The 71214-nt window shown below is 37.5% G+C and overlaps 6 protein-coding genes, 3 non-coding genes and 1 pseudogene across 9 annotated transcripts; 6 read left to right on the top strand and 4 right to left on the bottom strand.

The window, feature by feature from the left end:
• The first annotated feature begins 5900 nt into the window (after positions 1 to 5900).
• LOC137733032 (protein terminal ear1 homolog) lies at positions 5901 to 9627 on the top strand. Its single transcript, XM_068472258.1, has 5 exons — positions 5901 to 6737; positions 6909 to 7581; positions 7670 to 7813; positions 8497 to 8638; positions 8841 to 9627. Exons 1-5 carry the CDS (start codon positions 6005 to 6007, stop codon positions 9168 to 9170), a joined length of 2022 nt encoding a protein of 673 aa, XP_068328359.1. The 5' UTR covers positions 5901 to 6004; the 3' UTR covers positions 9171 to 9627.
• An 11636-nt stretch (positions 9628 to 21263) lies between these two features.
• Positions 21264 to 23720, bottom strand: LOC137730546 (vignain-like; annotated as a pseudogene).
• A 4017-nt stretch (positions 23721 to 27737) lies between these two features.
• LOC137731428 (putative multidrug resistance protein) lies at positions 27738 to 32333 on the top strand. The gene is made up of 8 exons (XM_068470536.1): positions 27738 to 27920; positions 28014 to 28068; positions 28389 to 28573; positions 28664 to 29121; positions 29225 to 29765; positions 29848 to 30198; positions 30268 to 31853; positions 31955 to 32333. The coding sequence occupies exons 1-8, from the start codon at positions 27738 to 27740 to the stop codon at positions 32331 to 32333; spliced, it is 3738 nt and encodes a 1245-aa protein (XP_068326637.1).
• Positions 32334 to 38241: 5908 nt separating this feature from the next.
• LOC137732124 (protein JINGUBANG-like) lies at positions 38242 to 40187 on the top strand. Its single transcript, XM_068471423.1, has one exon. The coding sequence runs from the start codon at positions 38666 to 38668 to the stop codon at positions 39977 to 39979; it is 1314 nt and encodes a 437-aa protein (XP_068327524.1). The 5' UTR covers positions 38242 to 38665; the 3' UTR covers positions 39980 to 40187.
• A 6758-nt stretch (positions 40188 to 46945) lies between these two features.
• On the top strand, positions 46946 to 47017 carry TRNAT-UGU (transfer RNA threonine (anticodon UGU)). The gene has a single exon. It is a non-coding gene; the product is annotated as a tRNA-Thr (tRNA).
• A 1039-nt stretch (positions 47018 to 48056) lies between these two features.
• On the bottom strand, positions 48057 to 51829 carry LOC137731753 (protein SIEVE ELEMENT OCCLUSION A-like). Its single transcript, XM_068470949.1, has 7 exons — positions 51460 to 51829; positions 51207 to 51335; positions 50637 to 51088; positions 50459 to 50559; positions 50221 to 50360; positions 49626 to 50117; positions 48057 to 49499 (listed from the first exon to the last, which is right to left on the bottom strand). Exons 1-7 carry the CDS (start codon positions 51733 to 51735, stop codon positions 48843 to 48845), a joined length of 2247 nt encoding a protein of 748 aa, XP_068327050.1. The 5' UTR covers positions 51736 to 51829; the 3' UTR covers positions 48057 to 48842.
• Positions 48093 to 48245, top strand: LOC137733086 (small nucleolar RNA snoR137). The gene has a single exon (XR_011068403.1). It is a non-coding gene; the product is annotated as a small nucleolar RNA snoR137 (small nucleolar RNA).
• Positions 48525 to 48611, top strand: LOC137733071 (small nucleolar RNA R11/Z151). Its single transcript, XR_011068389.1, has one exon. It is a non-coding gene; the product is annotated as a small nucleolar RNA R11/Z151 (small nucleolar RNA).
• Positions 51830 to 52981: 1152 nt separating the features above from the next.
• Positions 52982 to 56765, bottom strand: LOC137731752 (protein SIEVE ELEMENT OCCLUSION B-like). Its single transcript, XM_068470948.1, has 7 exons — positions 56187 to 56765; positions 55942 to 56067; positions 55252 to 55703; positions 55021 to 55121; positions 54791 to 54930; positions 53960 to 54454; positions 52982 to 53847 (listed from the first exon to the last, which is right to left on the bottom strand). Exons 1-7 carry the CDS (start codon positions 56712 to 56714, stop codon positions 53194 to 53196), a joined length of 2496 nt encoding a protein of 831 aa, XP_068327049.1. The 5' UTR covers positions 56715 to 56765; the 3' UTR covers positions 52982 to 53193.
• A 6501-nt stretch (positions 56766 to 63266) lies between these two features.
• Positions 63267 to 66342, bottom strand: LOC137731427 (protein SIEVE ELEMENT OCCLUSION C). Its single transcript, XM_068470535.1, has 7 exons — positions 66187 to 66342; positions 65842 to 65954; positions 65292 to 65769; positions 64980 to 65091; positions 64738 to 64859; positions 63979 to 64467; positions 63267 to 63879 (listed from the first exon to the last, which is right to left on the bottom strand). Exons 1-7 carry the CDS (start codon positions 66340 to 66342, stop codon positions 63271 to 63273), a joined length of 2079 nt encoding a protein of 692 aa, XP_068326636.1. The 3' UTR covers positions 63267 to 63270.
• Positions 66343 to 71214: the final 4872 nt, after the last annotated feature.

Genomic DNA, 71214 nt, shown 5'->3' with positions numbered 1-71214 from the left:
TAAAAAATCAATCATGGTACTATTCACTTTACCCTTTATTTTGTCCTTATCATTAAAACTCAAAGTTTTCAATCTCTTTTCACTAGTTTTCCTTTATTATTATTATTATTATTATTTTGAGTACAACAATATTTTTATACTAAAAGAGGTAAAGGCAATGGTACATTATTAGAGTTGGGCACATCCATAATGAACCGATGAGTAGTGGTGACTTTTCTTTATTTGGGCAGCTTTATACATTGGTGGGGAGCACTTTATGTCGAAGGCATAGGAATAAGAAACCAAAATTGGTGCAAAGGCTACAGTATTTTGATCATCGAGTCACAGAGCAATAGCAGCAGCAGCATAGGGAATGTCTCCCTTGTGTGTGGTGTGGTGTTGTTTGCAACTTTGCCTGCTTTCAACTTTTTCACAGTTCGGATAGTTCTCAAAATTGGGTCGATGAAGAAAAAAAAAATGACGAAACATCTCTTTCACTTACTTTCTGTGAGCATCAAAAGGAGAGAGAGAAAGTGGTAACCCATGAATTATGTGAAGCAAATGGGGAACACAGCAATATAATTAGTTAGCTACTCTTTATATACACACACGAAACCGATACATTATCTCATTACTTTTTCAAAATAATCGTGTTCAGGTGAAATACATCTCTTGTTGACAAAACATAACACTCTGTCAACATTTTACTAGGTTTTTAAGTCTTTTTCTTTCTAGTGAAATGATACGATATTAACGAATATATTTCTGCAACATGCCTTTAATTCATCCACAAAGATCTACCATGGGTCACAACTTAATATTAAACCTCCTAGAAATATCTATTGGCATTGTGTTGAGTGAATCGAATATGATACATGCTCAGACCAAGTGTCACTCAACTAAAGCAACTGATTTTCACACATTATCTTTGGCCTCACACACTTCTTTTTTCTGTCATTCGAATGAGAAGAATTATCGAAAATAATGGACATGAGTGTATAGGAGGAGAAAATAACTGGCAAGTGGTATTGTGTGATCACGGTTTTTGGTACTTAAGAGCATCTTCAAAAGAGATCAAATTTTAAAAAGCAAAATGATATTTGATGCCTTATATCGTAATTTGACATTTTGTACAATTTTTTGCTTCATTCGATATGTTAAATAATAATGTCATTCTACAAAATTTTCATCTCTTTGTGGGGTCTAATTATTGAGATAATCATTCAAATACTTGGAACACACAACATTTATTATATAGTGCATCACATCTATTAAAAAAAATTATATATTGCATCACAACATTTATCAAACGATAGATTTTGTTAGATTATATGTTATATTAGCCACCAACGAGGTTTGAACTTGTCATATAAGGGCTCGACACCTTTCCACCGTTGTGGTAAAGGGCCACTTGCAAGGTTTGCCTTCAATTGACTTAGCGATTGAAGACTCGGATGGAGAGAATTTACTGGTTTTTTTATTTTTTATTATTATTTTTGCGTATCTATATGACAATTTTGATAATTCTTTTGGAGATGTTCCAAGACAGCTTTTGACACATAAATAACAAAGTAATCATATAATTAAAAGAGAAATGCTAAGCAGCATCTTTTAAAAGTTAAACTCTCTATTGACTCTCTGTCACTTCATGAGCATTAAAAGAGAATTGACGTTAAATTATGAGATGACAAAAAATTCATAAAAAGTCCTACTTTTAAGAAAATCTCCGTAATATTTCTTTGACTAAAATTACCATACTTACATTAGTGGTCCATTGTGCTGGAATATATCCGATATAGTTGTACAATATTATAAACTGCAGGTTTTACCAAGCTCAAAGATTGAGTAGGAGTAAATAATGGAGATGGACCATAACGAGGAGAGGCAGTAAATAGTAAATAAATAAGACCGTATCGAATTGTTTGCACTTATTTCCGATGCATGTCTTTTATTTAAAAAAACAAACCACTAGTGTCTAAGTCACCATATAGTACCATAATTATTATTTGAAAATATGAGAGAGGGAGACAAGAGCATGCAAAGCATCGAGGGCATTGGCATTGGTAGTCTCATCTCATGTTTGGACCCCATAACTGAAAAGTGGAAACTCCGGCGCACGTGTGCTGCTCTTGACTACTGTATACTAGCACTACATTTGCACAATCTTTGTTCGTGTTCATCATATTTTACTCATGTCTCGAAAGTAAGGATGGAAGGTGATCTTCAATCGAAAAAATTAAATATAATTATGTTCATAATTATAATTTTGTAAAAAATTATTTTTAAAATAAATAGTATCATGTTATATTCATATATCATCTTCAATATCTATCATTTTTAATTGAAGGGGTTAAACATAATCTCTAAATAATTGATTAGTTTTAAAGTTTGTACTTTAAACTTATTGGTTAATTTAAGAGAATTGTTATTAGCACTCTAAAAATCTCATTCTCAACTCCAAACTTTCTATATTATGAAAGAAAAATACACTTGTGAGGAGTGTAGAATAAGATTTTTGGAGTGCCAATAACACTTCTCTAATTTAATTAAACTACCATTGAATGTTTTCAAATCTAGTAATTAAATTTGAATTAATTATTACAATAGAGGAGTTGAGCGCTAAAAAAGGACTAAGAGGGGGCTACACTTGACCAGCATGATGCCCTTTTAGCCAATAATGGTCTAGTGGGCTCTAGGGAATTATAATACAGTCATTAGTTGAAGATATTTTTTGAGAAAATCAAGCAATTTTTTAACTTTTAGACCTTTAGCCGTCTTCATTGGATATGGCCTAAGTTGGGTGGATTCATGGAAGCGATTCGAAATTTGAGCTTGTCTTGTTGCGATTGAAGAAAACTAACGAAAAATCCAAAAAAACTTTAGTTTTAATGAAAAATGACAAATAAAGATGTAGTGAATAGTACCAGGAAAAGGTAAAAATATGATTTTTCATTAAAAGTGAACTGTACAGGAAGTATTTCATTAAAACTCCCTTAAAAATAGGCATATGGGCGGAGAAAAATGTTACTTTGATAACATTTGAGCTTTAAGAGCTCATTTGAGACTATTTTTTATGATAAATATTAATGTCAGAGGTGATTTTCTTGCAATTGCTTTCAAAAACACTTTCAAATTTTAGCATGTTCTTAAAAAGTTTAGTTAATGTTGTGATTATTCTAATAATTTAACTAAAAAATAATAGTCGTCTATTTGATGAATAATTTTTTTATAGAAATAATTTCTTAAAAATGTGATAAAAAAAAAATACAGTTCAATGCATGATGAAGAGCTTAATGAAGAAGATCCAAATTAATTCGACAAAAAATAAAATAATAAAAAGATCCAAATTAAAAGTGCTATTTTTCAAGGCCCATGATGTCCCAAGCCATATACTTTGAAATCGTATAATCATATAACAGGATTCCATCAACTAATAAAAAATCATTAGTTAATATCATCACGTGTCACTAAATTTAAGCACAACAAACCGGCACAATCAAGCTCAAACACTAGAAAACTAAGATAGCCTTGGAAAATCTAGAAGGGAGATTATATTCACGTACCTTAAATTATTTTTTTTATATTCGTTTAATTTTTTAATATTTTTTTATCAAATGTTAGTGGTGTATAAAAAATATTAAAAAAATTAAAAGGGTATAGGAGAAATAATTTAGGGTGTGTGAATATAATCTTACAAACTGGAATTGACTACCGCATGCACCCTCTTGCTTGCAGACATCAACCAAACTGTATAGATGTAGGAATAAAATGATGGAAAGGGATCATATCTGGATCCCTTACACCAAATCTACTTAATCAATCAATCTGGACTTTTGAAATTTGATCCAAGGGTTACAAACAAGGAGCTCCTTTAAAAGTTATGATAACTTTATTTGTTAGATCAAATTTCAAATATCCGGATTAGGTGATTAGGTGTTTAAAAGTTATGATAACTTTATTCGTTAGATCAAATTTCAAATATCCGGATTAGGTGATTAGGTGAATTTGGTGGAAGGGATCGGAAAGAATCCCTTTCCTAAAATGATGATTATACATATCCGGTACAAAACTTAATCCTTAGTTAATTCACTTTTGAAATACTCTCTCTAGTAACACTCTCCGGAAAAAACCCTAGCAGCTTTTGCAAGCACCGCTGGCTTCCGGTTGAAGGGCCAGCGGCTCTCTCATTTTCTCTCATTTCCTCTCCTTTCCTCCTCCGAGTCCTTTCCCCTTCCCAGTTCCCACAGACACCTCCCCCTCCCCGGACTGGGTTTTATTTCAGAAAATCCCTCTTTTTCTTCTCTCTTAACGATGATTAAACATATCCGGTACAAATAAAAAGAATTGGAAATAATAATTAGGCAACAAACAGCGGATATTCTTGAACCAAGCAAGTAAAAAGCTTTCCCTGTTTCCCATATTGCATGGATACGCTTGCAGGACCATCCTATCTATTATTATCTCTCATTGTTTCTTTGACTCACATATTTAACTATTAATTCTTCTTCTTTTCAGATACTCCCTAAACTCCCAATACTATATAACAGAAATTTAATTATTTTTTTTCAAAAATGGTAATTCAAGTAGCTATAAACTTGTAGAAAAATAGGGCATAATTTTTATCCTTCTTCCTCTTTTGTTCCATTTTTTTTTCGTCCCCCTCATCCTTCTCGTCATTCTTCTTCTACATTTCTTTTAATTAATTTTAATTTTATCAAAATAAAATAAATTCTTAGTTTATTAATATTTAGTAAAAAAAATTTAAATCCACTTGAACGAGAACTGGGCCCCGCATCCTGTCACGTCATCATTTAATAGTCAAATTGATAGAAAATTTAAACGAGGTTTGACACTACGACGAATTCCTAAGTTGAGGTATGTCATATAATGTTAAAAAGTTGGGGTATGAGTTTATTACATGACCTAAAGTTAAGGTGGTAAAATATAATTTTATTCTTAAAAATTAAAGTGGCAATTCACACTAACTACCCTCAAGTTTCGCCACAATCGCACTTTACTACACTTAATTTTTTTCGTCTCACTTTCATACTTAAAGTTTGATTTTTCTACCACTTTGATACCTCTACTAAGTACTAGCCCACCTCTTAAATTTTCTATTAGCTGATAATGTGGCATAATCTTAGTCTACAAATTCTTACTTTACTACTCTCAAGTATTGAAAAAATATTAAAGGTTGCAAAGTGCGAATTTCACGATATTGAACAGTAGTAAAGCGAGATGAGTGGGCCGATATTCTACCATGTCATCAGTTAACGAAAGTATCAAAATAGCATAAAAATAAAACTTTAAATATGCAAGTGAAATGAAAAAATGTAAGTATAATAAAGTGAGATTTTAGTAAAACTTGAGGTAATAAAATAGAAATTACCCAAAATTAAATGAAATTGACCAGCTGAATTTTTTGGACTGAATCCAAGTACCTCTTTTGGAAATCCCTCTTTTGTGTCACAGCTTATTTACTAGTCCTTTCCCACCATGGGCTCCCATCGCCTTCAATCGCGCATCATGAAACACTGCATTCGTCCTGTCATCCACGTGTACGGCCCACGTTCATTCTCATCGTTTACAGGGACTCAATTACCCCATCACCCCCAACGAATTAACTCTGTCCCACGGTAGAGTACTAAAATCTGTATAGGCCGGGGCAGTATGGTAATTCAAAGGTTTGTATAGATGGATAAAAGTACATTTTTAGCCACTTTGGTATGAAAAAGAAAGTAGTGGAAAAGGAAAAAAGGCAAAGCCCAAGGCCATCTGTGATCTGTCCTTTGCCTGCTTTTCTTTCGACTATAGCTACCCAGACTTAAAATCTCAGTACCATTTTCCAGAGAGAGATAGAGAGAGAGGAGAGAGAGAGAGAGATGTACTATTACTATTACTCGGTAAGATAAGCATGGAATTTGACCAGAGGAACAGATAACCAACTCATATCTCCCAGTCTTTATTCACCGGAAAACCACTCGTCTCCTTACTTGCTTAGTGGTTTTCCGGCACCATCCACCACATGGCAGATACCGGCTCTCTACGTTTTCCGGGAAATCTGGACCCCGGAGCCCAAGAGTTCAGACCCAGTAACCCAAATCGGCACCCCAACCAAATACCCATTTTTGGGCCTCCTCCGCCGCTGCCACAACTCCTGCCACTTTCTCCGTCTCCCCACCAGGTTTACTATCCCTACCCACCACCGCCAATCAGCGAAGTTGTCCCGTACGCGTCGTTCTCCGCACCGGCCACATACGTTAGCGCGGCGGCTACTGTTTGCGCACCGTTGCCGCCTCCGACAGCGGCGGCGACGAGGGCAGTGCTTTTGAACGGAGTGCCGAGTGACGTCAGCGAGGGGACGGTGAGGAGGGAGATGGAGGGGTTTGGGGAGGTGAGGTGGGTGCAGATGGACAGGGCGTGCGACGGGATCGTGACCGTCCACTTCTACGATCTCAGGCATGCAGAGAGGGCGTTGCGCGAGATTCGGCAGCAGCACATGCAGCTGGAAGACAGGATTCGCAACCACTACGCCGCCTTGTCGTTCGCGACGGCTACATCAGCTCTGCCACTTTCTATTTTCCCGCTTCCGTTTCCTCCGGGTCGCGGGCTCATCGCCGGGCAGGCCGTGTGGGCCCAGTTCGTCATTCCGGCCTTGAACGCCGTCCCGGACGGCCACAACCAGGGCACAATCGTCATTTTCAATTTGGACCCGGCCGTCACCACCTCCTCTCTCAAAGATATATTCCAAGCTTTTGGTAACATTCCCATCATATTAATTTGTATTTTCTCGTCTTTATTTTTTCGGATATTTGTGGTTGTGGGGATAATTAAGGGGTAGGTCTCATGCGTCTTTGTCCTACGCTTTTCATGACCAATGGGGGAGCACATGGGACCTGGATTTTATTTCAATTTTGTAATTTTATCAGGTGCTGTAAAGGAATTGAGAGAGACGCCTTCGAAAAGGCACCAAAAGTTCATCGAGTTCTTCGACGTCCGAGACGCAGCGAGAGCTCTCGAGGAAATGAACGGCAAAGAAATCAACGGAAAATCAGTTGTGATTGAATTTAGTCGGCCTGGCGGTCAAAGTAGGAAATACTTGAATGCGGCGGCTCACACTGCCCCCACTCTACTCTCGCCTCGCAATGCCATTGGACCGCCGCAGCCGGCGGAATCGGCCGTGAAATTCTCTAGGCGCTCCAACAGTTTCAGCTTGGCGACTCCGCCGCCTCGTTTGTGTACATCCTCATCACAAGTGCAGTTTTCGTCGAGTAGGAATAGTAATAGATCAAATAATTCTAGCACCAGCAAGGGAATAGTAATTAGCAGAAACAATGTTGAATCTAAAATGGCGAGTTTAAATTTGGATGGAATTCAAGAGAAGAGGTGTTCGTCTTCGAAGAAAATGAGTTGCGAGAACTCGGAGAGCCTGCAGGCCATTGTAACGAGTCCGAAGCAGCCGAGGAGCAGTCGGGGGAAGAAGGGAAGACAAGCGAAGAAGTTCGATTCAAAATTTTTAATAAAAGAAGAAGCTATATCGGAATCCACCAGCGGAGAAACCAGAACCACCGTCATGATCAAGAACATACCCAATAAGTACAGGTACCGTATCAAAATTTGAAGTGCAATTCATAATTTTTTCTCGTGTTAATGTTGGAATTGTTGATTTGGTGGTGGTGGATTGTGGCAGTCAGAAGCTGCTGTTGAACATGCTGGACAACCACTGTATTCACTGCAATGAGCAGATTATTAGCGACGGCGATCATGGTGGTGATGATGATGAAAAGCAGCCCTTCTCCTCCTACGATTTCGTTTATCTTCCCATTGATTTCAAGTATTTCCCTTTTCCCATCTTTTTCCTTTAATCTATTTATTGTTATTATTTGCATTTCTTCATGAAAAATAGGGGATTGGCTGCAATAAAATGATGAAAATATAAAGTAATTCTACATTTACCACATTTGTACCGCTTACAGAAGTAGAGTCCTCATGTGTTAGGGGCTTATCTCTATTAGAGGCGGTACAAATGTGGTTAAGAGTAGCGATTTTGTAAGTTTTAATTTCTGCAACGATCAAAATATGCGAGTTTGTCTATAGATTTCGATTGATAAGTCGTCGTTATTTTGTATTCATCATTTCATTCATTGAGTTTTGTAAGTTAATTGCCGGTTATATTAGTTAATTGTATAATAAGTTAGGTATAAAAATACTTAAGCGAAATACACACGATACAATTGGTTATAAGGCAAAATGCACACGATACAATGTTCGAAATACACAAGGTTGATATGTTACGTGCTTAGGGTGTTATGTGTTATTAGCTTGTAAATATTTAGTAAATTTTTGCGTGTAGAACGGCCGTGAATAGGTTGATAATAACACGCAGTTATATTTTCACACCACGAATCTTTGTACGTGTATCTCCGTTTACACTCTTTTTTGTACACATTTCTAACATATCAAATTCGTGCATTGAGATCTTATGTGAGTGGTGTTATTTGTTTGTGGGAAACACAGTAACAAGTGCAATGTGGGATATGGATTCGTGAACATGACATCCCCGGAGGCAACATGGAGGCTGTACAAGGCCTTTCACCATCAACATTGGGAGGTCTTCAATTCCAGGAAAATATGCGAAGTCACATACGCTCGAGTTCAGGTACCCACTAATTAAATTTAATCAACATTGTTTGTTAATTTTTTTTATTTTTATTTTTTAACGAATGATAACTTGCTACAAATTACGATTATCCACTTGTTCCGGAAGCAGGAAAGACTCAATTTCAACAGTGTTTTTTAATTAATTAATATATTAAAGGATTATTAATTTTAATGAAATATGGATTAACTTTTGAATGAAGGGATTGGAGGCGTTGAAGGAGCATTTCAAGAACTCGAAGTTCCCGTGCGAGATGGAGCACTACCTGCCAGTGGTGTTTTCCCCGCCTCGGGACGGGAAGCAACTGACCGAACCACTTCCCATTGTTGGCGTTGGCGCCCAGAATAATAATAAAGCCCACTGCTCCACCACCACTTCTTCCTCCTCCAGCTCCTCCATTGCTCTCCTGCTCCCGCCACCTCACCATCACGATATTGATCACGACGCGCCTCTGTCCGCGTGTGATACGGACGAGGACAGCAACCGGAACGCCGGCATCGTGGCTGACGATGATGACGAACGATGCAGCTAGACAACCACCATCTCCTTAGCTAATAAGGAAGAAATCAAAAGGCTTACTAAAAGCGACCTCCACCGCCGTGTTGTATCAGTCTCGTCAGTCTGCAGCAGTATATATCGAACCTCATTGATAGATGTGATGGCTACCCGCCGCTGCTCCTCTAGGTCTTAGCTTCTGCTCCCGACCACCACCCTCCGCGAGTTATCGTTGAGCTCCGAGCCTGCCCGCCCTACCTCTACTTATAAGTCATAGCTGATCTCTCTCTCTCTCTCTCTCTCTCCATCTGCCCCTCTCCTTATCCTGTCATTCTCATCAGGTTTAGCAGGACTTGACCCGTGCCCGTCATTTCCATTAATTAGTAATTACTCTCTTTCTCTTGTTTTTTGTTTTTGTATTTTTGGTTCTTTCAAGTTTGACCAGTGTGAAGTTTGTACCACCAAAAATGTAAGGCCTAATGTTTATTTCTTAATTTTCTAAATTATATGCAGTATTAATTTTAGTGTGTAATTTCTTCTTTCTTCTCCATTTATTGTTGGAACGATATTTGACTACTCAATTATGAGTAGGAACTTACTTAAAATTTTTCAAAATTGTTCATTGTTAATTTATAAAATTTCGTGTTTATAATTAGAACAGTTTATTTTATAAATTCTGATGTACATATTGCCTTTGTAATAAATCAATTAAAATTAAAATCTTTTAGTCATCAAATTATTTAAAAATAAATGAACTGTATTGCACCGTTTATGTATTTGCTAATATATTGACTAAATGATTTTAGTTTTAATGTAAGTTTTGCACAGATGATCTCTACAATGTGATTCATTGTATGAACGGTTATGATCATAAGAACAAATCTCTACGATTAAAACACTAAGAATTTTAAGTATGAGTATTTACTCACTTTTAAGTAACTAAGTATTGTTCTTTATTGATTTGCTAATTTAGAAGATTTAATGTATTTTCTTCTTTCTTCTTATGCTACAGAATTTATAATTGTTCAGAAAAAAAAATATTCAAATGGTTTGAACATTTATAATTGTCCGTAACTTTTCATCCTCTTGATATGTGTGTGTGTCTATATATATATATATATATATATATATATATAGTAGCTAGTTTATTTTAGTCTAACTGTTTAAACGCCAGTATATCCGATACATCAGTTTTGACATTGTTCTTAAAATTCATGCTAAGTTTGTCGATCTTTAGGCATTTAAAAATTAAGAAATGATGACCAAACATACCTAGACGCCAGCTTAGTCTGTCTAGACTTACCTATTTCACGACTATTACTTAGACAAAAAATATAAAAAAATTATTTCGTATTTTATTTTTTCAAGAAATTATAAGAGATTTGTTTAATACTTGGATGAACACTAATTGTATGTTTGTTCACCATTTTTTCAAGATGTTCTATTACTTTATAATCTATGTTTCATTTTATTTTGCATATAATTATGTATTTATAAGTAAAAGTAGGCATTTATTTTTTGTAAAACTTCATTTTTATTGCTTTAGGATTAGGGCGAAGGTATTATTATTATTATTATTATTGGTTCGTTCGTTGTTTCCATAATAAGAAGATTTGAGAAGAAAGAAATAGTACTTTCAGGAATAAAAGTTAAACGATGGGGTCGATAACACTGACGATCGCGTCTGTGACTGTCCTGCGGAACCCAGGAGTATGCATGCATGTCTGCAAGTTTAAAGGGAAAAGATAGAGAAACCGCAGAGATTACATATCTTATTGCAAATAATTAATCACTGAATCCAACCAGTATCACAACCCTAAAGTGTAAAGAACGACCTCATGTATCATTACATTAATTGTAGCATTTGTGCCAATAATATAAAAATATTTAGTATATATGTCGTATCATTACCATGTAATTCTTCTCCTAAAGTGTTTGAACAAAAAGCAACTAAATTTTGCTAAATATATAGCTTACAAAAGTAAGCTGCTGAGTCCCTCTTTTGCCATCGCTTGTGGAGTTTGGCTCTGTTATCTGCGCAGAGGGAGAGAGAGGGGCTTGCTCGTCAAGTTGGTGACAGGTAATTCGAATCCGATGATAGGAAAGTTGGGTGATATGGCAATATATTTCTTCAATATTCAACGAAATCGAGTGATTCAAAACGAAAATCATATTTCTTGATGAGACAAAGAGCATGGCACCTTTCTAGACAGTTAAATTGCTGTGGTTTGGCCGGAAAACGGTTCGAAAGTGACTATCTTGGTCTCGAGTTAGCCACTTTCGAGTCATTTTTCGTCCAAAATACGGCGAATTATTCGTTAAGAAAGGTACTATTCTCTTCGTCTCGTTGAGAAGTATGATTTTCGTTTTTGAATCACTTGATTTCGTTGAGTATTGAAGAAGTTATGAACGTTTAAAGTTTACCCAGTTTCTGGCGAGTTTTTCAGTTTTACTGCAGATCAGTCACCTTTTAGGCTATTTTCTGGCCATCTCTGACAATCATTGGGCTTCCAAATAGGTATAATCTTGTTCTACACATTCCTATCTTTATTTTGATATATTATGGGTTGAATTTGGTTAAGAAACGATTGAGTTACGAAGCTTTAAAATTTGCCCGAACTTCCGGCTAAGAGCTCCGAGACACTTAACCGAGTTTTTAACAGAATGACTAAAATAATGGATATTAGATAATCTCAGATACCATTTCTATTGATTTTCAATCTCAAATATCAAAATAATGTGTTATGAAAATCTGAGTACATGCTAAAAAGCCATATATTTAAGTGGCCGTAGAGCCTTTGACCCTCAATGATCCGTACTAGTTAGGGTTGCAGAGTGCCAGGCCCTCCTAACCCTAATGCCCTTCACTTTATAATTTCTATCTCATCGACGTCATTGCATTACTGAAAGCTAGCCTTTCAAGAAAATTTTCAAGTGTACTCTAGTTGCATAGTAGCAACCTGCACAATGAACTATCAAAAATTAGTTTCAATCGACTAATTTTGATCTTTTTTTCCCTCTTCGTACACAATGATTTATTTATTTAGACCGCATTCGGACGATGACTCTTTACGTTTTTCGCATATATTTTTGCTAACATGTGCTTGTCTTCACCAACTTTAGTATGACATGATTCCCTCCGTCTACGTCTCGTACTGTTTTGTTTTCAAACTATGCTTACTTTCCTGATTATCGCTTCACAAATTAATTTGCATATACAAGTTTGACTCACTTTCTTGTTTTTTTTCTTCATCTTGTGATGTTGCTTAATTTGTTATGCAGGTTTAGACTGTTGGTTTTAGAAGAGTTAGGTTTCATGTCATTCCCCTCTTTTCCTTGTATTTTAATTGTTTGTGTTTCTAGAATAGTAAAGTTTATGTCCCTTCTTTTTCATTTTTTTTATTCATTTTTCTTGTATTATGAGGATTTAGGTTTATATCCTACATAACTAAGTGTAATTTTTTTTTCGGTATCAATAAAATTTCATTCGTAGTGTCGATGTTTTATCAAAGAAACAAAAAAACAAAAGAAAACAAAACTATTAAAAATTAGTTAAATATGAAATTACTTAGTAACATATTATTAAGTCAAAAAATGAAAGTTTGGTAGTGTTAGTTGAATAGTTAAATAGTTATAATTTAGTTAATTTAAAAAAAAAATTGATCTATAAAAGGAGAACTGGATAATAGGCCGTTTTGAATATTATACAATACTGCAGAATAAATAGAAGAACAGAAAATTTACAAGGAAAAGGTCTGAGTTAGAATTACAGTAGCATCCCTCCAATCCATATGCATTCTCTAGAAGCACACCCATCGGACCATTAGACATTTCTCCTCCCCGACCCTGTTATAAACTTTCACACAGTTCTTTCTGCACTTGCAGGGTAGGCTATGGACACCGAGATTCTCTCCGAATTTTAAAGGTCTGTTTGATACTCTACTTGAATTTAATTTTTTAAATTTAAAAATAATTTTGAAGTTTTAGGCTTTAAAAATTTGTTCGGTAGAACTATTTTAAAAAACTGAACTAAAGAGTAACTCAAAAATATAATCTATTATCTAAAACATAAAAAGTGAGTTTTTAGAATTTTTAAATTTAAACTGACTCATTTATTTTCTTTCCCTTCTCTCCTCACTCCAAATCTATCTCATCGGATCTTTTTTAACTCTTTTTTTTTTAACCTTTTTCATCTCTCCTTTAATCTGCTTTCTTCATTCTCTCGGTTCTTTCTCTCACTTATCTTCCTTTCTATCTCATCGGATCTTCTTTCTTCTTTGTCTTTCTTTCAATCATCTCTTACTTTCTTTCACATCTGTCCTCTTTCTCCCTATCCTAACCTCCTCTTTTAAAATTTCTCTATCTAGTTTAAATCATAAAATTTAAAATTTAAAAATCGTAAACCAATCAAGTTTTTTAATTTACAAAAAAATAATTTTTAAGAAATATTTTAAGAAATAATAAAAAAATTTAAATAGAATACCAAATAGATCATAATATTCCGAGCTCAAAAAATTTTAAAGGAAGAATTTTGAATCGTTTGAGTTTTAATGGATGAACGAATAAAAATATTGAAATTAAAATTGAACGGTCAGGATTTGAAAGTACTTTGGTTCCGGAGAGGACCCATTTAATGTCACGTCTTGTATCTATTGTGGGCCACTTGTTAATTGTCCGGCCCCTGCCAAGGCTGCCATAATCTTCAAGTGATGCTCTGGGGATTTGACACGTGGAGCCCCTGATGTTCCCCACGTCCCGGTTTGAATAATGAATCCGATCGTATGTACAGTAGAGTGGTACTCGCGGGCATATGTGGTGGCGGATTGTGTAAATGTCGCTGTGCCTTTGGGCCCAACTCAACCTCGTATTGTTTGCGTCAACATGCTGACACCTTTGACCGATTCACTCACTTAGCCGTGCAAGACAAATTTATACAACAGTCGCACCACCATCATGCCTTCGCGTACTTTTACCATCATTGTTTATAGATTCAAATTTTACTACAATTTAGAACTTGATCGGTTGAGAAAATCTTCAATTAAATTGGATTATCGTAGAGCTCAAATTGAGAAGAATTAACTTACATGACACGATAATATAGAGGTGCTATAGGCATAAAAATGTTGTCCCGAGCAATTATGTTTGATTTTATTTTATGTTATACCAATTAAATTACTACTTTTTAATTCTAATATAAACAAATGCTAGTGAAAACAAAAGCATCACTGGAAACATAAAAAAAAAAAAAAACTTTTTATATCAATATCGTCGAATGAAAAAAAATCTCTTGAATTAGAAAATCGAAATCAAGGAGAAAAATAATTCACTGGCCAAGCAGATCTTAAATCAGTGCTTTCAAACCAAGAAAAAGATGTTGAAGAAGATTATACGGGATCGGACATGAAAAAACATAAAAATAAAAACCAATACAAGATCAATACAAAAGCGGAGTTTGATTTCTTCCTAAAAAGGTATTTGTATTTTTAATTGAGATGAGATGATTCTTTAAATAAAATAATAATAAATAACATCAACGTATACAATTCTGTCACATCCCGGCCAGGGGTGGATCACTTCCCGGGCCCGCTCCACCACAGTAGCACGATATTATCCGCTTTAGGCCCCGACCACGCCCTCACGGTTTTGTTTCTAGGAACTCACACGAGAACTTCCTGATGGGTCACCCATCCTAGGAATGCTCTCGTGTGCTACTCGCTTAACTTCGGAGTTCCCATGGAACCCGAAGCCAGTGAGCTCCCAAAAGGCATCGTGCTAGGTAGGGATGAGAATATACATTTAAGGATCACTCCCCTGGGCGATGTAGGATGTTACAATCCACCCCCTCAGGGGCCCAACGTCCTCGTCGGCACACAAGCGGCCAGGGTTAGGCTTTGATACCAATTTGTTACATCCCGGCCCGGGGTGGATCACTTCCCGGGCCCGCTCCACCATCGTAGCACGATATTGTCCGCTTTGGGCCCCGACCACACCCTCACGGTTTTGTTTCTGGAAACTCACACGAGAACTTCCCGATGAGTCACCCATCATGGGAATGCTCTCGTGCGCTACTCGCTTAACTTTGGAGTTCCCATGGAACCCGAAGCCAGTGAGCTCCCAAAAGGCCTCGTGCTAGGTAGGGATGGTATTATACATTTAAGGATCACTCCCCTGGGCGATGTGAGATGTTACAATTCCATTTTTGTCTAAATTGCGGAGTAAATGGGCTTCTAGATGCAGTATTTCATTAGTGATTCTTCAGAGTCGTTGCTTGTCACATAAGTCTGAATTTCATATTTCCGTATATGAAAAGAAATATAAATATCTCCATATACCAGACGCTTACTAATGAATACCGCATTTTCAGAATTGTAACCTTCCCATGGCATATATGCTATTAATACGTTTTTTCCCAAAGCGAGTTCGCGGCCAACCATAGCAGCACCATCTGCTAAAATGCAACTCGGATTGGTAGTTCTTTGGGTTATCTCATACAACACAATTCTAGTAAATGGTTGCGTATATACAAAGGGAATTGTTATTGACACTCCAAAATTCTTATTCTACACTCCAAACTTTCTATATTTAGAAAGAAAAATACACTTGTGAAGAGTGTAGAATGAGATTTTTAGAGTGCCAATAATACTTCCCTATACAAAAATTGATAAGCATATATCTTTATTGGGCTAATTTTGGAATTTGGTTTTGTTATTTATAGTAATTGTTAAGATTAGGGCTTATTAATTGAAATGTCTTTGGAAATGTCATTTAGTCTCAATTTATCTTTTGAAATTGATTTTCTCTCACTTTACCTTCTGAAATTGGCATTTTTAACTTCTTTGGTCTCACTTCACCTTTCTGTTGAAGAAATGTTAAATTCAAGAGTATTTTAGACATTTCATTTTCTACACATCTATTTACCTCCATCCTATGACACACCCTGACCGAGATCAGGGCGTGTTGGCTGTCACGCGAAGGTGACGTAACCATGTGCACGTGCGGAAGCTAATAAAATAGTAATACAAATAGTGCGAATAAATAAAAACTAGCATACAAAGTAGTAAAAACAAGTGCTAGCGTAAGTGAGACACAAGTTCAGAGCGTAAGCCTATAGCAGTCCAAAAGAAAATGATACGACAATAGTACACCCGAAGGTGACCCTACGCTGGTGAGCGTCCGTCAGAAGTGCCGGGAAAGCCCTCTGGGAAACCACCGAACCTGCTAGACAACTAGAACCTGAAGGGGCGCAAAACAAAAGCGTGAGTGGGCAAAAACAAAGCTTTTCGAAACCCATTTAGTAAAATACATTCTAACCCCTCGCCGTAAAACCTGTATACTTCCCAGAAAATAAACATATATACGTATGTATAGATATGCCAATCATGCTCAAGAATATGCTATGTCGAAATCTCAGAATGAACTGCAAGTGCTCAGGTATAAATCATAACAATAACATATAATCTGGCAGCCGGAGTCACCTAACGTGACCTGTACGGCTGTATATAGAGCTCAAATCTCAAACTCAATAACTGAACCTGCCCACGAGTCGGAACCACCTAAAGTGGTCTGTACGACAGGCATGGGTGTAATACATATAAACGCTCTAGTGCACGATCACGTGAAGGATGTGCGAATAATCGCGGGTCACCTACGAGTCGGAACCACCTAATGTGGTCTGTACGATAGGACTGTGCACCTAACTTGGATCCAAGCTGAGCGTGTGGTGCGGGAGGTGAACATCACGTGAAGGACTGTGCCCTACACTGGGCGGGAGCACTAACACCGGGGGTGCAGGTTATGAGCTCTCTAAGCATCTCGAATCGCTACTGAATATAAACAGGAATAACACTTACCTGGCACTTACCTGTGCGTCCACAGCACCCAATATGCATATGTATATATATGCAACTAATAATGTAACTAACAATGCACAACCAACCATAATATAATGCATGGCATATGGCAAATAACACTTAAATCAATTTCTAGGAAAAATAAGTGTATATAGGTATATACGGAAAACCAAAAGCCCACTCACTGGTAAGTGGAAGGGTCGTAGCCCCCTGACTCAAGTGACCACGCTCGTCCTCGGGATACGTATCACCTATATGCGAAACAACTATAAAAACGTTAATTTTAAAGCACCTAACCAACTTCTCGTAATAACTTCTCATACATTGCTCAAATTGGACAAATGAATATACCAACGTGCTCTACACTACCTCAGGATCACACCCAAATTTTTAGAAAAATTTTCCACCGCCGCACGCGCCCCCATGCGCCGCCCAAGGCACGGCCACACGCGCCGGCCACGCGCAGGCACGTGCCTGGCACGCTGACGGCGTCAACTGACGCCGTAAGGAATATTCCGTTAGTTCTAACAGATTCCGTTAACGGCGTCAGGAATATTCCGTCTCCTTCTCCGGCGAGCCTCTGTCGCCGATGCCGGAAAACTGGAAAATTTTCTAACTTTGATATCTCGTTTGTTTTTCGTCCAAATTTCATAATTTTTGCACCAAAATGAAGCCTAGGACTAGGGGAACACAACCAAACAACTTTTAAGGGTTAAAAACCATGGAATCTCACCTGCAAAATCGATTCAACTCCGGCCAACTTCGAACCCAACGATCTCGACGTCCAATTCCTTCAAACGAACTACTCCGAGTCTCCTTGGGACTCCACCAAGCTACCTACAAGCTTCATTTTCCTTAAAACGTGAGAAATCACGTTTGCATGAATAGTACCCAAGTCGGACATCGTCGAATCGACGTGAAAACGATGGAGTTCTCACCTGAAAATGGTACGACTGGACTCCCACGAGCCTCACGAACTCGAATGTGTACTCAGTTCCTTCGATCTGTGGAGATTTAATGTGCTTATGTGTGTGTCTGTACGGTTTCGAAGAAAAGGGAAGGAATGGGGCTCACGGGATAGTCACACGGAAGAGACAGAGGGTTAGGGAGAGTGAGAGTGTGAGTGTGTGGCCCAACACATGCCAACACCACACAAAACAACCAAAAAAACGTAAAAGAAGCGAACTAGGGGCAAAGTAGACTTTTCACACGTACGTTTTTGATATTTTTGGGACGGGCTGTCACAACCTACATAATAAAACAATTTCGATTCCATTTATGGATACAAAATCATTATATCAACCAAAATAAAGGTTACAATTTTATTCCTAGAGATTTCATTTAGGCACCCATATACTGGCTCAATGGAAACTTGCACATGAAAAATTCTCATTACAACATAAAGGAGACATGATCAGCCTATTCCAAGATATCTTTCTAATTGAAATTGACCTAACAACAAGTTTCACCAATAAGAATATGATCCGAGATCAATTGTACAATATTAATCCCCAAAAAAAAAAAAAACCATTAAGATATCATGTCCAAAATAATTCCTATGCAAGCCCCAAAACCCAAAAAAAAATCATCTAAAGCAAATGTGCACAGTTTACAACCAAAAGTTTCACATTGTTGAATCACATGTTCCTACTGGCGATAAATTAATTACAATTTCGACTTTAATTTACATATTTCAAGAGATTTGTAAAAAGTGAAATTTTCAAAATACCCTTGAATTTAATGTTTCTTTAACAAATATGTTGAAGTGAGACAAAAAAAAGTTAAAAATGTCAGTTTCAAGGGGTAAAGACGGAAAAGACCAATAGATGGTCAAAGATGTGGCGGGCGGAGCATGGTCCAATGAAATTAGAGATTTTTCAGTATCTCTAGAACACGGCATAAATGACATGTTATTATATTAGTGGAGGGATAAAAAAAACTTCACTCAACTTATAAATAAGGGTAAACTGCGGTTTGACCTCCTAAATTATTACTTCAGTTAAAATTGACTCCTTGAACTATTTTTTTGGTAAATTAACCCCCTGAACTATTTAAAATCAGCCAATTAATCCCTTGCCGTTAGATTCCATCCACTATCCTATCAAATTCAAGGGCAAAATAGTATTTTCATCATCAATTCTGATTTGTCAGTTATACCAACCAATAAAATAATGAAATGTGGATACAAAATAATTCAAAACTCATAGCATAATAGGAAACATAAAGAAACCAAACATTTTAGTAACAAACCATTTCACATTGTCATTACATATTATTATGTGTCCACATGTCATAATTTTATTGATGATTATAATTGATATGTAAGAATTGATGATAAAAAGATTAATTTTTCCTTGAATTCGGTAGAATAATGGACGGAATCTAACAACAAAGGGTTAATTAGCTTATTTCAAATTGTTCATGAGGTTAATTAAATAGTTTAGAGAATCAATTTCAACTGGAGTAAAAATTTAAGAAGTCAAATAACAATTCACTTTATAAATAATGTATAGCATATAACAGTGTTCTAAATACATTAAAAAATTTATTGTGAAAGCGGTGGCATGCGTGCGGGTATCTGTGAGTCCTTTTGAGCTAATCAAGGCCACTTAAACCTATCTTGATAATTTAATCCAATTTTATTTGGAAACCCAATAACAAGATTTAATTACGCACATGATACGATGCAGAACTTTGGAAAAACACTTGTACGGTTTGCTTGTCTCGTTCTACTAAAGATGACTGTCCTTTTGCTTTCATCACATGGTAAAAGGAAATATCAAATTAAAGATTTGCACCGCATTTAATCCCTAGTTAAGCCTTATATTTTCTCTTCGTTAGGCCTGATTTGATACGGGATGATTCTGAAAAAAAACTGAATGCTATTTTTGTGTTTACTAAACATTCAGCTTCAGTTTTTTCTTTCATATTTTTGGGTGAATAAAAGTAAAAAACAAGAAGCTGCAAAACTCATATTTGAAAAAGCAGTTTTTTTTCACATCTGTTTTACATAAAAGTTTACCAAACACTATAATACTGTTTTTTTTTTTTTTTTCAAAAGCACTTTTACAAAAAAAGTTTACCAAACACTTTGCTGCTTTATTTTACAGCTGCTTATTCTCACAGCACAGCAGAAGCAGTTGCTTTTGCTGTGAAATAAAGCAGCAGAGTGTTTGGTAAACTTTTTTGTAAAAGTGCTTTTGAAAATAAAAAAGCAGTATTAGAGTGTTTGGTAAACTTTTATGTAAAACAGATGTGAAAAAAAGCCGGTTTTTCAAAGTTAGGTTTTGCAGCTTCTTGTTTTTGGCTTTTTTTTCATCCAAAACTGTGAAAAAAAGCTGAAGCTGAGTGTTTACCAAACACAAAAACAGCTCCCAGCTTTTTTTGATAGCAGCTTTTTTCAGAATCATCTCAGTACCAAACCAGATCTTAGTCAATCGGATTTGTGCCATTGATGTTTTGATGGCAAATAATTTTTATGCACGTACACAAAACTGACATATTTTTGAATAAATATAATTGGTACTTAAGAAAGGAACTGGATCCTCTCCAGATCCACACATCATGAGCCTAAGAAAGGAACTGGATCCTCTCCAGATCCACACATCATGAGCCTGCTAAGCAAGCGATCCGGCACGTTGAAATTTGATCTAACGGTTACAAACATGGGATCCTCTAAAAATTATAATAATTGTAGTCGTTTGATCAAATTTCAACGGACGGGATCGCTTGCTCAGCAGGCTCATGATGTGTGGTTCCGGAGAGGATCCGGTTCCCTTATGGAATACATATATATCCAATAGCACGAAACTAACGCAAGAAAGAATATTTGAATAAAAAGAAAGGCATAAACTAGAAAGAATGCCTGGGCTTAATTAGGGTCAAAGATTTAGATAAGCCTTTCAATTGAAACTCTTTATTTTATTTTTTATTCCAAGTGATATTATATTTTTAAGTTAAACTAGGATGAAGAGGGAAGGTTTAAATTTAAGAAGCAGTTAGTTCAAAAAGTATGTCATGTAACCACTAGGAATCGACCACTAGCCTTTTAATCGAATTGACAAACCATATGTTATTAAACTAATTTCAACTCTTTATTTCATTTCAGTTTTCAGCATCAACAAACATTTATTTTCTTCTAAAATGAAAGGTAAATTCAGTAAAACAGACGTACACACACTATAAACATATATGACAAGGATTTATGCCTCATTTTTTTATGACAAAGCTTGATCGCATAAAACTAAACTGTATATGTGTATATAGATATAGTGGCATCATCAAAGTTCTTCCTTGAAGGAGCTGCTTTGGGTGTTGTTTGGTGACGATTTCATAGGGTAAGAGGCATCCATAGCAATTCCACACATCCCTCCTTCTTTATCAACCCCTCGTTGAATCCTCAAGTAACCTTTCTCTCCCCATCCAACTCCCCATGAATTCTTCACAATCCAGTGCTTGGTTCCTTCTTGAGTTGCTCCATATCCCACAACTGCCACTGCATGATTCAGCTCTGTTCCACATTCCCCATTCATCACCCTGTAAATTTTTAACACATGAGTATACATATACAGATGCTACTTACACTCCTAGTTTGTCATTTTGCACTTACTCGAGGAGTATTTTGAAATGTAAAGAATAACTAACTAAAATGTTCCTTTATTTATTATACCGGCATGAGTAAAACTGGAAATTAAAACAAGGAATATGCTTTCGAAAGAATCTGTATGCTCTTGATAAGATAGTTTAATTATTATTTTTTTTAAATTTGTTAGGAAGAGATTCTTGTGTACGACTGTCCATATCACGTTGTTTGTTTGTCCAACAAACATAAAACGATGACCCCCCTAGCATTGCATATAGGCTCCCAATGTGTGCACTTCAGTGGACTTAAATGATAGGGGTCTCCTTTCTCTGTGTCCTGGGTGAATGGATGACGTGATTCGACATGCTTTTCGGAACTCACAGTTGGAGTTGATAGATTGGGAAATTTAGACCACTCATTTTAAATCATATGGCTCGCATTAACTCATTTCACTGACCGACCTCACATAAATTAAGGTCTAGATCTCTCTCTTGAATAGTTCGAAGTTTTTGGTTCGTGAGCTCCAGGCTACGAGATCTGGAAGAGAATTTGAATTGTGAGCGAAGTGACACGAGCAACCGTACCCCATGATTTTCAGATTGTTAACCACGCTAGTTGCTATATATGTACTATTGATGGGGGCTAAAAAAGGTTGTGTCCTATTATTAGGGTTCTAGGAGTGTGGATAGCAACTTATAAAATATCAAGTTCTACTTTTTTATTGATGCTCATTGATCATGTTATCTTAATAAGTGCTTAATTGGTTTAATTAGAAGCCAGTTTACCTCCGCGTAGAATTGGAAGTCTTTACCACCAGCATCTTGTGCAACCGATACAGGTTGGTTTGCAACAGCTTTCATCAAAGCCTTCTCATCGTTTTCAGGTACGTTTTCATAACCATCGATTTGCACCAGAGAAGCATTCGTTATCTGCAACTTTAACACAAAGTTAAGTAGGAAGATTATAGTGTACTATTTATACTAATAACGTAAATATTGACCTGGGTAATTAAATTTTCACCTTGGATGAGTCACAAGGACCATCACTGGCTCTGTAAGGGTAGTTTTGCTCGGTTGTTATTCCACCATTTTTCTTGATGTACTCAAATGCTTTTTCCATCAGTCCACCGTCTCACCCTTCGTTCGGGTCTCTGTTGCAATCAACCGGCTCTTGCTCAGACACAGATACTAGCTGCTTTGTTTTGATCTGATTGATGCCCTCCACTCCAACTACAGTTGAAAATGCCCAGCAGCTACCTACAATATCAAAATACCATGCAGTGAATTTTAATCAGCTCTTGATTTCAACCGCATAATATATTGATAATTATCCCTGCTCAACTGCCAATTTGCCACCAAAAATTACACGATCAACACTGATACCAGTTATTTGACACCATGAAAGTTGTATATATGTGTACTTTTAGACCTTTTTTTAGGGTCAATTTTAGGTATAAAAGTAGGGTGACGTATCTGAAACTATTTATTGTTGGACTGTTGTTCAACTAGCTGAAGATGTTTCTAACAAAGTTTGGTAGGAAAAATTAAAAAGTAGTTATGCGTAAAAAAAACACTTGGAAGTATTTTCCAGGAAGAACATGGATTTTAGCAAAAATTTCGACTCACTTGTAAAAAAGCACTCATGGACAAAAGTACTTTCTAATTGAGGGATTTCCCAACGTCCCCTTACTTTGCTCATATATAAGACTTACCGCATTTGCCTTGGTCTTTAATTCCAGTGACAGCTCCACTCTTCCTCCAATCAACACTTGCCGGAAGATCGTCGGTCATCCCATGTGTGAAGGCAGTAGCCCTTCTGCTGCCCTGCAGTGATCTGTAGTGGCTAACCTTCGAGCCAGCATAGGAGCTTGCAAACTCATGATTGATCATGTCTGCAAACTTGTTCAGCTTGAGCTTGTAGGGTGTGCTCATCTGGTTCACCTTGTCAAGATGCTTCACGTTCTCTTTAAAAACATTGAAGCGCTTTCGCTTCTCGCCCAGGTCGTGGGAGATTTTGTGGTGGCTCCTCCACCTCTCGTACAAATCCCAGGATTCTCTTCAGAAGCCAAGTCCTTCTCTTGGTATTCAAAGCACTTAGCCAGGCCAAGAACCAGAGCTACAGCTAGGGCAACCAAAATAAACTTCCCCAAGTTCATCACTCTATGATTCTAGTTTAATCAAGAAAATATGAAATTAGGTTTTTGAGAATTATGTGAGACGGAGGTGTTTGATATGATCTAGCAATGGAAGCACATCGATCTTATATAAAATTTTCGATTGGGATTAGCACTATGACTAGTAAGTATGTATCAACTTTATTAGCTTTAGAGAGAAAAACGAGTAAAAGGTGGTTTTTTTTTTTCTCAGAAGGTGTTTATCTAAATTGTGTTACACGATATTATTATTATACTCAAATTCTAACTCGTATATTTGTTTTAATATATTTTAGAAGCGAGACATATTAATCATAATATCTAGATGTAACATAACGCGCAACACTACGTACGACGCCAATTCTTGCTATTTATAATAAGTTTTCCTATTTTTGGAGTGGAATTTATTTTTTATTGGTTCAATTTTGTGCCTGCATGCCAAACACGTTACCTAGTTTAACTTGTTTGTAGATGGTGACAAATGGGTTATGTATGTTGCGAGAGCTTTAGGGCACGATTTCTTGCAAGCCTATCTACGGGTACAGTACAGCGCTTAGGACTTGCCTATCTTGTTGTATGAAACCGAAAACTTTTCCCAAAGGTTGCTAATTTGAAGTGAAATTTGCGTGATTCTCTATCTCTGCATTTTATCGATAGTTATCTTTTTCATGATAGTTATCTTTTTTATTAAACTGATATCATTCATCAAAACATTAGATGGAAGAATTTATAACGTACTACATGATCTTCACAAAGATTTGAAGGAAAGATTTACGTACAAATTACTTACATCAAATAGTCATTTTCAAATCCCCCTTAGTTCATTATATTTACTCTTCAAATCGCTCTATCTAATCTTTTGTGGGACAATTGTAACTAACTTGGCTGAAATTCCTCGTCCAAACATAATATTAGCCTCTATTCTAAATTTCAACCTCTCTGTTATGATTGTAACTTTATTCTTTCTACATTAAAAATTAAAAAATTTGTACTAAAAGCAAGGGTGGATTGGATTGTGGATAATTTGATTAGCCACCTTTGATTGGATGATTACGCCTATGAAGAATATCAAACTAAAAGGGTGTGGGTTTGGCCTGCGCCTGTCCAATTTCCATGTTAGTGCGGTTGGTAAATTTTTTTACCATTTCCTTTGTGATTCTGTGAACAGAAAAGAGACAGAAGAGATTGTTACTGGCTACTGTTAAGTTTCTAACATGCAGCAATAGGCTACTCTACTCTACTCAACCGCAGAAACATCACTGCATATATAGAACTGACGAATGTGTATTTCGCTTACCCGGCAAGGCCAGAACAGATGATTTTCGGGTAAATCCACTGTCATCGGATTATTGAAAGATTTTACGAACCAGTAAAGCGATTTCGACCGGAGGCAGCTGAGGTCACATATCGCAATAGTGAGTAGAGACTCAGGAGCCAACGCTTTTAGGAACAATTCGGCAACATAGTTTACGTTAAAGAGAAATATGGAGAATCCTAATTTATAATGTACAAAAACATTATACATCTCCCTATCTTCTCATTGAAACTGATACACATAACATGTGTTACATTTTCGACAAGGCAACGTTTCTATAATGCAGTGCTTCGAAAGATGGATATCAAACCTACTGTGGAGAAAGAGGAGTAAAGTGTAAAGCTATTCGGGGTCCAAAAGCAGAGGATAGCGCTTGCTCGAGCGATTCTGAAAAAACCAAACAAGATGATGGTGTGTTGGAGACTCTAGTCCAACAAGCGCCCTTGACAGTGCGTTGGAGACTCTAGTCCAACAACCGCTCGACGAGATGGTCAGAAGAACATGTGTGATGGTAGCTCATCGGTTGTCTGTCCACACCACAAAAGGAGACTCCATTTCTGTGATAAAGAAGGGAATGGTCGTATAACAAGGCTCACACAATGAGTTACTTGTACAGTGAGAAATGGCGTGGGCTAGTTCTAAAATTTTAGGGGAGTTTTAACGAAACATTTCTAGTACTGTTTATTTTAACGAAAAATGATATTTTTACTCTAAAAAGTCACTCCTGGTACTATTGACTTACAACACCTTTTTGTCATTTTGATTAAAACTTAAAGTTTTCAAGCCATTTTCATTAGTTTACCTAAATTTTAACCCTAATGATCAATCCGAAAAAGGATTGAACTGCATCAGCTAGTTTTCGGGTTCATGGATGATCAATGAGTCCTCTTTGTCACAATTTTATGTGTAAAAAAGTTTCTATGGATGAAATGGATCAGAAAGTGTGAATTCTAAAGGGTTATATTAATCTAATTGTTCATTAAAGGAGCTACAGTTTAGCAAATTTTGTTTTGGGATGGAGTTTTAACACTACAAGAATTGTTTTGGCGTGACTATCTGTACTAATTTATCTATTATAAAATTAGTTGTTTTAAAATTTGGGGCAAAGATTCTATCTTAAAACTGAATTTTGATGAATGTTTACTTTTTTCGAAATGAGCTTATATGAAACAGGTATATTGCAATTATTGCACTTATAGATTTGAGAGATCAAAATGACAATATTTGTTTAATGTAAGTCACTCTCACTTTTTTCGGCCTGCTATAAGGTGCCTATACAAACTGACTTGTTCGAGATGTCATATTTGTTCCAGACAAATGCTTGCAAATTCTTTTTTTCTTTTTGTTTTTTCCTTTTTTTTTGAATTGGGTGTTTTATTTGTCAACATAAATAATACATAGAATACCAAAAAACTATTTATACCCGTACATTAATATCATGAACTCGGAATAAACATCATTTATTAAAAAAACACGCAACTTGATTACCATCACGAGGCATAATTTTTTTTTAAGAAAACTGTACCACTAACTATAAATTACAAAAGAACTAAAATAAGAAAACTAGAAATAATAAAATAATTCAAAGCAAAAAAAACCAGAATACCAAATTAAAGAAGACTGAACCTAAACTCCAGCCAACATAATTAAAGAAAATAAACAACAAACTAAGACACCCAACTCCTAATTAATAATCTTCTAATCCCAACCCCAAAGCTTCCCAACTTCTGCAGTCTTTGAAAAATGAAGACAAAGTAAAGGCTGAAACACAAAATACAAACACATTGCGCATAAACACGAGAGTCTCAATCGTTTAACAAGAGAACAATCTTGACATGGTTTGTTGACACATTCTTGGAATCCTCTAATAATTCTTGCAAACTCTAAGATGCCATTTCTGTACAAATCTAAGATGCGCTTTTTAAGCCAAAAGCGAGTTAGATACTTCCATGACATAATCTAAATTCGATTCAGTTTTTGTTGCAGAAGTTGACGTTGTATTTTAATACATTGAAGAGTTGCACATATATTATATCAAGAAGAGATCATCTTCAGATCTCTTCCATCAAAGCTACTGGATTAAGTGATCCGGACTTTTGATCTCTTCTCTATTATATCAGCCATGCCGAACTCACACGTGTCGTATTATTAGCACCCCGGAGATTTTCCCAGGCCGGCTATATATACAAAATCCAGATCATCATCATCAAGTCCAAAGCATTTTCTTGTTGACTTTTCGCCCAGACATGTTTAAAGTATTAAAAAACAAAAGAAAAGCACATGAAATATTTGTTTGGTTATATTTCCTAATGCTGCAAAGAGGCAAGAGCAAAAACGTCAGAAATATAGACAGTTGGAATTAGAGAAACCAACAGTTCGATTAGTTCCTAAGTAATCAAACAAAAAGCCGACTTAATTATTCCAAAAACGTGCTATAAGTTGTAGAGTACATAACCATCCGTTTGGCATCAGAGGAAGTTGAAATTGTCACAAAATACAACAGGTGAAGGCCACCTCTATGAACTTATCTCTTAAAAAATGCTTATTTGCTGCTAAGTAAAGCTGTCACATCTCTTGAACAATGTTAATTAACTTAATTTTGTTGATGTCTGCAAGTGATTAGAATAAGAACTTGGAAGTGAGGATTTTCAACTTTTCTAAGAAGGTGGCTGAAGGAAACTGTGTTGTATTGTGTAGTTTGTAAGATGGGGAAGAAAGGTGGAATCTTTAGGTATGCAGATGGTGTCGATAAGTTGCTAATGGTGTTCGGGACTCTGGGTAGCATCGGAGATGGGTTGATGACACCGCTGACTATGTTCGTTCTCAGCCGTGTGATCAATGAGTATGGAGGTGCTACTCTTTCTTTCTCCAATGAAGTTGTGGACAAGGTATGCAGGATTACATTATTTAATGAACTTCGGCTATAATTTTCGGTTTGTATGGCTAACAAAGTGCAACATTTAAATTTTTTTTTTTTTTAGTACGGACTCAGGCTGCTAATTCTTGCAATTGGGGTTGGAATATCTGCTTTCATGGGTATGTAAAATTTAGAGTTTTCTTCATTTTCTTTCTTTTTTTGGATGTTGTATCATTGTGTTTCGGTTTCTTTAGTCTCTAAAAACAAGGTAGGCTGCTAGAGATGCAAACTTTACATTACATAACAATAAGGCTAGCTAGAGTATGAAAGTATAACCGTGTAAGTGCAACTCATCAGAAACAGTAATTCGACAGAGAATAAAAGGAAAAATCTGCAGACTATATATACTTGTAGGTGTACCTGAGAGAAGATGATCCGAAAGGAACCATCATTTAGAATGATGTGTAATTATATACCTATCAACATTTGTAATTTGCAGAAGGAGTTTGTTGGACTAGAACTGCTGAGAGGCAGGCGTCTCGGATGAGAATTGAGTACTTAAAATCAGTCCTCAGGCAAGAAGTTGCCTTCTTTGACAGTCAGGCCAATTCTTCCATTACCTTCCAAGTCATTTCCACTATCTCTTCCGATGCTCATTTAATCCAAGACACAATCGCGGAAAAGGTTTGTGATTGATCCTCTATCGCATGCCTTCTTTTCCTTCGTAAAACTCTGTAATCTTGTGTTCATCACACTCACGTTTCTTTTCTTCAGATACCGAATTGCTTGGCACATCTCTCGTCATTTATCTTCTGCTTTCCTGTTTCCTTTGTGCTTTCTTGGCGACTGGCACTGGCTGCTCTTCCATGCTCGATCATGTTTATGATCCCAGGAATTGGAATTGGGAATGTAATGAAGAAATTGGGAGGTAAGATAGCTGGTGCCTATGGGGTTGCTGGAGGGATTGCGGAACAAGCAATCTCATCAATCCGTACAGTTTATTCGTACGTTGGGGAGAATCAAACACTAAAAAAGTTCAGCATTGCTCTCGAAAAATGCACAGAGCTAGGCATAAAGCAAGGCTTCACAAAGGGATTGCTGATAGGCAGCATGGGAATGATTTATGCTGCTTGGGCTTTTCAGGCTTGGGTTGGTAGCAAACTTGTTACCGAGAGAGGAGAAAAAGGTGGCCTTGTTTTCATTTCTGGAATCTGCGTAATTCTCGGAGGAATGTGAGTTACTTTTCTTTATGTTCCATTTTTCCTTCTTCTCTTTTATTCCTTACTTGTATCTCAATTCAAGTCTCGACTCACAGCTTCAATGTTGTATTTCCAGCGCCATAATGAATGCGCTTCCAATTCTCGCTGCCATCACCGCAGCTACTGCTGCTGCTACTCGAATATCTGAAATGATTGATCGAATTCCCGCTATTGATTCTGAAGATGAAAGGGGAAAAGTTTTAACATTTGTGAAAGGAGACATCGAATTTAGAAAGGTTGACTTCTGCTATCCTTCAAGACCTGATACCCTGGTTCTTCAAGGACTAAATCTCAAGGTCCAAGCTGGTAAGATGATAGGTCTTGTTGGAGGCAGTGGTTCGGGCAAGTCAACAATCATTGCTTTGCTCGAAAGATTTTATGATCCAGTAAAAGGAGAGATTCTCCTCGACGGATACAAGTTAAGGAAGTTTCAGCTACAGTGGTTGAGATCACAGATGGGACTGGTCAATCAAGAGCCTATTCTCTTTGCAACATCGATAAAAGAGAATATTTTGTTCGGAAAGGAAGGAGCTTCAATGGAAAATGTAATAAGTGCAGCTAAGGCTGCAAATGCACATGACTTCATTTCTAAGCTACCTCAAGGATATGGTACTCAAGTAAGCCACAATATTCTACTCACTAGAAGTTGGTCCCATTCGTTTTTATATACGACTATAAATTCTGTACCTTTTTCTTTAGGTTGGGCAATTCGGAGTTCAATTGTCTGGAGGACAAAAGCAGAGGATTTCAATAGCGAGAGCAATCATCAGAGACCCGAAAATTCTTTTGCTTGATGAAGCCACAAGTGCTTTGGATGCTCAATCCGAAAAAGTTGTACAGGAAGCCTTGGACCAAGCTTCACAAGGAAGAACAACAATCGTCATAGCTCACCGCCTCACCACAATTCGCAAGGCTGATCTGATAGTGGTTCTTCAATCGGGTAGAGTGGTGGAAAAGGGATCTCATGAGGACTTAGTCCAGAAGAACAATGGCGAAGGTGGAGCTTACAGTAAGATGCTGCAATTACAGCAACGGGCAATGCAGAACGGTGTCCCTGACTTATCCTATTATCCAGACGATATTATAGACCAACAAACCAAATATCTGCGAAATCCGCAGACACCAAAAAGTGGGAGATCAAGCTGGAAAAACAGCCCTGCGCCAAGGAGTGGGGAAACAAACTGGCACACACCAAGGAGTGTGACACCAAGCTGGCAAAACAGCCCGGCTTATCCAGTCACCCCAATATTTTCCATCAGCATCGAGAACTCTTTCCAAGCACACTACGATGACTTTGACGATGAAAACATCTCTCATCGTTCCTCCTCCCTCTGGCGTTTATTGCAAATGAATGCACCTGAGTGGAAGCAAGCAATACTAGGGTGTATAGGAGCTGCTGGCTTCGGAGCTATCCAGCCAGTTCATGCCTATTGCTTAGGAACAGTCATATCGGTTTACTTCCAAACAGACAAATCCAAGATACTATCAGACACCAGATTCTACTGCTACATCTTCTTAAGCCTAGCAGTTCTCAGCTTCATTGCTAATCTCCTCCAACATTACAACTTTGCAGTTATGGGAGAGCGATTATCCAAAAGGGTTCGGATAAAAATGCTCGAAAAAATTCTCACCTTTGAGATAGGGTGGTTTGATAAAGATGAAAACACAAGTGCTGCCATCTGTGCACGGCTAACCACTGAAGCAAGCATGGTTAGATCCCTAACCGCAGATCGTATATCAATGTTGGTTCAGGTTTTCTTCAGTGCCTCGATAGCTTTTGTGATTGGACTCATGATCACATGGAGGATAGCCATTGTAATGATTGCGATACAGCCCCTGCTCATAGGAAGCTTTTATTCGAGGAGTGTTCTAATGAAGAATATGTCTATAAAAGCACAGAAAGCGCAAGCCGAGGGCAGTCAACTAGCTAGTGAAGCTACTTTCAACCATAGAACTATCACTGCATTTTCTTCTCAGGATAGAATACTAAAGCTATTTGGAGATGCAATGCGAGGGCCGCAGAAGGAGAACATCAAACAGTCATGGATTTCAGGTTTGGGTCTGTTCAGCTCCCAATTTTTGACAACAGCTGCAATAGCCTTGACTTATTGGTATGGAGGAAGGCTAATGAATCAGAAGCTAGTGCCGGCGAAACACCTATTTCAAGTCTTTTTCATCCTAATGAGCACCGGTAAGAACATTGCAGACGCGGGAAGCATGACTACTGATCTAGCCAGAGGGGGAAAAGCCATCAAGTCGATATTTTCAATCCTAGACAGAGAGAGTGAAATTTCTTCTGAAGAGTTTGAAGGGATAAAAAAGATTTTCAAGGGTCACATAGAACTAAAAAATGTAGTATTTGCTTACCCGGTGAGGCCGGACCAGATGATCTTCAAGGGGCTGAATCTGAAAATTGAAGCTGGAAACACAATAGCGCTAGTGGGACAGAGTGGTTCTGGAAAATCCACTGTCATTGGCTTGATCGAAAGGTTTTATGACCCGCTAAATGGATCAGTATTGATAGATGGATGCGACATCAAGCTCTATAATTTGAGGAAATTGAGGTCACAAATTGCTTTGGTAAGCCAGGAGCCTACTCTTTTCGGAGGAACCATCCACGAAAACATTGTGTATGGTAAAGAAAATGCAACGGTTTCTGAAGTAAGGAAGGCTGCAAAACTTGCCAATGCTCATGAATTTATAAGGTATCTACGCATTTCTACTTCTTCTCCACATTGCAACACATACATTTGCTGGTCTCGATAGACAGAAAAATTTAATTTTTTTTTCCTTCTAAATTGTGCAGTTCTATGGAAGAGGGGTACGAGACTTACTGTGGCGAAAGAGGAGTGCAGCTATCCGGAGGCCAGAAGCAGAGAGTAGCACTTGCTCGAGCAATCCTAAAGAACCCAACAATCCTTCTGTTGGATGAAGCAACCAGCGCTCTTGACAGCGTGTCGGAAAATTTAGTCCAAGCAGCATTGGAGAAGATGATGGTCGGTAGAACATGCGTAGTTGTAGCTCACAGGTTGTCGACAATTCAGAAAGCAGACTCCATAGCTGTGATAGTGAATGGGAAGGTTGCTGAAAAAGGATCACACTCTGAGCTGCTTGCCATTGGAGGTGCCTACCATTCTCTGATAAAACTACAAAGCAGTCACCCTCCACACCAACATAACATATGATAAAAAAGAAGACATAAATATATATTAATCTGCATGAACTGTTGGAACATGCAGATAGTGTTCAAGTACAATATTGATGAACAAAGACTATCTCTGTGTGGTCATTAAATCCTATTCATTTCAACACAGAACAACATAGAGTAGTTCAAACTATTTTAATATATATGTATATATATACGAATTTGATATTTTAAGATGCATTTCAATTATTCTCGATATTTATTTAGATTTTAAAAAGTAAGTGATATTCTACCGTAATTTATGCTAAAAAGGAAAAAGAAGAGAAGGGGGAGGGGGGGAGGGGAAGAATATTTGATTCCTAAATCCGGTGAATTGGAGAAGAAAACGCTAACTATTAGGACAACTGAAACAACTTCTTCCTTTTAGTAGTAAAAAAGGGAGGAAATATTTTTACCCCAACTCGATTTGGTGTTCGTGCCAACTCAGGCCCAGGGCCCTTCGATGTTTAACCCATCACTGGGATCTCACTTTTCTCCCTTATCTTGGAGAAATATTTAATTAGGGTACATAAGTGGTACATTACGTGTTTTAATAAAAGTGATGGAAACTTTTATTTTTTAAGTTATTAACTTTTTAGCACACATATCCTACAATTTATATAATGACATATGATGTACTATTCGTATACCGATCATACTGAAAAATTTATCTTTGGCTCGTTTTACCTTTACCTTTCCTTTACATATTGTGGCATTGGCATAGGCCTGAAATTATAAAAGTTGTACGGGCCACAGCGATAAAAAACTGGGGCCGTACATCTAATGTTATCTCTTCCCATACAAATGTTGTTGCAGAAAAAGCCCCAAACATACAAAGCCCCAGCTACGGATAACTAATTACATAGGACGCACCGGTGGTGATGTACCTATTCCCAATGTATATTTCTCTCGATAGGAGAAGTTGAAGAAACTTTAAAGTGTAGTAGTCTTCCGCTGTTGAGTTATAACATACGTGAACGACATAATGACACATAATATTACTAAAATGCGGAAGTGTAACTAACTAAACATGTTATAACATAAATGAATTTGCAACAGTTCATGCAAATTCTATTCATTTCAACACAGAAAACATAGAGTAGTTCAAGCTATACTAATACACACACACACACACACGAATTTGATATTTTAAGATGCATTTCAATTATTCTTGATAATTATTTAGATTTTAAAAAGTAAGTAGTATTCAACTGTAATTTATGCTAAAAAGGAGGGAAGAATTTGATTCCCAATTCCGATGAATTGGAGAAGAAAACGCTAACCATTAGGACAACTGAAACAACTTCTCCCTTTTAGTAGTAAAAAAAGGAGGAAATATTTTTACCCCAACTCGATTTGGTGTTCGTGCCAACTCAGGCCCAGAGCCTTTCGATGTTTAACCCATCACTCGGAACTCACTTTTCTCCCTTATCTTGGAGAAATTTTTTAATTATGACAGGTACACAAGTGGTACACCACGTGTTTTAATAAAAATGGTAGGAAATGTTATTTTTTAAGTTATTAACATTTTAGCACTCATATCTCACTATTTATATAATGACACGTGATGTACCATCTTGTGTATCAATCATACTGAAAAATCTGTCCTTATCTTGGCTCGTTTTACCTTTACCTTTCCTTTACACATTGTGGCATTGGCATAGGCCTAAAATTATAAAAGTTGTATGGGCCACAGCGATGAAAAACTTGGGCCGTACAGCTAGTGTTATCTCTTCCCATACAAATGTTGTTGCAGAAAAAGCCCCAAACATACAAAGCCTCAGCTACGGATAACAAATTACATAGGACGCAACGGTGGTAATGTACCCATTCCCAATGTATATTTCTCTCGATAGGAGAAGTTGAAGAAACTTTAAAGTGTAGTAGTCTTCCGCTGTTGAGTTATAATATACGTAAATGACATAGTGACATATAATATTGTTAAAATGCAAAAATATAACTGACTACATATGTTATAACACAAATGAATTTGCAACATTGCGTAAAAGTATGACTCTCAGATTTGAAATTACTCTGAAAGGTTGGTGTTCACAGCCAACTTTGGGATTGTGCTACATGGCAATTTTATTCGATTAATAATTTGGAATTACCATTTTCGGTCGACATGATACTTTTACCGGTGTTCATAGTTAACAGTCGACATCTGATTTGTTGGTAATGCCGGTCACATCATAATTTCCAATGCCACTTTATATCCCCATACAGTAAGCTATCATTCCATTAGTTGGCATAGGCTAAAAGCCAGATAATTTTCTTAATTAAGCTGTGATAAATTATGTTAATTAGATAGACTAATTAATCGTTAGTTCTGCAATAAAGAACCACCATTTAGAGGGGGAACAATTCAAGTTGGAGTCCAAATCCTTTATTTAAAGTTATTGCTGTACATATATGAATCTGAAAAGGAAGTAAATGTGATGTTAAGTAGAGATTGAGGTTTGTAATCTTGCTGATAATATTCTTGAGATGATAACCAACAGATATTAGTTCACAACTTTACATTCTGCCCATTGCCAAATCACTATATAAAAAATAAATATTTGTTACCACAAAAAAAAAAAAAAAAAAAAAAACTATACTGACACACCTCGATCCAGAATGTCTACCTAGACTCCGAATTGAGTTGTGTTGGTTGACACCAGAAGGGTGACAAAGCCATAAAGTGTAGTGATGTAGAAAATATGAGTAAATTTAAACCTAAAAGTGCCTAAATGAAAGAGTGCGCCTACGAGTTCGTACCATAGAGTACTTCAAGAATATGGTAAGAATAGTGACTCATACGCGCCATGAAAAGACTGTCAACGAAAGTCAACAAGCTCACTTCTAGGGCATTTTCATCATTTCATTCTTTTAAACTTAATAAATTCGTAAAATTAGGAACGGGTTGTCACATATTCCGATTACCATACCCTTGTGTGTTTGAGTGTTTGGAGGATATATACACACACAACGTCATCTTAAAAGGGATTCCACTCCACTGTTTTCTAAGCTGGATCTATAATGCTTTTGTCTTGTTTGTATGGTGACCGTATATTGCCTACATAGCACTTCTCATACTATAGAGCCAAAAAACGGCAAAAAGATTGAACTATAGACATGTGGTCAATACTTGGTCGATATTCTAAAAGTACCCACCTATTTCTCTTCTAGGTCTTGTCGAGGCGGCTGGTCACCGTCACAATTAATCCCTAGACGTTTAAACAATAAAAAATGGTTCCTAAACCTACCTAGGCGCTCGTCTAGACTCGCTTAGGTCGCAATTCTCATTTATGCATTTTATTCTTTAATAAATTATAAGAGACTTGTTGGATACGTGGATGAATAGTCATTTTGCAATGTATATACCACAATACAATTATGTAATTTTTAAATGTAAGTAAACATTTATTTATATATTAAATAATAAATTTAATTAAAATTAACAAAACTGTCTAGACCCCTTAAACGCCTAGACATTAGATCCCCGTCCATCATTCAACTAGCGCCTTACGTAATAGTGTGACCCTTAGAATCGAAAATACTCTGAAAGGTTGGTGTTCACAGCTAACTTTGGGAGTGTGCTGCATGACAATTTTATTCGATTAATAATTTGGAAATACCATTTTCGGTCGACATGATACTTTTACTGGTGTTCATAGTTGACAGTCGACATCTGATTTCTTGGTAATGCCGGTCACATCATAATTTCCAATGCCACTTTTTATCCCCATATAGTAAGCTATCATTCCATGAGTTGGCATAGGCTAAAATCCAGATAATATTCTTAATTAAGCTGTAATAAATTATATTAATTAGGTAGACAAATAAATCCTTAATTCTGCAATAAAGAACTACCACTTTGAGGGGGGACAAAATAAGTTTTGATTCCAAATCCTTTATTTAAAGTTATTACTGTACATATATGCATCTGAAAAGGAAGTAAAATGTGATGTTAAGTAGGGATTGAGGTTTGTAATCTTGCTGATAATATTCTTAAGATGATAATCCGCTTTGCTAGAACAGATAGTTCACAACTTTACATTCTGCCCATTGCCAAATCACGATATAAAAAATATATGTTAACAACCATACCGATTTCCATAATCTTGCGTGTTTGAGTGTTTGCAGGATATATACATACACAACATCATCTTAAAAGGGTTTCTGCTCCACTATTCTCTAAGCTGGATCGATAATACTTTCGTCTTGCTTGTAAGTTGTAACCGTATATTGCCTATAGCACTCCACTATAGACCCAAAAAAGGGCACAAATACTGAACTATAGACATGTGGTCAATACTTGGTCATTATTCTAAAAGTACCTGCCTATTTCTCGTCCAGGTCTTGCCTAGGCGGTTGGGCACCGTCACAATTAATTCTTAGGCGTTTAAACAATAAAAATTGGTGCCTAAACCTATCTAGGGGCTCACCTAGACCCGCTTAGGTCGCAACTCTCATATATGCATTTTAGTTTTCAATAAATTGTAAGAGACATGTTGGATACGTGGAGGAATAGTCATTTTGCAATGTATATATCCCAACACAATTATGTAATTTTTAAGAGTAAGTAGACATTTATTTATATATTAATTAATAAATTAAATTAAATTAACAAAACTTCCTAGACCCCTTAGACGCCTAGGCGTTAGGTCCCCGCCCACCATCCAACTAGCGCTTAACACTTTTTAGAATCTTGTGTGTATGATGGTACATGCCTAATTGCTTCCTGAATATTGGAGCGAAATCCGGCTAAGAAGCTGTCCATATTTTATCAAAAGAATATTTTCGACATAATGTTGACATTGAGAGAGAGTGGTAACAAAAAGAAGTATTCAGCCATATTCCTAGGGTTTCCCGAAAGAACTAGGGGGAAGTGTTACAAAGTTGAGTAACGGTACAAATATCTAAGGCAAAGATAATTGTACATATATTTATCCTTTCAGACTGAAAATACCTTAACAAAAAAAAAAAAAAATATATATATATATATATATATAGCAAGCGTAAAGTTTCGTCTTTCGTTTTAGTATTGTCTTATTATTTTCCGGATAAGAATTATCATTCTCTCTTTATAAATATATAAATATAAAAGACGACCGTGAGACAATATTCCCAAGAGAATATCCACTAAATTTCAGTAAACAAAACAACAATATGCCTCGATCTGATTTTTGTGTAAATAGAGAAGGGATCTTGGCAGTTGTCACTGTAATTCTTGCGACTTATACTTTGTACTCTAATCAAACGAATAATTCTTCCTAGAACGATAGATAATTACAGCGCAAGTGGCATTTTAATTACTCTGCAAATTACAAGGAATGAGTCATCTGATAACAAGCGTGATTAAGAAACTAATCTCATATTTCAATCTTACCTGGCTTACTTAGCAGCATTCCCTAAATAGTCATGACTTTGTTTTTTCTTGCATAGCGACTTTCGTTCAACACAATGTTTCAAACATCCCTGAAAACTACTGCATATTTTAAGTTTATTTTAAATTATCCGGCTCGGTTGGAAATTGGAATAGATATATGTATGTCCTACACTGGGACTGAAAACAACATTAACGTCCCGAAAAATCCGTATATAAAGTTGTTCGATGGTAATTTTATAATTAAGGATTCGAATTTTTATGAGACAATAGACGTTGAATAAACACTGTCTCTAATAAGTCCGACCATCACACTGACCTATAATATTATTAGCTGATATACTTACAACTACATTTATGAGTAGATGTTCACAACACGTGACAATGTGAGACATGCAAAATATCATAAAATACATTTGCTTCTTTCTCATTAAAGAGAAAAACTCACTAAAATATGTAACTTTTATATATTTTGGTCACACTCGACTTGCGATAATCTCACTCGACATAAAACTACCTTGATAAAACAGTCATGCCGAAACTTCTCCGAGTCAATTGCATGATCATGGTCGCTGCTCAGACATGCATAGGATAGCCCTAAGCCGACTTGGTTGAACAAGAAACCTCGCTTTCTGGCTTTAGCATCTTCCTCCCCCCGCCCCAAAAAAAAAGCAAATGCCAATTGGCAAAGCCAACCTCTTCCTTGTTGTCCACAGACGCGTATTGCCCAGTGGATGGACCCCACTTCTTTACCCCATAAAATTACCAACATACCCCTCCCGGCGAAACTCGTCCTCCATCGAACAGACGGGTCTCGTACCGATCGCACCCTTCCCTTTTCGTCATTTATTTCTCCTCCCGCCCTCCACGCGGCACCCCACACACCAAAGTCCAAAATCTTCTTTGCCTATATATAGACCATATACATAGTTCGACTCAGCTTTTCTATCACCGACGACGCCATGAGGGTCCGATCCTGGCTAGCCATCTGCTCCGCCAACAGCGAATCCACCATCCCATTCTCCAAATCTGAGACCTCACCATCTCCGACGAAACTCGAAACTTCCGACACGAGCAGCACCTCTGATGTTCCCAGCACTAGCACTAGCGCTAGCGACACCAGCAGTAGCAGCCTCCAAAGCAACCTCTCCCTCCAGACGCTGCCATCTGTCGTCTCCCTCCAGAAACTCTCCCCTCTAGACGCCCTCGACCTCTCCGTCTCCCACCTCTGCTTCGCCACTCTCAGGCCCCGCCGCCCCTCCCTCCCCATCACCTGCCTCGCCATCCACCACAACCTCCTCTACGCCGCATCCGGCCACGAGATCAACGTCTATGATCGGACGACCCACGCGCTTCACGATTCATTCAACGCCGATGATGCCTCCTCGGGCTCCGTTAAGTCCGTTAATTTTTCCAACCGCAATATATTCACTTCACACCAGGACTCCAAAATACGAGTCTGGCAGTTGACGGTGGGCAAACGGCACAAGCTATTAAACTCCCTTCCCACCGTCAATGATCGTTTGCGCCGTTTCGTACTTCCCAAGAACTACGTCACCGTCCGCCGCCACAAGAAATGCCTCTGGATCCAGCATGCCGACGCCGTCACCGGCATCGCCGTCAACAATGGCCTGATTTACTCCGTCTCCTGGGACAAGAGCCTGAAGATTTGGCGGGACTCGGATCTCCGCTGCCTTGAGTCCGTCAAGGCGCACGAGGACGCCGTGAACGCGGTGGCGGTATCGAACGACGGGACGGTGTACACCGGATCGGCCGATTGTCGGATACGGGTATGGGCCAAACCGTTCGGGGAGAAGCGCCACGTGTTGGTGGCGACTCTGGAGAAGCACAAGTCAGCGGTGAACGCTTTGGCCCTAAACGACGACGGATCGGTGCTGTTTTCAGGGGCTTGCGACCGTTCGATCCTGGTGTGGGAGAGGGAGGACAGCGCGAACCACATGGCTGTGACGGGGGCTCTGAGAGGTCACCGGAAGGCTATACTGTGTATGATCAACGTCGGGGATTTGTTGTTCAGTGGATCGGCTGATCGGACAGTGAGGGTGTGGCAGCGTGGCGAGGACGGGAGTTTTTGTTGTTTGGCGGTTTTGGAGGGGCACGTGAAGCCGGTGAAGTCGTTGGTGGCGGTTAAAGACGAAGAGTCAAGCGGCGTCGTTACGGTTTATAGTGGGAGCTTGGATGGAGAAGTGAAGGTGTGGCATGTCTCGGTTTCGAACGTGAACAGTTCGCCGGGCTTACTGTCAGAGTTGCAAATGTAATTAATTAGATTAATTACAATTTACGTAAAACTTAATGCGATCATAATCTGGTTTTTTGTGGATGTGATTTGTTTTTTAAATTTTGGATAGAGATGTGATTTGCTAGATAATTGTTACATGGTACGTAAATACCATAATCATTTGGTTTGCTCAAGTCTTTCAGACGTGTTTTGGTAATTAGCAACTATTCTGGGGTAGTTTTGAATCAGTAATGAGGAACCACAAATACTTTTTGACTTGTCAAAGATGCCAGACTCATTTCTCTCTCTCTCTCTCTCTCTCTCGACCGATGGGAGCATTGAATTCAGTCTTTGCAATTCGAAGGAAAGGTCATCTCAGGATTAACAAGATTACCGTCTTGGTTATGCCTCTGCCTAGATATTTTAGATTACGTTCCCATCGTCGCATCACTTTCTGAAAAGTAATCCCAAGTCTTTTTCAAGGAGTTCATATTAGTGATCAAGGAAAGCGGTTGGAATTCTATATAAACGAGTTAAAAGACTTGGAGCAAAATACACTCAAATCATTCACCAAAATAGACTACAAGCTTTCAAACCAAAAACTCTATGCGTTTTACTTGTTTAATTCATTTTACCTTACCAAAAAACCACTTCGAAATCAAGACCTTCGAACTTTAGGAAACCTTCTTTTAGACTCTAATACCAATTAGAATTTGCTTTGCTATCATCTCTTTTGCAGTGTCGATTTACCAGCCTTAGGACAATTAGTGTCTTTGGTTGTCAGTTGTAACCCTTTACATAAAGCATTTTTAACCAATCCAATAAGATTTCTATATCGATTGTTCTAAGTTCATATATGTATATACTTTGTTTGCTTTGTGATATACTCAGTAAAATTAATATTTATCTCAGTTACTTACTTAATTGTTTTTATCGCGTATATCGAGAAACAATTAAATCTTTAACATGCAAGGGATTAAAGGAACTAAATGTCAGCCAAATATTGGTTCAACATTTATAAAAGAACTTTTATTACTTGTGCTGTAAGTATCCAACATACATATCGTTTATTCTAAATACAATAGATGATTGATTAGCAATGTGATTGCAGCATCTTCAAGTCCAGTCTCTTTTATTTTTCTCATTTTTTTAATGGAGTCTCTTTTTTAGTTTATTTTCTTATGAATTGTATTATTTTTTGGGACTAGTTCATTGTTATATGTAGAATGGTTTTTCTATGTTGTTGCATGAAGCAGATGACGACTTCTGTGATTTTATGTAATATATGTGACTTTATTAGTCATCAATTTAATGAAGATGTCATCATTTTTATTTATTTATAAGACCAGATAGTGGATACCCCTCAAATGTGATCCAAATCCTGTACAATTTATAAGGTTTGAATCAAGGAAGTGAAAATCTACAAAATAAAACACTATTTAATCGTGTAATTCCAATTAAATTAAGCATTCAATTCATAATGGAAGTGCCCTAGTTTTAATTTTTGTTATTATTTTATTAAAAAAACCATTCTTATTAGATAAACTTCAATCGTGCATCATCACCAAACAGTAAAAGTAATAACCATAAGAAACCAAGCTTACTCTAATCTTCCATTTCAACTCACTGTATTTCGAGTTCAACCTCTACCCCTTTCCCCCTTCTCTTACCATTAATAACAACGTTTAAAAAAAAAAAAAAAAAAAAAAAAACTAAAAACTAAAATATAGCAAAAGTGCATAACTAAAACAGACAATATCTGCACTATAAAGCCCATGTCACTAAATGTAAACATAACTTGTAGCCAAAATGTAACATCCCATATCGTCCAGGGGAGTGGATCTTGTAGGCCTTATATGTGTATTCCCATCTCTACGTAGTACGAGGCCTTTTGGGAGCTCATTGACTTCAGGTTCCGTAGAAACTCCGAAGTTAAGCGAGTAGCGCTCCCATGATGGGTGATCCACTAGGAAGTTCTCGTCTAAGGGCGTGGTCGGGACCCAAAACGAACAATATCGTGCTACGGTGATGGAGCGGGCCCGAGATGTGATATAAAACCTTAAAACTCAAAACAAATAAAACTCTAGTTTAACTCGTAACCCTAAACTTTAGATTATTCTCAATTGATTTGAAAGAATAATATATTGAGGAGCTGGAAGAAGACTCCAAAGCCTCACCATATGAAGAAAAAAAAACACTTTGTTAATCCATGTGATTTAACTCCAAGGCCTCACCATAGCAACTATTGTTTACCCTAGAAATATTGTTGTACCTGAGTTTTGAATCAGCAACGAGGAATCACAAATACTTTTTGACTTGTCAAAGATGCCAGACTCATTTCTCGACCGATGGGAGCATTGAATTCAAAGTCTTTGCAATTTGGAGGAAAGGTCATCTTAGGATTAACAAGATTACCGTCTTGGTTATGCCTCTGCCTAGATATTTTAGATTACTTTCCCATCGTTGCATCACTTTCTGGAAAGTAATCCCAAGTCTTTTTCAAGGAGTTCGTATTAGTGATCAAGGAAAGCAGTTGGAATTCTATATAAACGAGTTAAAAGACTTGAAGCAAAATACACTCAAATCATTCAACGAAATAGACTACAAGCTTTCAAATCAAAAACTCTATGTGTTTTACTTGTTTAATTCATTTTACCTTACCAAAAAATCACTTCGAAACCAAGACCTTAAAACTTTAGGAAACCTTCTTTTAGACTCTAATACCAATTAGAATTTGCTTTGCTATCATCTCTTTTACAGTGTCGATTTACTAGCCTTAGGACAATTAGTGTCTTTGGTTGTAAGTTGTAACCCTTTACAGAAGCATTTTTAACCAATCCGATAAGATTTAAATTGATTGTTCCAAGTTCATATATGTATATACTTTGTTTGCTTTGTGATACTCACTAATATTAATATTTATCTCAGTTATTTATTGTTTTTATCGTGTATATCAAGAAACAATTAAAATCTGTAACATGCAAGGGATTAAAAAGAACTAAATGTCAGCCAAATATTGGCACAACATTTATAAAAGAACTTTTATTACTTGTGCTGTAAGTATCCAACATACATATCATTTATTCTAAATACAATAGATGATTGATTAGCAATGTGATTGCAGCATCTTCAAGTCCTGTCTCTTTTATGTTTTTTATTTTTTTAATGGAGTCTCTTTTTTAGTTTATTTTCTTATGAATTGCATTATTTTTTAGGACTAGTTCATTGTTATATGTAGAATGGTTTTTCTATGTTGTTGCATGAAGCAGATGACGACTTCTGTGATTTTATGTAATATATGTGACTTTCTTAGTCATCAATTTAATGAAGATGTCATCATTTTTATTTATTTATAAGACCAGATAGTGGATACCCCTCAAATGTGATCCAAATCATGTACAATTTATAAGGTTTGAATCAAGGAAGTGAAAATCTACAAAATAAAACACTATTTAATCGTGTAATTCCAATTAAATTAAGCATTCAATTCATAATGGAAGTGCCCTAGTTTTAGTTTTTGTTATTATTTTATTAAAAAAACAATTCTTATTAGATAAACTTCAAACGTGCATCATCACCAAACAGTAAAAGTAATAACCATAAGAAACCAAGCTTACTCTAATCTTCCATTTCAACTCACTGTCTTTTGAGTTCAAACTCTACCCCTTTCCCCCTTCTCTTACCATTAATAACAACGTTAAAAAAAAAAAAAAAAAACTAAAATATAGCAAAAGTGCATAACTAAAACAGACAATATCTGCACTATAAAGCCCATGTCACTAAATGTAAACATAACTTGTAGCCAAAATGTAACATCCCACATCGTTCAGGGGAGTGGATCATGTAGACCTTATATGTGTATTTTCATCTCTACCTAGTATGAGGCCTTTTGGGAGCTCACTGGCTTCGGATTCCGTAGGAACTCCGAAGTTAAGCGAGTAGCGCTCCCATGATGGGTGACTCACTGGGAAGTTCTCGTTTGAGTTCCCAGAAACAAAACCGTGAGGACGTGGTCGGGGTCCAAAGCGGACAATATCGTGCCACGGTGGTGGAGCGGGCACGGGATGTGACACAAAACCTTAAAACTCAAAACAAATAAAACTCTAGTTTAACTCGTAACCCGAAACTTTAGATTATTCTCAATTGATTTGAAAGAATAATATATTGAGGAGCTGGAAGAAGACTCCAAGGCCTCACCATATGAAGACAAAAAAACACTTTGTTAATCCTTTTGATTAACCCGCGGGCGGGAGAACGCTATTAATCAACCAATCAATGTTTAAGAGAGCTTGTTACTAATATGTTTCCCTAGGATTACTTTATTTTAACTAACTTTAACTACAATTAGTCAATTACCAAATTTTTTGTCAATTAGTCAATTACCAGATTTTTTGTCAATTAGTCAATTACCATAGTGATTGTGTTCTTGCATATATCGTTTGGGAAATTAGATGTGCAAACCAACGGGCGTGCATTCCATATCACAAGGCACGCATTTGCGTCTCCCCTTGAATTGCGCCTTAATTTGTTCCAATTACTTAATTAAGATCACTTAATTAAAGATTAAGTTAGTAGAGTTGCACGAAATTACTCATTGTTAATTGGTGAAGTACATCTGAAACTCTGGGTTGTTTTATAGAAAAATGAATAAATTTGGTTTTACACGCAATCCACATATCTATTAGTCATTTGAGCCTTTGATATTCTTTTTGGTTTGATGAACCGCCAAATTTAATTTTTGATGTCTTAATTTCTAACTGTACTTATTTTTAAATGAATAAAGCCGCTATCGTTTTAACTTAAAAAATTAAAAATTAATCATTTGAGGCTTAATTAGATGGTGGTTTAGTAGTTCATCAATCTCAGTTTCGTCTAATTCTCTTAGTTTTCTTTACGTACAATGTTACTGGACAACTTCATAAATTAATCGCAAGTTGTCTCCTCATTGTCTTTTTGTAAAAGAAGGGCGATTTAAACATCACCAATTAATTTATGTTTAAACTCAATTTAGATCGAAACTAAATTGAGAAGTATTATCCTAACGAATGAATATTCAGAAGGATAATGCTTGTGGCGCTGCTCTAAGAGGGACTTATTTGTTCCTCACTTACAATTAATGAACTTTTTGGACATTATAATTGAAAATGTTCATTATCTTTATCATCATCTAAATATCATATATGCAAAAAAAATATTCAACTTGGAGATCTTTTAATCATTCATATGCATAAAATAATAGACGGTTCTTCATGAGCTATGTGTTACCAAAACATTTGATTGATTTAACACGTATAGATGACTAAATGATCTTCAAATTACATGATTTTTGGACGTATGATTTTTTGATGATGATAAACAGAGTGAACGGTTTGAATTATGATGTTTGGACGGTAAATGTTTGTTAGTGGGAGGGAGGGAGGGAGGCCCCCCGGGGGGGGGGGGTACACAAGCATTTTGTAATAATGTTGAGGCCTTGGTTGGATTTTGGGACACAAGCATTTTGTAATAATGTTGAGGCCTTGGTTGGATTTTGTAGTTTGGAGTTTAGCTAAGTAGCCATAGCTATGTCTCTTAAAACAAGAGGTCTTAGTTAAATTCCCCTCCTTGAACATAATGCTTGGATTAATACGCCACTAGAGAGGATAACCATTCTAAAATACAAGTCTCTTGTCGCATGTTCATGCGGGTGGCAATGTGCTATTTTACATTTTATTTTGTACTAGCCTCTCCGCACGCACTAACGTGCATGCGAGAGACATTTTTGCATCACGGACGCTACGCGTCCCTAAAGGTGTATTGTGTTAGTTTTTTTTTTTTTTTTCCATTGTAATTGTCAAGATATATTTTAAATGTATTGTGCAAAGATGAACTTTTTCTTTACCATGCACGTCCTAAAAAGTTGTCATGTTTTTCGTTTTCACTTTGCGTAAAGTAATGATTTAAATGTTATTCATGCAATTGTCAAACAACATGGGATTTTAAATGTAAGTTCCTACCTAAAGTTCATGAACAATAGTGGTTGTCATTCACCATTTTAAATACAAAGAATGAAAGAAAATTCATGAAAACCGAATAAACAATGTATATGCAATTGATAATAAAAACAAAATTCAATATAAATTATTCTTTCTTTTGATCAATCTGAACATATGAAGACAATTAACAATGTTGTTCTATAAAAGAGAAATTAAGAGAAAGTAGTCACTAGTGAGAGCCAGAACTTTAATTCCTTCAGAATCAAGGAGATAAACCCTAGTAAACAATTTGTGATCTCCTGCCAATTCACTAGCATTTGAGTTGTTGGCCTCTGTACAGGACATGAGGAGGAAAAGATATACTTGCCTGCTCATATGTAAGATATTTTCTCTTCCTCTAGAAAAATACAATTTGACACGTACGAGTGAATTTTTTTTTGGTGATTTTAATGAGTTATCATCATATATATATCAGACTATAATTTACAAGTAAAAATAATAACTCCTTAAGTGTAAGAGATCATTGGATATGTAACATTATTTTGTTTGTAGTTAAGTGAGGGTGCAGTGCACCATTAGTAATATTCCTCTAGGTTTGAGACATCGACAGAAACCTCATCCATTTAACCTTTTCATTACTGTTTCCAGAAACATGATGGGAGCAGTGTTCTCCACTATGTCACAGCAGATGATCAGGATATCCCTTCCTTTTAAAACTCTTATCCACTAACAATTCAAGTAGTAGCCTTATTATTCTTTATGTCCCAGTTTTTCTGAACGTTGCATGCAGGCGAACAAGGTCACTGTCTCTGTCGAGTTTCAACTTTCAACCAGGCTCTCTCACATCTAATATGTACTAGTAGTGCCTGTGCTTTTTCCCACCGTTGTTTGATAATTCAGCAGACACAAAAGCTAAAGCCTCGACTAAGTGGGCCTCTGTTGACTTGCATATCACTCACCAGTTTTCCGTTCTGAAAGTGTCAGCAGGATACCAAGGTAATTATATTAAAGTTCGGAAATGACAACAGCAGGCCCCTATAGCTCAGTGGTAGAGCGTCAGTCTTGTAAACTGAAGGTCTGTAGTTCGATCCTGCATGGGGGCATTTTTTATTATTTTCATTTGTTTCTGTCTTGCTTGAGTTCCTGACTCAGTTGCGCAAATGCGAGGTGGTGTGCAGGATGATTGTAGGGGAGTTTTCCCACTTCTTTGTGGGAGCTCACCTTTTGATGGATAGACCCGATATATGAGATGGTACACCACATGTTATTATACAAATGATAAGATGTGTGTGTTAAAAAGTTAATAATTTAAAAAATAAAAATTTCCACCACTTTGATTAAAACACGTGGTGTACCACTTGTGTTCTTGTCGCAACAAAAAATTTATCCTTTTGATGAGATGGGCCATTCAAACCTCGCCTGGGTGGCGTAGGTCAGGTAGGCCATTCAAACCTTCAATGGTTTTTCACTTCTCCATAAGTTTTGAAGGAATATGTATATTCTTTCGCACTTTTAAGTGAGATATTTTAAGTTCGAATTCACTAGAATTTGATGGCAATTATTTGTCTGCCCCTAAATATTTCGTTGTGTGTATATATAAAGAAAAAGAAAAAGGAATACGTGTGGTGAATAAATTGTGGGTCCGTTTCCTTAAAATTTTGGCCTAATCCCACAAACTCGAGCCCATCCAAACCAAGTCCCATAACTAAGCCCAGACCCACATCAGAGCTTCCTTCCACGGCCCTAATGGCATTTTCGTTATATACCACAAAAACAAAGGGGTTGTGTTGGACGTCCAATCCGCCGCGTTCTTCTATAAAAACCCGCCCCAGCGTTGCTCAACCCTAAGCGCCGCTACTCATTCCTGTTTACACTTGCGCTTCGATTTCGATTTCGATTTGTTTATATTCATTAGGGGTTTTATGCATTAGGGTTTAGGGTTTGCGGGTCGCTTCTGATAGGCGTTACGTTCATCAGCTGGTTTATAATTCCAGAAGGACGTGTCAACGGAAGCGTAAATCAGCTTCGATTTCCATCCCAAATTCATCAAAAAAAGCAGCTACGCATTTTTCGAAATGGTCGTAGACTGCTGTCTGGTTTTGGGCCGGAGTCGAGACATTGTCTTACAAATCACTGTCGGTGTTTTGTAGCTTAATTTTGTCGGGGGAGGTGGTGGTTGTTGCTTCATATGGTGAACGCCCTGTAAATTTCGATTGGATTGGGGATGTTCTAGTTTCCGAAGCATAGATTAAAATTACGAATTACCAGTATTAAACAGCACCGTGTCTGCTTCTTGCTTTTGCACTGTGTTACCTGTCTCCTGGTACATTTATTTATTTATTATTTTGTTAATTTCTTGAAATAATTTTTTTATGAAATTTGAAAATAATTGAGCAGTGACGATGAATCAAACCCTTGGCTGTAGTTCTGATCTGGTAATTAGTAGAACCAGAAGCTGATTATTAAGGGATGTCTCTGAGCTCACTTCAATCAATCCTTCATTTTTGTTGTAAGGTTAACAACTTGTGTTTTTGCTTTTGATATGCCTGTTGACGTTGAATGGTCGGACAGGAAACGAGATCGCATGATCCAATATTTTTCCTCCAAATTGGTCTCATGATGAAATTTTTTAATATCTTAGCGGATTTCAGTGAGACCTTAGTGCCAATGATCTGAATGTTACACACACTGAAGTCCCTAAGTTTGTATATTTTTTGGTTATCGCTCTGTTCATTTGATATAACGCAAGTGAGAGTACAGGAGATATGCAGAAAGAGAAAACGGGAGTGGGATAACCGAAAATAAAAGTTGAAGTGGAAGATACAAATATTGTACAGCAACACGCATTACATTCACACCAATAAGGTAACAGCAACATATAAATATGTAAACGAATGTAAGTAGAAATCAAACTGGTGCCTTTTGAGCTCAAGCTGAATCGAGGCAGCAGCGGAACATGGAGAACCTCTCCATAAGACTGCCGCACTCAGCGCACTGCACCGTCTCGGGCATGATTCCGGTTGCAGGCAAAATAAGACTGGTGCAGTGGTGTGGAGCTTGTCTGTGCACCCCTTCTAGGTGTTCATTCAGGGCTGGCATGAACCCTACTTCAGATGCCCTATTTTTCCAGTCTTTAAACTCCTCCAAGCTTTTCAACATGTGCTCTCCATTTGCCCTGGACATGACTGGGGAGCCTAGGCTGATCACTGCCCATCCGCGGTCGCTCGAGCCAAAGCTCAGCATCGATATGATCCCCTGCATTATAGGATCGCTTTTCCAAGGATCAGTTGGGGAATGGGTTTTGCCTTGCTCACTTAGAAGTTGTCCTCTGGATTGCCACATGCTCTCGAGACGAATCCAGAAGAACCAAATGAAGTTCCAGTCAAGGATGTGGCTTAGCTTCTCAGTTTGGATGATGTTCATGATGTTCTTCACCACGATCTCCTTAGGCTTGCTCCGCCCCACGTATAGCATTTCCAACTGAATGTTGGCTTCAACAGCCACGTTTCTTGCAGCCTTCGTGAAGTTTCGGATCCACTCTATGTCTTCTCCGCCATACAAGCAAATGTACTTCTTTTCCTTAATCTGAAATTCATGCAAAAATCACATATTCAAGAATCCGGATTGCACATTTTTAGATGCAGCATCTTAAACAATGATTCATATTCAGTCTAGTGGCATAAGATGCAAATACGATAGCATAGTATGTACCCAAGTACTTAAGTTCGGATCGATGGCCTCAGCCAAAAGCTCGATCCTCCAGGTTTCTTCTTCCCAAAGCAATCTCTCTCTCTGGTTAGTGAAAGGGAAGGCGATGCTTCCCCAAATGCACATCATGTGAACAGCATTCTGGTGCACAATTTTGCCTTGAGGATCCATCACAACAAGCAGAGGCTTCTTGGCAAAATTCCACTTCCTCGGGTCCCTGATGTACCTGACCACAATCGGAGACACTACAGAAGGGTGGAACACGGTGTGCCATTGCATGCTATCTTTTAGACTCTCGAATTGCTGGTACTTGGCTTCAGTCCATGCATCCGTAACTGGAACCCACACAACCTCGTATTGGCTCTCCGGCCTTGTAGGGTTTTGTAGCTTTTCCGAGTACATTTGTAGGACAATAATGTACTCGTTTTTGTGGACAACGTCTAGGTCTGTGATGAACAGAATCACTACTTTCCTCTTCAGCACATCAATGTCAACCTGTATTTCAGAAAGTTTTCAATTAATTGGGGAACAGAGTCGCTGACATTCAAAACATAGTCGCTCCGAGAAGAGAAAAGAATGTGAGGTTTTTAAAGCCAACCCTCTTCTTGTTGTAGCCGTCATATAGTGCAGGCTGATCATCCTTGTAAAACAAAACCCTCAGAGGCTTCGAGTTATCCATGTGTGGTGTTTCCAAGATGCGCGCGATTGTGTTGAAAGCTTCCTCTTCTTTGTTCTTCCCTGCATCACATAATCAATTATTTAGTTATATGAACAATTTATACAGGACAGGCCTAATAAGTGTTAATACTCTGTATCTTTTTTAGGTTAACACGCACAGATAAGTTGATGTAATCTGTCGAGGATATCTTCAAGGTGATCGAATATGTTTTTGAGCTTATGGGCCAGCGATGATAATTCCCACGCCTCTGTCACATACCTGATACAACAGTCATTTGAGGCGGTCCAAATAGTTTTGTTCTCGAACAAATTAGAGCATGCCACAAAACAACTTACTCTGGTTCTGAGCCTGTGATTCCCAGAAGTTGTGATGCAGCAACTACAATAGCCCGAATTGTCCAGTAAACTGCTGTGGGGGTCTGAGCAGTGGCAGCTGTAGCTTTGATTTCGGGGCTCAATTGGGGATCGTTGTGAATCTCCTGTAAGTGAACAATGGTCTTGGTCACTTTGAAAATGGCCCTAACCAGACTGTTGTATGCATCGAACTTCGTTTTCAAACTAGTCCCCGCACGTTCCAAGATCTCTTGCAGTTGCTTAAGCTGTCCAACCGCTCTGGCGAGTGGGTTGGTGGTGTATTGCTGAGCCACGAGCCAAAACTCGCCATCTTTGATCGCAAATGCTCCCAAGGCAAGCACCACCTTTTCATCCCAATCGTAGTGTTGCACAATGTCTAGTATGTCCATTGTTGTCTTGTTTGCATCTTCCCCTTGCACAAATGTGCACATTAACTGTTTCCCATCAATCAACAAAATTGGCATGTTCGTATTGTTAGACTGTCAATTGAAATTGCACTTGTGAATAATGTTGCGTCACAATTGGAAAATAAGTATATATGTAGAGGCAAACCTTGGAGTGAATTGCTTTGAACACGCTGTGTGGAACATCAACGCTGTCGTGGAGGGTACTCAGGTTAGCATGAAGGGTCTTCTCATGCTCCAAAGCATCCACTTGTGTAGCTGCCGGTGCTAATGCTCCCTAATTCACACACAAACAACATTGAAACAACATAATCGATCAGCAACAAAGTAATGAAACTAAATTAGCAGCAGCTACAGATTCTATGTACATAATTAAGCGACAAAATTAGGCATGGACGGACCGGGACTAGAATGCCATCATGGATGTCAGGTTTGGTGACGCGCGAAAGAATGGCCTCAATGGTTTGAAGAATTTGCGTGACTGCAAGAGGAGGCACTTCGTAGGGATGGTCATGAGACTTATCAGTCAGCATAATTTGGTTGACCAACGCACTGTCATCTGCTGTTTTCGAAAATTGACGATGTCCGTCACGCCCTTGTTTAAGCAGAGGAGGGCGATTATGGCCGGCTCCTCTGCTTGTTGGGTTGACAGCCTTATTGTGAGGTACCAGGGCCATTATCGAAGGTCGGGCTTTCTAAGCTATGAGGGGATGGAAGGATACCGGCAATGACTTCACTGTGTTGGTTGCAGTTGGTATTAGCTAACTAGGGTTTATATAGTACTTACATGGTGTATATCAAATGGAAAAAAAAAAAAAACAACAACAACAACAGTGTAAAGCTGCTACCTTGCTTGCATTAGGGTTTAAACTAAAAAGAGTTAGCATTAAGGTTCAAAGGTTCTTACTCCAGGAATATCTTTTTATCTACTGACGTCATGATGCACTGTCACCATTCTGTATCTTCTTTCAGCTTTACAAAATGTTATTGTTGCATTCAGAGATTGCATCAAGTTTCAAATATTTATCTGAAAACGTTGATAGATCGTAGATTCCAAACCCAACAGATAAACAATCTCAATTAAAATCTCAGACGAGAAAGGATTTAGTTATTGCCTATGTAAAAGAAATAATATACATATCTACGATCTATCGCTAATTACATTGATACTATCTTTATCTTGTATTTGATCAAATAGCACATCAGGTGTTAGGTTTTATTACAAAAAAGCCTCATGTATAGTTAATATTAGAATCATTCATACTTTATATTGTCAAATTTCCGATGTAAAGTTCGTACATTCTTCAATGATTAAACAATGATCTCCGGACTCATGAAGCTTGTGTGAAGAATTATAAGTTCTTATTCAGGAGTGATCAAGAGACATAAGCTTCTGTCCGATAATTGCTTAATTTGTTTATTATTGTCATTTAGGGCTAATTAATCTATAACTTTAAAGGCAGACTATACAAAGCTAGGCGGCTAAACTACTGTTCAAGTCAAATAGAACCCCGTAAAGAACCCTAAACTAAATTATTAAGATTATCTTTCTGATAATTCTTTAATGAACGAATTACTTTGGTTCATTAACTACTTTTTAGCCTCCACTTTTCATCATATCCGTATATGTTAATCTTAACATGTAGCCATGCATGCCATGAGAGGCAATGCTTCCACCTCTAGTACAAATTAGGAGTAGAAAATGACAACAGTAACATTAATTATAGTGTTAAACTTATTCACTAATTTGTTCACCAAATAATATGTCAGGATGTGTAAATATTTTATTTGTTAATAACAAATAATGGATCCAGGTTTAAATCAATAAAAAATTGTCGTATCATTTGGTGAACGAGATCAATATGCTAACAGTACTCTAATAACTTATTAAAATGGACCCAAATTAAAAATGAATAATTGAAATTTGTTGGTAGTAATAATACTGGATCATAATATGATAGCACACTGTAGGTGGCACCTAATGCACTGCCATAATTCAGGTGTCACATTTATTGTCATACATAAATATAGCACTTCGAGTACTAGTAAAAAGCAGCAACAGTAGCTTGCAATCAGGTAGGGAAACTCAACGTATCATAAAAAGCAGACTTGTGGTCCGGTGCAACAGAAGCTGATCAATCAGTGCAGCAGCGGAACATGGTGAACCGCTCCATGAGGCGGCCGCATTCAGCGCAGGCCACCGTCTCAGGCATGAGTCCGGTGGCAGGCAATATGAGACTGGTGCAGTGATGTGGAGCTTCTTTATAAACCCCAGTCAAGTACTCATTCAGTGCAGGCACAAACCCTATCTCGTTCACCCTTGTATTCCACAAGTTATACTCGGTTAAACTTCTATGCATGTGCTCTCCATTAGCCTTAGCCATCTCCGATGAACCGGCGCCAACCACAGCCCATCCACGGTCACTTGAACCGAAGCTCAACATCGATATGATCCCCTGCATCACTGGATCATTCTTCTTGTTGTCGGTCCTAACTCGACCAGACCTAACCTCAGACTGCATCTGGTGTCCCTTGGATTGCCACATGCTCTCGAGACGCATCCAGAAGAACCAGATGAGGCTCCACTCAAGAGTGTGGCTTAGCTTCTCAGATTGGATGACGTTCATGATGTTCCTCACCACTTTCTCCTTAGGGTTTCTTTTCCCCACATAAAGCAATTCCAACTGGATCTCAGCTTCCCGAGCCACATTTTTGGCTGACCTTGTGAAATTTCTGATCCAATCTATATCTTCCCCGCCATACAAGCAAATGTATTTCCCTTCCGTGATCTGAAACACGTTGTGTCAAAAATTAGTACTAATATAAAGTGACATATTATGCTATCAAACTGTAAATATTCTGGAGCGAATATTAAATATTATAAAGCGAATATGGATATACCCAGGTAATTAGGTTCTGATCGATAGAATCTGCCAAAAGCTCGATCCTCCAATCCTTCTCTTCCTCCCAGAGTAATTTCTCTCTGTTGCTAGTGAAAGGGAAGGCTATGCTTCCCCAAACACACATCATGTGAACAGCATTGGTGTGCACTATTTTTCCTTGAGGGTCCATCACCACAAGCAGAGGCTTCTTGCCATAGTTCCATTTATCCTGCTTCCTGATGTACCTGATGACAGTCTTAGGGACAACCGAAGGGTGGAACAATGTGTACCATTCCATGTTCCTTCTAAGATCCTCGAACTGCTGGTACTTGGCATCGGTCCACATGTCCACAATCGGAACCCACACAACCTCATACTGGCTCTCCGTCCTGGTTGGGTTCTGCCGTTTTTCCAAGTACATTTGCTGAACAATCATGTACTCGTTTTCGTGGACAACGTCTGTGTCCGAAAGGAACAGTATCACAACCTTCCTCTTCAGCACATCAATGTCAACCTGTTTGATGTATACATTGGGTATGAGGGAGTTAATTGGTTAATTAAACATTGAAATCATAACTTTGACATTAACTTTCTTCCAAGTATGTGCTTAATGCAAGTAAAATGCATGGTTTAATTAAAAATTAGAATTCAGTTGATTAAAAATTAAGTACTTGATGCAGTCATCCAGCTCTTCTATATCCTTATTACTTTTTTTAATCAAGGTTAGTTGACCTGATGATATTGAAGATGATCTTGGTTGATCAATTCTATTTGATTATATATATATATATATATATATATATATATATTTATTGTAGGGATAGAAGAGAAGTGAGATTTCAGAGCGAACCCTCTTCTTGTTGTAGCAATCATAGAGTGCAGGCTGATCATCCTTGTAAAACAGGACCCTCAAAGGCTTGCTGTTGTCAATGTGTGGTGATTCCAAGATGTAAGAAATTTCACTTAATTCTTGCTCTTCTTTCTTCCTCTCTGCATCACAGCAGACCATTAATCTCTAGCTAGGCATTTGCATAAACATATAGGGTAATTAAGCTAACTCTACTTGTTAACTAGACTCACTGATGATGTCGAGTAATCTGTCGAGATTCTCCTTGAGGTGGCTGTGTATGTTTTCGAGCTTATGAGCCAAGGAAGACAGTTCCCATGCCTCTGTCATATGCCTAATAGAAGCCAAATAAACGGAAAACATATTGACTTTAACATCGCGTTTTCTTGCTTGTCAAATAATGTTAATGTTGTCAGACTATGGATATAAACCAGACACATGCATTCAGAAGAACGAGTACTTACTCAGGGCCCATGCCAGTGATCCCCAAAAGCTGTGTTGCAGCAACTACAATACTCCGAATCGTCCAGTAAACAGCTGTGGGGATAAGAGCAGTGGTAGCCGCCGACTCTGCTTCAGTGGTCATGACGGGGTTGCGGTGGAGGTCATTTAGCTGAACAATGCACTTGGTCACATTGAGCACGGCCCTAACCAGATTGTTGTAGGCGTCAAACTTGGGCTTCAAACGAGTCCCGGCATGTTCCAGTATCTCTTGCACTTGCTTAAGCTGCCCAACCGCTTTGGCGAGAGGGTTGGTGGTGTAAAGGTGAGCCACAAGCCAGTATTCACCATCTTTCACAGCAAAAGCTCCCAAGGCAAGCACAACCTTTTCATCCCAGTCGTAGTGTTGCACTGTGTCTAATATGTCCATGGTTGTCTTGTTGGCATCTTCCCCAGACAGCCACTTGCAGAATATCTGTCACATATTTGAAGTGTCAAGACAATTAATAGGCCTCTTATTTTGTAAGTTCAACTAGAGGACCAAATTGTCCATAATGCCGATTGTTTTGCAATAATGCTCATTATCTATCGCGAGAAAAATGTTTTTTTTTTTCATTGATTGAAAATCTAGATTATTAATCAAGTTGATTGTTGTCTGAACGTGCGATACAAGTTCACATTTAGTTGTAAGCTATAGTATGTATGTTATAAACCTCGCAGGAAATTGCATTAAACAGGCTGGTTGGAACATCGTAGTTGTCAGGGAGACTACTGATGATAGCATGGGAAGCCTTCTCATGCTCCAAAGCATCGGCATGTGCACCCGGCACTAGTGCTCCCTATTTAGACACAAACAATGTCACGCTATGAGCAACAACATACCGTTTATAAAACTAAATTATTGACGATAACATTTCTACCAAGTGATTTCTTGTGCGATTGTGAGAGCCAAACTTACCGTGACGGTGCTGGGGATGTCAGGTTGGGTGACGCGGGACAGAATCACGTCGACGGTTTGAAGAATGTGTTTCAAAGAAAGGAGAGTGACATCATAGGGACGGGCATGAGACTTGTCACTAGCCAGAATTTGGTTGGTCAGCATACTGTCATCAGAAGCTGTTGAAGAAAAGCGACGCCCATCTTTGGGTAGAGAGCAGTTATAGTAGTCTCCTCCTCTGCGTCCTCCGGCGGTGGGCTTATTGTAATACTGAGCACCTGGTGCCTGGGGTGCATTATAACTCTGAGCAGCCGGCACACGGGCCGGATTGTAATTTTGAGCCGTCGGCATAGGGGTAGGATTGTAATTTTGGGCAACCGGCATAGGGGCAGGATTGTAATTCTGAGCAACTGGCATAGGGGTAGGATTGTAATTCTGAGCAGCTGGCATAGGGGCAGGATTGTAATTCTGGGCAGCCGGCATAGGGGCAGGATTGTAATTCTGGGCAGCCGGTGCAGGGGGGTTATTATAATTCTGAGCAGCTGCCATTTCGAAAGGTTGAGGCTGTAAGCTTGCTTGTGAGGGGATGGGCAGGAGAGAAATGACTTCGATGTGTATTGGTTTCAGTTCAAGCCAGTTAGCTAGGGCTTATATAGTTGATGCATGCAATTAAAATGGATAGAAAAGAAGGGCAAAAACAATATGTGGTAGCTGCTACCTTGCTTCCATTAGGGTTTGCTCCAAAAGCGCCAGTAAAGACTAATATTTGATATTTTCATTCTTTAGAGACAAGGGCTTGTCTATAAATTTGTCTGGTCGCATTCGAAATCTTTTTTCACCTTCACGAAAGGTTACATGCACGGCAATCCTGATATTCTTACTCTAGGAATATTATTGTCATATACAGTTTGCCTATGCCGTGAGACACATGATTCACGCATGTTGTATAGTGTTTTGTTGTAACTCGATGAACTGTTATTACTGAATAACTACATGCATTCATCAACACAAATATAACATGTTTACTTGAAATGATAATCAAAATTATTCTAATTGTTGACTCTCATTGTGTTCAGACTCAGAACCGAAATGTAAACGGGTATGACATTACAAATTGTAATTCATGTCCAAAAGAACTAGGGATTGGAATGATTTGGCAAGTAAAAAATCTCATACATGATTGTTTTTTTTTAGAAGAATAACTTCCGCCACTTAGTACTACGGTCTAGTGGTATTCCTTTTTACTTGTAAATGAGAGATCTTAGGTTCGATTCTCGCCAAATACGAGTTTGAATCACATTATTGCTAGCCCATTATAAAGCTAAACCCACCTCCTCTCCTTAGTGTAGATAATATCACTTGTTCAAAAAAAAAATAAAAAAATAAAAAAAAACTTACAATTCGAACACCAATGTTGTAGACTGTAGTATTTCAAACCAATCATGCAATATCATATAAGAAAATTAAAACACTTCAGGGTATGTGATAGGTTTGAAACTTTATCACCTAGCGTTTTGGCTGTATGTAAGTTTCTCTCATACTTCAATTCATCTGATACTTTAAGTCATCTGGATCAACATAAAAAAGCAAGATGGTCTTGCTATTCTAGGGCTAAAATTTTCCAATTTGTTAGGTATAATACGAGGTACTAATACTATCATTTATTAATTTTGTTAATTCAGTGTTAGCTAGTAGTATAGATAGCTAGCAGCTGGGATCACTGGCCTTTTGGCATTACCCAGAAGCGGAAGTGAGGAAGAACCAAGGAACCAGTTTAGCGTACGGAAAGAAGAAAATGCAATTAGAAAGTTCATTGCCTTCATCCCACCAGTAATTTGATATTCTATACTCAAATGGTTTAGTGCCTTTTCTTTTGGTCTGAATATATGTTTTGGTGCCTTTTGTACTCAAAAGTATAATAAGCTATTGGTTCTTTTACCAATCAAGAAAAACATATAAATTTAGAGCTAGTGGCCAACTGAAAAATCCTACTCTGGAAGGGAAAGAAAACGAAAACACCTGCGTTTGAGATGCTTCCCAAACTTTTTTTTTTTTTTTCTCCTTGATTTTCGAACTTTTTTTTTTGTTGACGTATAGATTCCGAGACTTTCATCATGCTCATGAGGGACCAGGGGATTGCTTGACATACAGTACGAAACAAAAAGGAAAAGTGTTGCTATTATTATGCTATATATGAATGACAAGATACGAACAGAAAAAAGCCTACAGAAATCCAAGATAAAAGGTCATATTATTACTAATATTACCGTTCAAGAAATCTACTAGCTGTGGGGCGTGGACTACATTCTTTCGTCCAGAAAAACCAAAGGTTCACTAAGTTGGCTGTTGGGTTCATAATATACAAAATGAGAATAATTTATATGACACGAGTATACTGCTACGTGGCTTCTCATGTTAATAAAATCAAAACATGTGGTCAAAAACTTACACATATCTTTATTTCATTGGCATAGAACGTCACTACAACAATGTATTCGTATCATGTAAGTCCTTCTACAAAACTGATAAATTGATCTTCAAACTCAAGTTTTGATAAATTTTTTTTATTATATTCCTTGAGTGAGTTTCATTTTTTAAATGTGGGCCTGGTTGTGAAGATCAATTTTCTGGGATAGTAGTGAATAGAATTTTCCTTTCTTTTTTTTTTTTTTTTTGGTATAGAAAGAATAGTAAGCCATAGGCCTCGTCTTTCTTCACTTTTTTGGTTCATCGAAGACACATTGAATATTCAGAACTTGAATGCTTTAACACTATGTTGGATGACAAAATGTAAGTTTTTCAAAATGATGGAAATTTATATTTTAAAATTTGTAATTTTTTTGTTGACTAACTCCTAAAAACTACAAAGTCTATATGGCGCGCATGCCGAGTAATTAATGAGCTAACTATGTCATTCGGTTGATACGGGGCATGCCAACTCGTCGGCCGAGGAGTAAAATTTGTTGATGTTACGTTGAACGCGCTACTGACTTCTTGATCTTGCAACTGCGACTGAGGAAGGAACATGTCTCGGCCTTCGGGTTCTTGAACCTGAAGACAAGGCTGCTAGTTTTGTGAAATTCACAAATCGTCGGCATCGGGTTTGGTCACGGTGATTATATTCGTAAGAATATAAGCACGGCGAACTGGCTCCAAACTATACGAACACATGTACTCAAAAGAGATGTATGTCTTGATAGTAAATGTGGTTCGGCCGTTAGAATGCCGAACTCTGAAACTCACTTGTGAGTATCCAATCATAAAACCACTCGGCGTTCAATGTGCCGAATGTAGTAACTTGTAACACCTCACTTCGCCGATAAGGCTAATAAGATGACCTTTGCCAATAAGGATTCGAAAACCCTTCTCGACCGAGACTTGGATAGGTAACCAGTCGACCTCGATGCAGTGCTGTTTATCCAAACTGAAGGTGCTCCTCGGTCGGCTGATTCTATGGCAACAGTTATGTTTATCCAAACTGAAGATGTTCACCGGTTGCCTTCACAATGCTGTTTATCCAAACTGAAGGTGTGTTGGCAGAAAAAGAAAATAAAAAATCTCAAGATGTTTGAGAAGTTTGTGCAGGGTAGTTTGTGTGTTGAATTAGAGGGCTCTCGAATGACGCATCCCCTCCTATTTATAGCAACTAATCTCATATTGGCCGAATCAGAACTATACTTGAATTAGGATTCTTCATCCTAGTCTAACCAAGGCTCGGCCAATCCTACTCCTACTAGGACTTTGAACCAAATTCTCTATCTGGCCACCTTCACTTTTCAAATCTCAGCGTCCTCGCTCCATTGAGACTCCTTATCATACTAGGACTTCGACCCATCTGCTCTTATCCAAATCACTCATTCTGGCAATAGGACTCGACCGCCTTAACTGAGCGGCTTTTGACCACTAGACAGCCCATAGTACGTTAGGAAAAGTTTTGGGCCGAACATAAACTTACGCTCGGCCCAATAATATTATTTTGGGCCCAAACACTAACCTAAAAGAATAAGAAAATTCAAATACTAAATTTAATGTGTATTTAAAGTCAACAATATATATATGAAAGATAATAATTAGGAAATATACAAGTGGAGGTGGTTGGTGGTGGTGGTGATGATGGTCGGTGGTGGTGGTGGTCGTGATGGCAGTGGCGGTGATGATAATATGTGGTGGTGGTGATAGTGACAGAGATGATGGTGGCTGGTGGCAGTGGTGGGTTGTAGTGGCGGCAATGGTGATGATGGTGGTTGGCAGTAGCGTTGACAACGATGGTAATAGTGATGATAAGTGGTGTGGTGGTGGCGGTAATGATGGTAGATGGTGATGGCAACATCGATGATGGTGATGGTGATGGTGACGATATTGATGATGGTGATGGAGGTGATGATCATGGGTGATTGCAATGGAGAAGGTGATCATGATGGTAAGCGGTGGTGGCGATAACGGGGTGTGATGGCCACCGCGGCAACGATGATGAATATGGCTGGTGGTGGAAGCAGTAACAATGGTAGGTAGTGGTGGTGGTGACGGGTGCGACTTGGGTTGGGCCAACCCGGAACTCGTGCATATTCAACCCAACTTTAAACGTGATTAGGTGAGTTTTTCTTAGTCATAACTCGTCCCAATCCAACCCGACCATTTATTGAGTTGAGTTGGGTTGATCTTTTTATCTGCCCATACCTAACCCAACCTAATCGATCAATCTACCTGATTGTAGCTCAAATCAAACTTATGCACATATTACACCAAGTCCAACATCCAACAACCAACAGCTAACAACCTTCCTATTATTATTTAAGCTCTATATGAATTAAGGATTTTTACGAGTGGGTTCAAATTTGTAGTCTCAAGCCTTATGCTTCACTAACTTTATTCTTATTTTTAATTATAATCGTTTATTCAGCCACCATCAACATTGTTAATTCAAGAAATAAGATGGTTTCTAAAGAATAAGTACAATCTGTGAGGATTGAAACTGCTATGATACCAAATTGACACGCCCGATCCTGATATTCCTCAAACAACAGGGTAGGCACGTGCTGGCCGACACCCAAAGGTGACGAAGCCATATTAGAATGTATGAGAACAAGAAATAAATAAGACTTAAAAATTTAAATAGAATTAATATGCAAATGAGGAACGTGTTCAGAGTATACAACTAATTTAGAACACTAAAAAGAAATAATATAAAATTTAATGAATAAGAGAATGGGTCCTACACCGAGAGGACTTGAAGCTGCCGATGCAGAAGTGCATTGACGTCGAGATTCTATGCCTTGATTCTAAAACCTGAGAGGGCACAAAAAAAACATGAGTGGACCAAGTTGATATAAATATATATATATATATATATATAATAAAATAGTTATCAACATATTAACCCCCAAAGTTTTATGAAAATTAATAGCATAATAGGTAGTAGGTTTCTGAAACCCTAGCATGCCTTAAAATCTTTCATAAAACATATCTCGTATATAGCGGACTAAATAGTGATATCCAATAACAATATCTCCCGATCCAATGCCAGCTACTATGTCTTTGCGCCCTAAGCTAGAGATTATTTCTCCCAACCCAATGCTAGCTCCATGTCTCTCGGCCCGAAACCAGCGATTATTTCTCCCAACCCGCAGCTAACAACCATATCCCTCGCTCGTTGGCGAAACAATGACCACTAGATAGGCACAAAACCATTGAACATAGTCTTTCCAAATATAGGTACATATATCTCAAAACATTTTCATAGTATAAAGTCATCCATCATCTATATTATAAAGAAGTGTGTAAAAGAATATTCTAAATAGCATATAGTCATTCATCTATATATTATAAAGAACATCAGTTCGATAAAATATGATATCTCAAAATATTTGCAGTAAGCATATATCTCATAACCCGTCCAAATCCAACCCGACCATTTATTGAGTTGAGTTGGATTGATCTTTTTATCTGCCCATACCTAACCCAATCTAATTGATCAATCTACCGGATTGTAGCTCAAATCAAACTTATGCACATATTACACCAAGTCCAACAGCCAACAGCCTTCCTATTATTATTTAAGCTCTCTTATGAATTAAGGTTTTTTATGAGTCGGTCCAAATTTGCAGTCTCAAGCCTTATGCGTCATTAAATTTATTCTTATTTTTAATTATAATCGTTTATTCTGTTACAATCAACATTGTAAATTCAAGAAATAAGTTGGTTGCTAAGAATAAGTAAAATCTGTGAGGATTGAAACCGCTCAGGGTTCCGATATTTATGGTCAAAATGGAGGATGGAATAAGGGTTTGCCACGGTTGCTTCTTGGTGCTGCCAATGCCACGGCGTCTGGTGATCATACTTTTCATTTCTTCACACAATATTTCTAATTCTAAAGTTTGACGACTCGAACTCAACACATATAAACTCGAATCCAATTAAATTCAAATTCGAATGAACCCGAGTGAAATCAAACTCGAATCCAAATCCGAGTTATGATGGTTGGATTAGGATTGAATTAACCTTTCAACCTGCCCAACTCACTTGGTTGGAGAATAGTAAAGATAAACAACTTTGTTAAACATAACCTTGCTATTCTAATACAATTAAGGAGTGCATTTTGCTCACCACCCTCAAGTGATGGTAATGTTCACCACCCTATTTATTACCGTTAGATGTATTTGAATTTTAAGATTTGTGTCTATCCACTACACAAATCTTGAAATTCAAATTCATCTAACTGTGATAAATAAGGTGGTGAGCATACAACCGTAGTTTATGGTGGAGAGCAAAAATGCTCCCCTTTTTTTCCCTATTTTTACACATATTTGAATTGAACAAATAAAAAAAATCAGGAGATGAAAATAAAATAACGAGAGTATGCAAATGAGAAAATGGGTTTGCGTAATCATTTCTTTTTCAAATTTCATTGGGAATTGTTAGTAGCACTCCAAAATTCTCATTTTACACTCCAAACTTTCTATATTTAGAAAGAAAAATATACTTGTGAGGAGTATAGAATGAGATTTTTGGCGTGCTAATAACACTTCCCATTTCATTTGAAGTTTTTAATAGCTCCAGTATTTTCCAGATATAGGCAAATAGTACTATTTCAATTTTAGCAATCACATCATTTATACATAACAAACTTCTTCATGGGGTGCTTACACTTGCCACAAACGACCACTCCTTCACCTTGTTCTTTACTAGGGTGAGTAAAATCATGACCACAAGGCCTAGGAAGAATAGGTGGTGCAAGGGCATGTCTAAGTGCACCAAAAAATCCTAACTCAGCCAAATTTCCTCCCCAACTAGGAAACAAGTCTAAGCATTCCATGATCTTTGGTCCTTCAAGTCTTATTATATCAATCGAATTAGATCCTCTCCCTATGACTGCCCAATTTTCGTCATTATTATCGATATCTAGCAATGCTGACACCTCATCTAAAACATTGTCAGTGTAGGTCTCTGGCTTGCCTAGCCGGAGTTTTGATCTTCTTATACTTTCCAACCGAAGCCAGAAGAAATGCGTTTTCATGGAAGGCAATGCGCTGCTCAATTTGTTGTAACGTACATTGGCTAAAATGTCCTTCACATGCGGGGTTGAGTTCCTTTTGCCGACATACACCATCTCAAGCTGCACTCCTGCCCTTTTAATAATCTCCATCTTAGCAGTGAATTCTACAATCCAATCTATGCTGTTACTTCCATAGATGCAAATATTTCTGCCTTCTTCCACCTGAAAACAATGCAAACTCACGAGCGTAAGCACCCAAAAAGAAAATAATGATTACTAAAGTACAAGAGAGGATTGATTCTACAAAGTAAATACTCATACCCGCTTAGTCAGCAGGGGGTCAATTTCATCAATCAAAAAGTGCAATGTCCAATTCTGCTCTTGCCAGAGTTCTTTCTCTCTTGATGCCGAAAAAGGATACGCTCTAGCACCCCAGATAAAGAGCATGTCAATTGCATTAGAGTTTGAGACTGTTCCCTGCGAATTCAACACAACCAAAACCGGCTCACTTTTGCAGTACCATGCTTCTTTTACGAATGTCACCACTGCTGAGTTAGGAAGCCAGGGTTGCCTTATTGAGTACCAAGGCAAAGAATTTGATAAATATTCAAAATTTTCCTTTTCGGCATTGGTCCAAGTACTGGAAACTGGAATGGGAACCCATACAATTGCATAACTGGCCTCTACATCTTTGTTGTGAGGATGATTATGTGTTTGCTGAACCAGAAAGAGTGACTCCTCTATCGAAAGAAGCTCTGGCTTTGAGATCAACAGTATGACTACCTTGCTCTTCAGATCAGAGACACCAAGCTGTGAACAAACCTAGTGAGTTGGTAAAACAGTAGCAACTTATCTCTGTAAAAAGTTTAAAATTAGTTTACACTCTGGCACCCTAGATTTGCAGTTTTGTCAAAATGAAGGCAATCAGGTAATACGCGCTAACAGTAAATAAGTACCAAAGATTAAGTGTAAAATTAGCACAATATTAATGTTTTTATGTGTGATGGCATCTTTGTAATTGGAGTATTTAGATGATACATTGTGACTGTGATCAGCATGGGATTTTAAACCTGCCTTTGCTTGTGAGGAGCATTGCTTGAGTGGAAAGTCATCTCTCAAGGCAAAAAGCAAGCTAAGCACCTCTTGGTTGTCCACTTGGGTCTCCTTGAAGATATTCAGCAGCTTATGATACAGCTTTGTCTCTGCAAGTTATGCCGAAAGTGTCAAGAATACATACCAATTGCTTCAATACTATGCTCAATGCATGGATCATAAACAAAATAAAAAGTTTCAAATTCATCCTCTAAATGTCGACTTGTAACCTGTTTGGTGATGGCACACTTCCACCTGCTGTCTGAGGTGATCGTAAATGCTGCGCAGCTGATACACCAAACTTACAAGCTCCCATGTTGCAATTATGGTTGAATCTGAACACTTCAATTAGAAACAATTCCTTCACCATTAAATCAATTTATGGCAAATTCATTTGGTGGTTAATTACAAATCAGTATTTCAGGTTACTCGAACGTAATTTGGAACACAAATTAAAGCAGTTTAACAAAAATTCTTATGAACAATACTCATCAGAAGTTCATCATATTTTAATACGCTAATCAAAGGGAAGGAATATGAACCTGGTCAGATTTCAAGGCTGTTGAATCTGTGATTTGAGAAGAGCATTTCAAGATGCCTCGAATGATCCAGTAAACAGCGATATAGATTTGGGACTTTGCAACAGCCTTTGTCTCATCGTCCAACTCCACACGCGAAAGTGGAAGTTTTTCAAACTTGATGATACACTTGGTTACATCCACCATTGCATCAACTAACAAACTCAAGGCGTTAAATTGAGGCTTCAAAGGACTCACGTCAGTCGGCAATTGCTTGAGCATTGCAACTGATATTGCCAAGGGAATACAAGAGTTTAGCTGCATTAGGAGCCTGAATTCGCCATAACTTGCTGCAAAAGATGTAAGCACTAATACCACTTTTTCACCCCATCTATATTTTCCCAGCAAATCAAACAAAATCATTGTCCTTCTGTGTAGGTTTTCTTCATCAGAGCACTTGCAAAGTATCTGCCATTTTAACAAATAGATCGAATTAATGCATCTGCACGAAGATCAATGAGAGAGAGAGAGAGAGAGAGAGAGAGAGAGAGAGAGAAGGTGAACTACCTCATGCGAAATCTTACAAAAGGTTTCTGATTCAAATATTCCGAGAGCTTCTAGTGTTTCAAGTTCTTCCATGTCGCTTACAATAATTTTTTCATTGGCATCAAGGTCTTCATCAAGAACCTGAAAGTAAGTGTTTGATGAGATGAAAAGCTTGGAATAGAAGATCATGATGTTAATCACAAGTGCTCGAGAGTTCAAAAGTTTTAGAATTACAAAGAAACACAAAAACAAATTCAAATGTATAAGAACAATCTTACGTAGATAAGCACCATTTCCTATACCATTTATATTTTGCGTTGAAAAAAGGAAAAAACATATGCTAAAGTGACATGTGTTAGAAATGAGCAATTACTTCTGATGCAGCCGTGCAAATCATGATTTTCTCCACTGCACAAAGCAAGAGCTCAGAATCAAAATGGCAACCGTCAGGATCATGGCTAAGAAGTAGCTTCTTGATCAGGACTTCTTCTGACAAAGATGACACAGAGTCACTTCCGAGCGAGTCCATGGTGAAAGTGGTAGTGAACCAACGGAAGCAAACACATAAAACTAGGGAATGCACCAACTTAATTTTGCAGGAAAAAAAAAAAAAAATTCAGTTTCTCACACTGTTTGTTTGTAGAGAGCGCTTTTTAAAAAGGTTGCTGTTTACTATATTTTGAGTACACCAGAATCAAATTCAAAGCCTTCTCCTTTTGCACTTTGTCCTTAATTAGTAATCGCGAAGAGACGATTAATATAGAATACGACGCAAAGTGGATCATCAAAACAGTAAGAAATGTGTTTATTAGTGAAGTACTGGCTGCCTGGAAGAAGCATCTTAGGAAAAAGCACAGTTACAAGGGTCTTCAGCCATCCATCTCCTTTTGTTTTTTGGTGCTGAGGGAGTGAGAAACAACCACACTTAAAGGGAAAAGTAGAACAGAACCATCTGATACCAAAAAATGTAATAATAATCTTATGGCTCTTAGAAACGAAACACCTTGTTGCAGTTTGTGACTTGTAAATGTAACAATATGGACTCTTGTGATCAATTACTTGTGGAGTAGAAAAAACCACTTTATCGATGACATATAAAAAATAATATCGATTGCCTATCAACAATGGTAAGATGGAAAGTAGTAAAAATATCGAACATATCAATGACATATCTATATTTTAAATAAGTATAGCTAGTTAACCGTAACGTAAAAGAAAACTTCTTGTACTTTTGGGACTGGGGACCTAAAAATCGAGCAAACCCCATCACTAAGAAATCTAAAGATGAGATTTTGTTTGATTTTCTAGCCTTTTAGATAAAACTATGTGGTGAGGATCATCTGTATCTTCTTACAAAAGATGAGAGATCTCTCCCGTCTTTTCTTTTCTTTTTATCAACAAAGGAACATTCGAGCTTGGTAATAAGGACCTTTACAACTAAAAGGTATCACTCAGCAGAACAATCAGAACTATATCCGGCTCCTGTCTGCCGAACTGCTTGCAAGTCTGCGGTGGATTGTGCCGATCGACTTGGAAAAGGTTCGGTGTATTTTAACTCCCATCTTATTGAAATTTGTGATTTGTCAATCAAACAATATTGACACTATGAATTCTGAACAATTATTTCTGCAGTGAAAAGGCTATGCTTTTATTAAGTCATTTTTTAGTACAGTTAATTAACTGTACTATTTTATTAACGATATATTGACAATCATATTAATAATCAAATCAAAATGTCAATAATGTCAATAAAATCGACCACTTATCGAGTTAACCACATTGTACAACCATCTTATTTTCGTTACCTCGGAGCTTGAATCATGTACTCTGGGAGATTAGTATTGATTTTCATGTTAAACCAGGGACCGAAACTCGTCCATATCCTGATGTTCAATGCTGGAGGCCGTTTTACCCTTCACTCACAAATTACAAATCTAATAAAGAGACTTTGTTCTCAGTCTTTGACATAAAAACTCTTTGGTATGGCTCACTTGTATCGTCTTACAAAAGATGAGAGATTCTCGCCCTTTTTTCTTCTTTTAATCAACAAGCATAGGGAGCGTCAGTTTAACTTTGAGTACAAGGGAGAGTATACAACGATTTATTCACGTCTACCACTAAACTTTAGTAATCTGACTTCTTGTTAATTATTTTTTTTGAACAAACAATATTAACACTAATGGTTCAAATTTTCCTTTTGCGAGAATCGAACTTAATACCTCTCACTTACAAATGAAGAGGAATACACTAGACCGTAGTACTAAGTGGCTGTTAAATTTTATTCTTGAATGCCAACCACAACACATTTGGATTAGTAACATACATATTCAATGCAAAAATATCTTTGATATTGGGCCCAATAAACATTATAGGGTTATCTGCCCACTATTAAGTGGCCCAAGCATACTTAATTTACGACCCAAATTCAGAATTTCTTTTTTATTTTTTATTTTTACAAACGATATTATATGCACTAAGACGGTGATGGAGTGGATTAAATCTTACTAGGCTAGCAATGTAATTCAAATTCGCCTTTAACGAGAATCAAACATAAAATCACTTACTTACAAGAAGAGAAAAATATCACTAAATTATAATAATAAGTGGCAATTCTAATTTTAGATGTCGTTACAACTTTAAATTACCAGCCAAAATGACGCGTCGTAGCTCTTTGGCGAAATACAAAATAGTTTGGAGATTCAAATTTAAATGGCAGTATGGTAGAGTTAGATAGAAAATTTAGTATCGTTACTGTGGGAAAGATCCACGGCACCATATTTTAGACACCAATTTGGTCCTAACTCTACCCACCTTTTATCATTGATGACGTGTTTCCGTGCTCGTAAACAAAATTAAAAATCGTGATTTCGATTACGGGTTATTTGTGTTTACTAAAAGAGTAATGTTAGGGAGATTAAATTTTGTAAATCAAATGATGCAGTTATTGATAATTGGATTATTGCGGTTAATTAACATGTTTATTTGTTATTGGTGACACATCATTTAGTTTGCAAAGTTTTAAACAAAATAATATGGTTGTTGATAATTGGATGGGTGGGTCCATATGAGGAATTCTTGATTTTAGAGGAATTGGACTAGTGAGGGGAGGTGTCATTTGAATTTCTGATTTTGATCCCATTTTGGCCCTTGAAACTTAAAAACCGTATTTTAAAACTCAAAATTCACCACACGTTGCCTTAGCTCTATTAATTTCTTATGTGGTTTGATTTGGATGCGCCAGACTAATCAATTTCTTTTTTATTTTTTTCTTCTCTTCAATTTTTTTAAACTTAATAATCGCTGATTGTTGAATGTTAACGCATAATAAAGATTTTATAATCAAATTTATTGCGCATATGACATAATCTTATTAGGTATTGGGTCTCATATATGTTTCCAGATGCAACTTACAAGTTTTAGAGAGAAGAGAGAGTCAACATGTCAAAGTGGATGAATTTTGAATTTCAGGGAATAAGGTGGTGACCGTTGATGGAGCAAAATGAGATCAAAATGAAGTTTTAGGATGCTATTTTCTATTCACTTTTATTGGAATTTTAATGACATACTTACCCATCTAGAAAAAGACTTTCTAGTTTTCTGGAGATATGGGTTGAATAATTTGGGGATTTTTGGTTTTTCAAGAAGCTATTTGTTTGCATTTGAAACTGAGTAGGAAGAAATTGATGGATGCGAAGTTATAAGAGCAATTCCACCCCTAAGACTTTGCGCCAGCACCTAACTCATTTATCCACTCAAGTGAACAGTAATAGACCCTAATAAATAGTAATAGGCCAAAGCATCTCCACCCCTAACAAAAAATAGCCTAGTCAATTTTATTAAAATATTATTATTTTTTATTACAATGGTCCTCTAGCTTTCTCTAGCTTTCCCTTTCTCCTTCTTGTTCTTCGCCTCGGCCTCCACTTTCTCCTTCCCTTTCTTCTTCTTGTTCTTGTTCTCTCCGCTTGGGTCAGTACTGAAGCTGGGCCAACCAGTCTCGGTGGTGAGGTAATCTTGGAATCCGAATGGGTGCTTCTGAAACAAGGGAAACTCGACCTCCGCCTTGGTCTCGCCGGAGTTGTCCTCCTCTTCCTTCACAGCTTCCCCTTCCTCTTCTTCCGCCTCCACCTCTTCCTTCTTTGCCTGCTCTTTCTTCTTCTGAGCTCCCTTGACCTTCTTCCTCGCCAGCGCCGCGGGTCACCAGCTTGATTTCACTAACGCCACCAGCTGCTTTTCTTCTTGCTCAGTTGCCTTACGTTTCCTCGGCGCCATTCCCACAAAACGCATGCTAATAGGCCAGTCCCTGGCTCTGTCAATTCTGAGCTGGCCTAGAGACCAGCTTGGGTTGGGTGCCAGGCAATTGAACGGACTGGAGTGGATTGACTGAGTCCCGGCCTCTTTTTTTGACTGGATGCCGGCCTAATGGTATTCCGGTGGAAGTGCTCTAATCTGAATCAAGCAGGAGAAGCACCAAACCACTTCATCCATCTTTCATAACAGAACTTCAGAAAAAGAAAAAAAGAAAAAGAAAAAAGACACTCCCGAATCCATATCATTGAAACTTCCACTAGATTGCTCACAAAAGACCCTTAATGAATCAAGGACAATACTGAGGTTCGATTGAAGCTTTGAGTTTGGTTCAGTGAGCACCTCCTTCGAGAGGTAAAGAAATAAAAAAGGAAAAATGACCTGGTTAACTGATAGCCGCACAATCTCATAAAAGAGATCCAACAACTGCATGTGTTTTCTATTTTGTTTTTTTTTTTTTATAAAATGGGGGTCACTCTGCTTAAAAGGTCTGTAGATTAATGGTTGTTTTAGTTATAGTAGTGAGCGGAGAATAACGTTTCAATTTTTTTATCTTTTTTTTAGTGGATGAGATTAAGCCTTAGTTTGGTACAGAAGTGATTCTGAAAAAAAAAAATGGCTATAAAAAAAAGCTGGGAGCTTTTTTATGTTTAGTAAACATTCAGCTTCAGCTTTTTTCATAGTTTTGAATGAAAAAAAACCAAAAACACAAAGCAGCAAAACTCAACTTTGAAAAACCAACTTTTTTTCATATCTGTTTTACATAAAAATTTATCAAACACTATAATACTACCTTTTTTTTTTTTTTTTTTTTTTTTTCAAAAGCACTTTTACAAAAAAGTTTATCAAACACTATAATACTACCTTTATTTCACAGCTGTTTATTTTCACAGGACAGCAGAAGTTGTTTTTTCTTCAAAGCACAGCAATAGCAAACCAGATGGAAGCTTCACACACTTACAAAAGCTTGGAGGTTTCCACATATTTATTAAGCATGGAAGCTTCACATACTTATAAGGCTTGAAACTTCACACATTTATTAAGATTGGAACCTTCAAACATTACGAGGGTCTCAAAGCTTCGCACACCTTCG

Source organism: Pyrus communis, chromosome 4, assembly GCF_963583255.1.
Source record: "Pyrus communis chromosome 4, drPyrComm1.1, whole genome shotgun sequence".
Lineage (NCBI taxonomy): Eukaryota > Viridiplantae > Streptophyta > Magnoliopsida > Rosales > Rosaceae > Pyrus > Pyrus communis.
Note: the sequence above shows the minus strand (reverse complement) of the source record. Positions and strands in the feature narration are given on the sequence as shown.

Coding starts and splice junctions, on each gene's coding strand:
- LOC137733032 (XM_068472258.1), top strand. CDS start 6,005: ATGGCAGATACCGGCTCTCTACGTTTTCCGGGAAATCTGGACCCCGGA. Junction 7,814..8,496: donor TATCTTCCCATTGATTTCAA/GTATTTCCCTTT, acceptor TGGGAAACACAG/TAACAAGTGCAATGTGGGAT. Junction 8,639..8,840: donor TCACATACGCTCGAGTTCAG/GTACCCACTAAT, acceptor TTTTGAATGAAG/GGATTGGAGGCGTTGAAGGA.
- LOC137731428 (XM_068470536.1), top strand. CDS start 27,738: ATGGGGAAGAAAGGTGGAATCTTTAGGTATGCAGATGGTGTCGATAAG. Junction 27,921..28,013: donor CCAATGAAGTTGTGGACAAG/GTATGCAGGATT, acceptor TTTTTTTTTTAG/TACGGACTCAGGCTGCTAAT. Junction 28,069..28,388: donor TGGAATATCTGCTTTCATGG/GTATGTAAAATT, acceptor TGTAATTTGCAG/AAGGAGTTTGTTGGACTAGA.
- LOC137732124 (XM_068471423.1), top strand. CDS start 38,666: ATGAGGGTCCGATCCTGGCTAGCCATCTGCTCCGCCAACAGCGAATCC.
- LOC137731753 (XM_068470949.1), bottom strand. CDS start 51,735: ATGGCCCTGGTACCTCACAATAAGGCTGTCAACCCAACAAGCAGAGGA. Junction 50,560..50,636: donor ATCACAGGCTCAGAACCAGA/GTAAGTTGTTTT, acceptor CTGTTGTATCAG/GTATGTGACAGAGGCGTGGG. Junction 50,361..50,458: donor CAGATTACATCAACTTATCT/GTGCGTGTTAAC, acceptor TATGTGATGCAG/GGAAGAACAAAGAAGAGGAA.
- LOC137731752 (XM_068470948.1), bottom strand. CDS start 56,714: ATGGCAGCTGCTCAGAATTATAATAACCCCCCTGCACCGGCTGCCCAG. Junction 56,068..56,186: donor ACATCCCCAGCACCGTCACG/GTAAGTTTGGCT, acceptor GTGTCTAAATAG/GGAGCACTAGTGCCGGGTGC. Junction 54,455..54,790: donor ATTGCTACAACAAGAAGAGG/GTTCGCTCTGAA, acceptor TACATCAAACAG/GTTGACATTGATGTGCTGAA.
- LOC137731427 (XM_068470535.1), bottom strand. CDS start 66,342: ATGGACTCGCTCGGAAGTGACTCTGTGTCATCTTTGTCAGAAGAAGTC. Junction 64,860..64,979: donor AGTGTGCCATCACCAAACAG/GTTACAAGTCGA, acceptor CATAACTTGCAG/AGACAAAGCTGTATCATAAG. Junction 64,468..64,737: donor TCAAGCAATGCTCCTCACAA/GCAAAGGCAGGT, acceptor GTTTGTTCACAG/CTTGGTGTCTCTGATCTGAA.